Source organism: Cnephaeus nilssonii (assembly GCF_951640355.1).
Source record: "Cnephaeus nilssonii genome assembly, chromosome: 6".
NCBI lineage: Eukaryota > Metazoa > Chordata > Mammalia > Chiroptera > Vespertilionidae > Cnephaeus > Cnephaeus nilssonii.
This window is the reverse complement of record NC_137077.1, coordinates 64,152,735-64,224,823: the sequence shown is the minus strand read 5'-3', so window position 1 is coordinate 64,224,823 and position 72,089 is coordinate 64,152,735. Positions and strand designations below refer to the sequence as shown.

Sequence of the window (72,089 nt, the reverse complement as noted above, 5' to 3'; positions counted from 1 at the left end):
AGAAACATTTGTTAATGACTATGATGACCTTTGGTTATGTCAACTTAACTAGGCTAGAGTCCCCAGTCATTCATTGCAACACTAACCTAGGTGTTGAGGTAAAGGCATTTTGTAGCTGTGATTGAAGTTGACTTTGAGTAAGGGAGATATCCTAGATAATCGAGCTAGGTCTGATTCAATCAGTGGAAGGAAGGCCTTAAGAGCAAAGCTGAGGCTTTCTTGATGAAGAAATTTTGCCTGCATATAGCAAGTTCAACCCATGCCAAGAGTTCTATCATGCCCTTTCTGACAGCCTGTGCTACAGATTTTGAACTTGTCTAGCAGGTCCCACACAATCATATAAGACATTTCCTTTAAATAAATCTCTTAATACAATTATGTATTATCTAGTGGTTGTGCTTCTCTGGTTAAAACCTAGTTGACTGATACCATGACATTGGAATAGGCAATGATTTTTTTTACCCAGGACTCAGAAATCATTATTATAAAAGAAAAACCTTGGTAAGTTGGACTTCAATAATATTATTTCACTAAAAGATATCATTAATAGAATAAAAAGGCAAATTACATGTTGGGAGAACATACTCCCAATACATATTTCTGACAAAGGATATGTTCAGAATACATAAATAACTCCTAAAAATCTATAAGAAAAAAATGAGCCCTGGCTGGTTTGGCTCAGTGGACAGAGCGTTGGCCTGGGACTGAAGGGTCCTGGGTTTAATTCCAGTCAAGGGCCTGTACCTCGATTGCAGGCTCAATCCCTGGCCCTGGTCAGGGCTCATGTGGGAGGCAACCGATTAATGTGTCTCTCTCACATCGATGTTTCTCTCTGTCTCTACCTCTCCCTTCCACTCTGTCTAAAAATCAATGGAAAAATATCCTTTGGTGAGGATTAACGATAGCAACAACAATAAGAACAAAAAGAACAACTCAGCTAAAAGTGGGCATAAGGGTTGAACAGGCATTTCATAAAACAAGATATCCAAACATCCAATAAGCATGTGGAAAGGTGTTCAGCATCATTACTCATTAGGTAAATGCAAATTAAACCACAACAAAATATCACTAGACACCAATGAGAATGGCTAAAATTAAAAGGATAGATAGTACCAATGATAGCTAGGATATGGAGGAACTGAGATTCTTATACATTGCTGATGGGAGTTTAAAATGGTATGTAACTACTTTGTTATCAATTTAGCATTTTCTGCTAAATCTAAATGCAGCAGATGCCATGATAGCAATTCAAGTTCTGGACATTTATGCAAGAAAAGTGAGTATATATGTCCACAAAGAATGTGCATAAATAAGAATGTTCATCATAGCTTTATTCATATTAGCCAAAGTGGAAATGACTCAATGTCCATCAATAGAAGAATAAATAAATTGTGGTGTATGCATAAAATAGAGCCTGGCCAGTGTGGCTCAGTAATTGAGCATCGCCCCATGAACCAGGAGGTCATGGGTCGATCCCTAGTATGGGGCGTGCAGGAGGCAACTGATCAATGATTTTCTCTCATCATTTATGTTTCTATCTCTCTCTCTCCCTCTCCCTTCCTCTCTCTGAAATCAATAAAAACATACTTTAAAAAAAATAGAATGCTACACAACAATAAAAAAGAACAAACTACTAGAACATACAACATCATGATGAATCTTATAGATATTAAGTTGAATGAAAGAAGTCAGATTTAAAAGAAAACATACTGCATGATTTCACTTGTACAAAATTCAAGAACAGGCAAAACTAGTCAATGATGTTAGAAGTGAGAATAGTGGTGTTGAGATGCCGACTGGGAAGAATCAATAGGGAATCTTTAGAGGTACTGGAAATTTTCTGTATCTTGATCTATGTGGCGATGACACAAGTGTATACATGTACAATAATTCATCAAGCCATGCACTTAGGTTCGTAGTATTCTGTAAAATGTTAAAGTTTGTGAAATAATTTATTCTTAGAATAAAAACTGGAGTGGATTCAAGTTTCCCTATGAAAACTTGCCTCATTCAAATGCTAACAGGAGACAGAGAGAGAGAGAGAGAGAGAGAGAGAGAGAGAGAGAGAGAGACACGTGCTTTTGGTGTATGTGGTTTATCCCCCTATAAAAGGTTTTTGTTTGTTTGTTTATTTTTTAAAGAACCACTTGGGGGTTCTGTTCTCAAGAAATGGTTGGGTAAGCAGTAAATAAACAGTATCTGCCACACCCACTCCAGAAGGTCTGAGAGCAGAGTTCTGGTCTTTCTGCCCTAACTGGAGTGCATTTCCCTCTGAGCCTCTGAAAAAGGAGGGTCTAAGGAGCTCCCACTCTCTCAGTGCCTCCACCTGGGAGGCTGGAATCCTGGGAGCTCAAAATTCTAGTCAGTTTTCCTCTGATCATTACTTGGGTTGGTGCAGTGGTGTGTAAAAAGAATGCAGAAGTATTTGATGGGATCTCCTCAAATTTAAACCCACGGCCTAAAATTCAATTTCATGAGCAGTGTAGGAAACGGGTATTTACTGCCAGAGTCAATAAAGAAGATAGATCTGGAGGCATAATTGTTTATGCTAAGCACAGATATGCACAAATCTCAGTTGACAATTGGGAGGCCTCCCTCTTTTCCTGCTGGCATCATCCTAAGATTACACTGAAATTTGTAGTTCCTAAAGTCTTCATTCATGGTTATTCAGGAATTTCCTCTCATGTATTTTAACTGGTAGGAAGGTTTAATTTAAATAAAGCAGCAGGTAAAGACTTTCTGCTATAAAAATTATTCAAAGCCTGTTCTAAATTACTTCCTCCAGCCGAAACCAGTTTGGCTCAGTGGATAGAGCGTCGGCCTGCGGACTCAAGGGTCCCAGGTTTGATTCCGGTCAAGGGCATGTACCTTGGTTGCGGGTACATCCCCTGTAGGGTGTGTGCAAGAGGCAGCTGATCGATGTTTCTCTCTCATTGATGTTTCTAACTCTCTATCCCTCTCTCTTCCTCTCTGTAAAAAATCAATAAAGTATATTTTAAAAAAATTTACTTCCTCCAAAATGTAGATCCATCTGTTTGTTAAATTCCATTTAAATTTTATACCTAGTTCTTCCTTAAAATATGTCAGACTGAGAATTTCTGGATCGATTATTTTGTACAAGCTTCAGTGGAGATTCAAGCACAGATACTCTACTATTATCTAATGAACACAATGATCAAGAATAAGATAATAGACTAGTGCCCCAGTGCACGGATTTGTGCACATTGAAAGGAAATTAATTAGAAGGTGGCTGGCGGGGTGGGACTGGGAGAGACGAGCTGGACACACCCTGGAGCCAACCTCCCAAGGTCCCTCCCCGGCTGACTGCACCTGGGGTGCTGTGGCTCAAAGGGAGTCTGCGGAGTGAGCGGGGTCCCTCTGGCAGGTAGGGTCCCTTGGCCTGGCCTGCAGGGATCAGGCTGAAACCAGTTCTCCGACATCCCCTGAGGGGTCCCGGAGTGCGAGAGGGCTGTTCTCAGGTGACCCGCCCTGGAATCAGGCTCCCTCCTCTCTGGTTCCAGGTGCATCACCTGAGAACCACCGCTGCCAAGTCATCACAGCTCGGCAGCTCCTGCGTTGAGCATCTGCCCCCTGATGGTCACTGCACATCATAGCTACTGGTCAGAGCGTCTGCCCCCTGGTGGTCATTGCACATCATAGCTACTGGTTGGACAGTTGGACAGTGGCTTAACCTTTTATATATATATAGATTGCTAGTGACCTCACATTCTTGGAATTAAATAGACATTACTTAAAAACTTAAATAAATGAATATAGAGCTGTTTTTTTCTTCTTTTTTTCTTCAAACAACATACCTCTTCTCTGCCTTTACCCCTAGACAAGAATGACTTTAGGTTAAGCTTCCTGAGCACAGTATTAACTCCTAGTTATTGGTTCTTAAACCAAAACTACATTTTAGCATCTTAGCAAGAGTTGGTATTAGTCTTCTGACAGATCTGTCTCCTGGCAAACCAGATATTTATATTGAGGGGTCTAAAGCAGCACTATGTTCTTCCTCCTTCCCACATTTTCTTTTTAACTGCTCTCTGACTGCAGGAAACTATTAGATGATCTGGCTGCATTCCCCCCTGATGGAGACATGAACTAGGAATGGCTTCAATGTTGCTCAAAACTGGACTTTTCTTAGGAACTTTATGCAGCTTTTTCTACATCTGCAGTGAGTGATTGATAAAAGCTTCTTTGAAAATTTTCCATCCTAAGTCATCTATACCTATGAGTCTGTTTCTATTTTGTTTCTCATTTATTTTATTCTTTAGATTCTATATATAAGTGAAATCATATGGTATTTGTGATTAGCTCTATGCTCTATGATAAAAATGTGGGTGGGGCGAAGCCAGTTTGGCTCAGTGGATAGAGCGTCGGCCTGCGGACTTTAGGTCCCGGGTTCGATTCCGGTCAAGGGCATGTATCTTGATTGCAGGCACATCCCCAGTAGGGGGTGTGCAGGAGGCAGCTGATTGATGTTTCTCTCTCATCGATGTTTCTAACTATCTCTCTCCCTTTCTCTCTGTAAAAAATCAATAAAATATATTTTAAAAAAATGTGGGGGGACTTTAATTTATTCTCTTACTGAAGGCTCAAAACAAGTCCTTAAGAATTATCCTGTCTTGCCTTAGCCGGTTTGGCTCAGTGGATAGAGTATCAGCCTTCAGACTGAAGGGTCTCAGGTTCGATTCTGGCCAAGGGCACATCCCCCGTATGGGGCATGCAGGAGGCAGCCAATCAATGATTCTTTCTCATCATTGATGTTTCTCTCTCTCCCTCTCCCTTCCTCTCTGAAATCAATAAAAATATATTAAAAAGAAAAAAAAAAAAAGAATGATCCTGTCTAGCTGATTTGGCTCAGTGGATAGAGTGTCAGCCCTCAGAACGAAGTGTCGTGGTTTCGATTCCGGTGAAGGGCATGTACCTCAGTTTCAGGCTCTATCCCTGGCCCCAGTTGTATGTGGGAGGCAAACAATTGACGTGTTTCTCTCATATCAATATTTCTCTCTGTCTCTCCCCCTCCATCCCACTCTCTCTAAAAATCTACGGAAAAATATCTTCATGTAGGATGAACAAAACAAACAAACAAAAACAATGATCTGGTCTTGAGACTGACAAATACCATATGATTTCACTTATATATAGAATCTAAAGAATAAAATAAATGAGAAACAAAATAGAAACAGACTCATAGGTATAGAGAACATTTTAATAGTTGCCAGAGGAGTGGAGGGTTGGGGGACTGGGTGAAAAAGGTGAAGGGATTAAGAGGTAAATATCAGCACTAGCTGGTTTGGCTCAGTGGACAAAGCGTTGGCCTTCGGACTCAAGGGTCCCAGGTTCGATTCCGGTCAAGGGCATGTACCTGGGTTGCGGGCACATCCCCAGTAGGGGGATGTGCAGGAGGCAGCTGATTGATGTTTCTCTCTCATCAATGTTTCTAACTCTCTCTCCCTCTCCCTTCCTCTCTGTAAAAATCAGTAAAATATATATTTTTTAAAAAAGAAGTACATGTCATATCGGTAGTTACAAAATAGTACAGCATAGAGAATATAGTCAATAATATTGTAATAACTATGTATGATGCCAGGTGTGTACCTGAATTACCGGGGCGGGGGGGTCACTTTGTAAGGTATATGATTGTCTAACCACTATGCTATACACCTGAAACTAATGCAAAATAATATTGAATGTAAACTGTAATTGAAAAATAAAATAAAAAAGAAACATGGCTGAAAAGTGCATTGAAACAATAAAGACATACTGTTCTTTTTGTTTGTTTTAAACATGCTGTTCTTAAAAAACAAAACAAAACAAAACAAAAACATGTTCCTATCTTGGTTTTAGGTACTTTCTCCATGAGTGTTAGAATGAGGAGGGTGTGGCAGATTTTATTTTATTTTATTTTATAAAAATGGCTGCAACAGTCTTTCTGGTCTCACATGCTCTTTCAAACCCTGCCACTTTCCCCTCAATACCTCCTGGAGTCTGTATCTCCTTCTCTCGAACCTGGACAAACCTTTGTGCATGCCTCAATCAATAGAGTGTGTTAGAAATGACAATGCATGACTTCCAAGGCTAGGTCATAACAGGTAACATGACTTCCACCTGTTTTGTGTGTTTTTTTTTTCTCTCTCTTTTCCTGAGCCACCACGTAAGAAGTCCAGCTGTCCTGAAACCATGCTGCTGAAGAGACCACTTGCAGAGGCTACATAGAGATAGAGTTACCCAAGGAGCTCGGCTGCTCGGGCCCCCAGCTGACTGGGTCTTCTCAACCTGGTACCAGATTTGTGAGTGAGCAGACCTTCACATAACTCTAGCCCCAGGCACTGTGACTGCATGAGGAGAGTTGAGCAAGAACGGGCCCAGTTGAACACAGTCAACCCTATAACCATGAGAGATAATAACATTGGCCATTGTTGTTTTAAGTTGCTAAGTCTTAAGGTAGTTTGCTAGGCCTTGTGAAAATTAAAAAACAGAAACCTCACTTAAAATAGAGTCGGGAGGCTAGAAGAAAGAACTCTCACAGGGCACTCAACACACACCTCTGACACCAACAGGAAGTGACTGTACCTTGCATCTCCCATGGAAGTGATACTATTTTACTACCTTACCAGGAGGAATAAAGATTCCTCCTTGCCCAGTAACAGCTCAGCCATAATTCAGCCAATGGAAAGTCACTATAATTTGACTTTCAGTTTCCTCCAATGGACTCTTCATTTACAACAGTCCCACCCAAGTCCATAAAAGAGTGGTCTTCACCTTTGTTTTTCTGGACTTGGCATGGTTTGCCATAGACTGAAGGTGCCCCATTGCAATTATTTGTCGTTCCCAAATAAACCCATTTTGCTGGAGAAATATCTGGCTGTCTACTTGTTTCAAGTCAACAGCAACAATAGATAATCAGAATAGAGGGCTGGCTAGTCATACATCCTGAAGAAGGTTTTGGTTAAATACCTCAATTTTTAGAACAGTTTTTTAAAAACCTCATTTGAGCCCTATCTTGTTTGGCTCAGTGGATAGAGGGTCAGCCCTCAGACTGAAGGGTCCCGTGTTCGATTCTGATCAAGGACACATACCTCAGTTGCAGGCTCCTCCCTGGCTGGGGCCCTGGTCAGGGCGTGTACAGGAGGCAACCAATCGATGTGTTTCTCTCACATTGATATTTCTCTCAGTTTTTCCCTCTCTCTTCCACTCTCTCTAAAAATCAATGGGAAAATATCCTTGGGTGAGGATTTTAAAAAAATAATAATAATAATAAATGTGGGGTGGGGGTGGCAGGGAGAGGTCAATGGGGGGGAAAGGAGACATATGTAATACTATATGTAATAGCTTAAACAATAACAAAATTTAAATAAATAAATAAAAATCTCATTTGAGCCCTGGCCAGTGTGGCTCAGTTGGTTGGAGGGTCATCCTGTGCACTAGGAGGTGGGGGTTCGATTCCCCATCAGGGCACATATCTAGGTTTCGGGTTTGATCCCTGGCGGGGTCGTGTGCAGGAGGCAACCAACTGATGTTTCTCTCTCACATTGATGTTTCTCCCTCTCCCTCTCTCTCTCCCTTCTTCTCTCTTTAAAAAAAAAATCAATAAAAAATTTAAAAAATGAAAATAAAAATCTCATTTGATAACTATAATATATATATATATATATATATATATATATAGCCACTCTAAATGAATAAAGAACAATCACCCTTGAGAGAAGATATAAACTCCAATGACCCTTATGAAAGGTTGGGTTCAGAGAGGTGATCTTAATGGAGAATTGTTTGAAGGACTTGAACTCCTCTGAATTTACTAGATGTATTCTATAATTTAGCTAAAATTTTTAGAAAGCTTTAGTTTTAAATCATATATTTTTGGTCTCCCATAAAATTGCTTTCAATGGTTGCACTATGGGACATGCCTCAGGTTTCATGCTATAAGACACAGCTTTAGAAAAGCCCTATTGAATTAGTTGCAACAATATCATTGAGGACATTACCATATCACTCAATGTCCCAGAGATAAAGCTCTGCATCAGCCAGCTGGTGTGTCTCAGTGGTTGAGCATCGACCCATGAACCAAGAGGTCATTGGTTCAATTCCTGGTCATGGCACATGCCCAGGTTTTGGGCTTGATCTCCAGTAGGGGGCATGAATGAGGCAGCCAATTGAGGCTTTTATCTCTCTCTCCCTTCTCCCTTCCTCTCTCTCTAAAAATCAATAAAAACGTATTTTAAATATATGAAGGTGATAATGCTGTATGAATGAGTCCGTAAAAAAAGTGAGTCCATAGCCGAAAACCGGTTTGGCTCAGTGGATAGAGCGTCGGCCTGCGGACTCAAGGGTCCCGGGTTCGATTCCGGGCAGGGGCATGTACCTTGGTTGCGGGCACATCCCCAGTGGGGGGTGTGCAAGAGGCAGCTGATCGATGTTTCTCTCTCATCGATGTTTCTGACTCTCTATCCCTCTCTCTTCCTCTCTGTAAAAAATCAATAAAATATATTAAAAAAAAAAAAAGTGAGTCCATAAACAAAAACGTGGAAAAAAAGTAAAAAATGACACAGTCAGCTTTATCTTAAGGACAGATTCTGACCCAGTGTGTGGTGGGCAGTGTGACCGAGGGCAGAGAAGGCAGCCAGATTGATGGCTGCTCTCCTGATTGACTCCGGAGGTAAACTGCAGAGGCAGGCTCTGTGAACAGCTGCTGTAATCACAGACCTAAGGACAGTACTTCAACGATACCTAATATAGAAAACCATTGGTCACGCACCAGTTGTTTCAGTAACACCTGCACCTCCATGGCCTTTGAGCACACATTTTAATACAGACATCAATGTTATTTACATAAACTGCTCTACTAGCATGAGAAGACCAGAGGGAGATGCAGAAGTTATAGTTTATGATCCCCACGTGTCTTTTGTTACTTTCTTGAAGAAATCAGAAGAGGATGATTTTGTGTGTGTGTGTGTGTGTGTGTGTGTGTGTGTGTGTGTGTGTGTGTGTGTAGGGAGAAAGAGATCCTATCTCTGTAGAAGAATTTCTTTTAAATTATGTTATAAAGATAACTCATTGTATAAACCTTAGTTCTTGAAAACCTGTCTTTTTTTTTTTCTGACTTTTCCTAAAAAAAAAAAAAAAGAGAGAGAGATAGAGTCGATACCCCACACCCTACATCATTGATGCAGTTCAACCCAGAAGTAAACAGTCTGATTGCATCGCTGCTGCCATCCAGCTAGCTTCTCAACTGCGATCTTCCAAGGTGTTAATTGCAGTTGTGAATTAATCATTATTCTAACTGAGCCAGACTCTTAATTTCCTCTTGAAGCTTCTCATTAAGTTTTCTTGAAGTGGTTAATGTGAGGACATCATTAATGCAAATTATCATTTAGCAATACCCTATAAACTTGCAGGGTTGTTTTTATTATGCACTCTATAGTGTGGAATTTTATATGTGGAAAAGTCATAATCAACCACTTATTCTAAAATTCTGTTTTCATTTTTTACTATAGTTCATCTTTGTGAGTTCAGGATTTTTATCAGCATCCCCTTTCCCTTTCACACCCTGAAACCTGAAATGAAAGCCACAGTGGTTTCAGGCTTTTCAGAAAGTTGCCTATTTCCGAAAAGAATATCAATAAATATTTTGTACAAGTGCTTTTCAGAAGTAAAACTCTCCTCTGCCTTCATGGACATTAACAAAGCTATTTTAACAGTCTCGTTATGGTAAAAACAATGCAGCAAACTGGTCATTAATCTGTCAAGAGGAGGATGTATAATTTCTCTATTTTCCAGGATTGGAACCAGTATGCTTAGCAGGTAACCACTTTTTTCAAAGAGGAAAAATCCAAAAAGAGTCAGAAATCCAGGCAGGACGTCAGCATCTAGCTGATTTATGAATGAGCCACCAACCTGGGATACAAGTGTGAGGGCTCAGTCTTGAAAGGCCAGGTTCCAGGCCCAGGAGAGCTTAGAGCACCAGCAGGGAATTCTAGAACCTCTGCTTGGTACACTCACAGGACTCCATGCCTGCCTATTGTACTCGCCCCAGCTGTGAATGCGAGCTTTGTGTCTTCCCTGTAAGCTCCAGGAAGGTAGAGACTCAGCCCATCATGTTCAGCTCTGTCACCCCAACATTCAGCACTGGGTTGTGCACTGTCACCACCCCAGTCCAAGCTATTATCAGCTCTTGCTCGGATCATGGCAATAGCCTCTAGACTAGTCTCCCCACTTCTATTCTTCCCAGACTCTGCCACCTCCCCCCCATCCTCCCCTTCCTCTAGCTAATTCCTTCTCACCCTTCAGTTCTCTCCTTAACTGTCATCTTCTTGGGAAATCCTTCCTTGAAACACTGGTCTTCCTGGTATTCACACCAATAGCATCCTGTGCTTCTTCTTTTTTTTTTTAAATTTCTTTATTGATTAAGGTGTCACATATTTGTCCTCATCCCCCCATTCCCATCCCACACCCCTCCCCATGGATGCCCCAACCCCCTGTTGAACTTAACCATTGGTTAGGCTCTTATGCATGCACACAAGACCTTTGGTTGATCTCTCCCTTCTCCCCCCACCCTCCCCTATCCTCCCTCTGAGGCCCGATAGTCCGATCGGTGCCTCCTTGTTTCTGGTTCTGTTCTTGTTCATCAGTCCATGTTGTTCATCATTTCCCCTAGATGAGCGAAATCATGTGTCACTAGAGATATACTTATAAGAATTGAATGTGTGACGAGCAATAATAGTTATGCTGACAGGCAAATGAATCAGTCTGTAGTGAGTTTCTTTCTGGACCAACAGTTCTTTTGAGACCCAATATCAATGTCCACCAGTTCCTTATGAGTACATGTCGGCACTGACCCCTCAGCTCTGGATGGTGGACAAATGGTGGTAATGCAGGTCTGACTCCCTCTGGTTTGGTCTCGGCCGGACCCAGGGGCACGGCTTCACCCGGATCCAGGGGCCCACGGCCTCACCCGGACCCGGGGCCAGGCTCACCCGGATCCAGGGGCCCACGGCCTCATCCGGACCCGGACCCGGGGCCAGGCTCACCCGGATCCAGGGGCCCGCGGCCTCACCCGGACCCGGGGCCAGGCTCACCCGGATCCAGGGGCCCGCGGCCTCACCCGGACCCGGGGCCAGGCTCACCCGGATCCAGGGGCCCGCGGGCTCACCCGGACCTGGGGCCCAGGCTCACCCGGATCCAGGGGCCCGCGGGCTCACCCGGCTGTGCTTCTTTATCATAGCACTTTTCCTAGCTTGTTATTTGTTCATTATTATCATTATTTGGTTAATGTTGGCTTCTCTAATATGACTTGTAAATTCCATGAGTGCAGGGAATGCACACATTTTGCTCAGTGCCTGGAAAATACTGGGAACTCTCTCTATATATGTTGAATTAGTTCATAAATATTTGATGAATCCTTAATTCGAAGAGAAAGCTATGAGAGGACTTAGAAGTGGAGGACCTTGGGGTAGTGAACAGGCAAAAGAGTAGTTATCAGACTTGGGGGAGGATGGAATTAGAGCAGCTGGACATGAAGCCACTGAGAAGTGGCCTGGAAGGGCGCAAACACCTCCTGCCTCAGCTCCGGAGGGGTCTCACTGAACTCTCCCAGCAACCCTGATAGTACAGATTGTCAACGCAAGGTCCTTGGTATCAATTCAACAAACAGGTATCCCCAATTTGGGGTGCAGTGAAGAAGGAAACTTTATTCAGTGCAAACAGCTCAGATGTGAAAAAAAGCACCACTGTTAGGAAGCCCCGGAGCTAGGCCCCTCTCTGGCTAGACAGCTCTGCTCTGCTCTTTGCTGGTCTGCTCTGCACCAGTCTGCTCTGCCCTGCACTGCGCTGCCCCAGTGAGACATCTTCAGGCCGGGAAATGCACTCTTCAGTCTTTGGTGGAAAGGTCAAGTGAGCTCACAGAGCTGGAGGGAGCTGACATGTAGACAGACGTCCTCACCCCGGGTCCCTGATTGGTTTATTCTCATGCAAATGAGGACTACAAATCCTCAAAGTTTGATTGGTCCAAAAGGCACTGTCCTGATTGGTCAGAATGCTCTGGTTGGTTGGAGCTGCACAGCTCCAGTTAGATGGGGAAAGCCTCAGTCCTACTGGTTGAAATAGGATTCCAGGAACTCCTTTATAAAAGGGCTGGCTCAATGGCAGGAACGCAGTGCAGACAGGCAGTTCAGTGCAGGCTTCTCCCTGAAGTGCAATTTGCATAAGAGGTCCCTGAATAGAAATGGCTGCTAGGCTCTGTTTTTAAAATTTGAGCCAAGTTAGCCACCAGGATCTCTTCTTAGTAGGTGTCTTCTTTTTCAGCGTCCACAAGATGAATAAATTACACCTTGACCAAGATCACGTAGTTGGCCAATGGAAGACCCAAGATTCAAACGAGCTCTAAGTTCAGGTGGCCCCTTTTACAAAAGAGCTACTTTTCTTTTGTGTAAGAACAAGCAGGTAGCAGATATGTAATTACTAAAGTGTTTTCCTGGGAGTTCTCCTCTCTTGCTTCTGCCTGTCTCACGCCTGGTAACAGCAGCAGTTGTGTTACTCATTTATTCTTCAGTCACGTCCACTTTGGGGACCAAATGATGATGGGTATTACCTAGAGGTTTGTGCAGAACATCTGTATCCCAGGCTTTGCTGGTTCCTGTGGGCTCTGTCATGGCCAGAATGCTGATGGAGCTGCTCAGAGCCAGATGGGAGCTTGGTCACACTGTGGAGATGCCAGTGGCAGACAGTGGCAGAACAAGACAGCAAGCAAGCTGGAGGATGGATGCTCCTGTCTTGGGAAAGGCTTGGGATAGGAGCAAAGAAGCAGGCTCAGAAAGAAGCGCCAGAGACAGGCTGTGTAACTGCAGGTCAGATGACATCCTTCATGTCGTTAGGCAGCATTGGTTGCCTATCACACATGCGCCCAGCGGGGGCCAGGGATTGATCCTGCAAACCAGATATGTACCCTTGACAGGAAAATTGAACCCTTGACCCGACAGTATGTGGGCTGATGGTCTAACCACTGAGTACACTGGATAGGGCTTATTTTATTTTTTAAAATTGAATTTATTGGGGTGACATTGATTAATAAAATTATAAACATTTCAGGTGTACAATTCTATAATACATCAACTATATATTGCATTGTGTGTTTAATACCCCAAGTTGGTAACATTTATTACATTTTCAAAATTTACCTAGAATTCTTATTTCTAATTGTTTATGCAAAAATGTTTCTACACTTTTGTTCCTCTCAAACAATTCTAAAAGCTTTATTTCAAATATCTTTGCTAAATTTTTCTTTTATTTATGAGGTTTCTGTACTAAATGACCCACTCAGACAAATGTCTTAAATGAAAAATGTAAATGGCTATAGGAAGATAAAGACAAATTATCCCTTAATTTATAGGCTGTAGTATATTCTTCATGTGTCCTTGGTATTCTTTTTGTTTTTTTGTTAATCCTCACCTAAGGATATATTTTTTTAAAATATATTTTATTGGTTTTTTTTACAGAGAGGAAGGGAAAGGAATAGAAAGCTAGAAACATTGATCAGCTGCCTCCTGCACACCCCCTACCGGGGATGTGCCCGCAACCAAGGTCCATGCCCTTGACCGGAATCAAACCTGGGACCCTTCATTCCGCAGGCCGACGCTCTATCCACTGAGCCAAACCGGTTTCGGCAAGGATATTTTTTTCCATTGATTCTTAGAGAGAGTAGAAGGGAGGAGGAGAGACACACAGAGAGAAACATTGATGTGAAAGAGACATATGGATTGGAGGTGCCCTGACTGGGGCCGGGAATTGAGCCTACTATCACTGAGGTACATGCCCTTGACCATAATGGAACCAGAGACCCTTCAGTCTGTGGGCCGTTGCTCTAACCACTGAGAAAACTGGCCAGGGCTTTGATATTCTTTAGTGACTTTTGTCTTTATGTCTAGGCAGGCAACATCTGAAATGATATGTGAATTTGTTTAGAATCAACCTTTAAAATTTGAACCATTGACTATTTTATTTATTTATTTTTACAATATATTTTTATTGATTTCAGAGAAGGGAGAGAGAGATAGAAACATCAATGATGAGAGAGAATCATTGATCACCTACCTCCTGCACACCCCTTACTGAGGATCAAGCCCTCAACTCAGGCATGTGCCCTAGACCGGAACTGAACCTGGGGCCCTTCAATCCGCAGGCTGACGCTCTATCCACTCAGCCCAACTAGCTAGGGCAAATCACTGACTATTTTAAATACTAAATCAATCACATATTTGAACTATTTTAAAAATGAGGGTTACATAACACACAAATTCCTCCCTACTATGTTTTTGGAAGCTATTACAGACTTAAAATGCTCTTTACGTAAGGCATTATATTTACCATTCATCTCAAGACATTTTCCCCCTTAGCTGTGCACATTCTTGAAGCATGAAATTTACAAACATAACATTGGTTCACTGATTTGGGGTTTTATTCATGAAATGAAAGCTTGTACTTTCTCAGTCTTTCCAATTTTTTGAACTGATAGTTGCTATTTAAATGTGTGTTCTAGAATCTCAGGGTACAAAGGGCCCTTTTGGAAGTTGCCTGGACAGCATACAAGCCCTTAACACCCTCCCTGCTCAGGAACTTGGCCTTGGGCATCAGTGAAAGGCTCTCAGTTCTGGGAATGGAAGCTCTTTAAGCCTCCCTCTGAACTTGCTTTTTGAGCTTGTCTTGCAAATTCGGACTTCTATTGTTCTCACTCTTGTCTCCAGGATTTGAAGCTTTAGAACTTTCCTTGGCTGCCCAGCAGGCCTCTCCGAATGTGTTTCAAAGGTGGGACCCTGGCTGCACCCGACCTTCCCAGGTGGCTGTGGAGAGAGGAGTGTTGGTGACCTTGTGTAAAGGTAAGGTCTTGCATGGACAAGGGGGCTTAGAGCTCAGGAGTTGGGAGGACTATTTGGATACCTGTGATTTGAGGATCAGACTCAAGAAAGGAACTTCAGGAAGTGAAGTCACTTCCTTGGTGACTGACCCCAACAGAACTTGGAAGCCCTGTTACCAGGCAACCCACATCCTAGTAACAGTCCCATAGCCAGCTCGCTTGGCAAGAGACACTAGGTAGTGAAAGATGTTGTCTTGCTGTTTTCAGAATTCCCAGGGTTCTGGCTTTTGGAAACCCCAAGATTAGAGCCTTCCCAGATGCTGAAGACACTGGCTGGACTCTTGTCTTCAAAATCTCTGGCCGTTTCCAGGAGGTCCCTAAAGTATCACTAGGTGACCAAGGAGTGGAACCCGCAAGCTTGGTGTACAGGGACTGAACCCACAGCCCATGACCTGGGCATGTTCCCTGACTGGGTACCAAACTGGTGACATTTTGGTACACAGGGCGATGCTCAACCAACTGAGCCACACAGGCCAGGGCCAATTTTGTGGATTTTAAATCACTATTTAATTTATTGTCTAGGCAGATATATGGGGGAAGGAAGAAGAAAAATACACCAAAATTCTCCCACTGCTTAAAATAGGATAGTGAGTTTATGGATGTGTCTTCCTTTTTCTTCTTCCTTTTATTTCTCCTTCAAATGTTTAATAATATGCTCATATTACTTTCAAAAGGGAAAATGTTTTAAAGATTACAAAGGTATAGCTTGCAAGGGAGGCAATCAGTCAATATTTCTCTCTCTCTCTTCCTCTCCCTCTAAAATCAATAGAAACATATTAAAAAACGTACAAAATGGTTTTTATACAAATTATATATGTGTAATATATATCACATAAATTATATTTTTTGGATTGAGAAAACATTCTTGAATCCAGTGACCACCCCATGCCCCATCTCCCTCTAGCCAGTTCAACACAGATTCCTATTCTAGCACTTGGTCAAGCATTGCTCTCTGGTTTGAAGCCATAAAGCTCGGCTTGGTCAAGGTCATGGTGACCTCCTGCCAAACTCATACTCTTCAGTCCCCATTTAACTGCTCTCTGCAGCATTTGACACAGTTGAACACTATCCCCTACTTGAAGCCATTATCTCTTGAGTTCTGGAACACCATTTCCTACCCTATTTTTCCCTCTTTCTTGGAAAACGGGGATTTGGTGGCTGAAGGAAGATGGCAGCAGGAACTGTAGAAGCAGGTCACTTGTACAAGATTTAGAATGGGTACTATGCAGCTATAAAACATTTATATGAGAACTAAGTAGGAATGGGATAATTGCTTATATGAAGTGAAAAAATGACTGGGGATATAGAGTAATCCCACTTAAAAATAAAACTCTGAATTTAGATGGTATTATGGAGATATGTTGAGTTGTAATCTTCCAATTCAAAGTATTTTCTTGTTGATATGATTGGGAAGATTTCATAAATATGCTTTGGTTGTTATACTAACATACTTTTAAAATCAAGCACACTGTGTGGTACGGTAGACAAGTTATTTCCAACACTTTTTCTATTTGCTGTGGTGGGACTCTGGGTATGACTCAGGTGCCCAATGAACACTAGCAAAAATACTGCACTTGAGAAATGGCCTTTTTTTTTTTTTTTTTTTTTTTTTTTTTAGAGAGAGAAATGTTAAGACAATGGGTTGCACTGGAATTCAGTAAACATTGAATCTTACAGAATGTAATTCGGTCTAAAGGCAAGCCTGAAAAGATGTCTCAGTTCGGGGAAGGCTTCTATTGCTGGCAGAACCACGAGCCCTGCAGCACTCCACTCTCACTGGGCACCAGGGAGCAGTGCGTGTCTGCTCGGGACAATGACACTGCTGTGGCTGGAGGTACTTTTATTAGCTAACCCTTGTCAGAATGTGATTTTGGACAACAGAGAATTTCTCAAAGGAATATTTACGTGCTTTTCTTCACCAATTTCATTTGGAAGCTCATGGAACTCCACTACCAGTAACACATAGGTTGAGGCACTTGAGAGGAAAATGTCCCTTGTGACAAAAACAGATATAAAGTGCTATGCCCAACCCCTGTCTACGTCCACCTCCATCCTTTTCACTATCTCTTTGGTCCAGTGTAAACCTCTGGGCAAAATAAAATTGACCGTCTGTGTAAACTATTAGAGATAACTATCTATTATGTGACCACTTCTTTGTGATAGGAATCTTTGAGTAGCAAGAGGCCCACTCATAAGTTTGTGGAAATGTCGCTGAAATTTGAAGAGAAACAATGAATGTGTTGGGCAGGAGAGCTCAGCAGAAGTCTGTCCAAGAGGGAGGTCTTTTCAGCACAGTCAGGGGGGGTCCATACTATCTACTCTCCCGGTGCTGAGTCTGCTTTGCCCTAGGACAGTGGTCGGCAAACTCATTAGTCAACAGAGCCAAATATCAACAGTACGACAATTGAAATTTCTTTTGAGAGCCGACAACCGACTTCTGAGCATGGGCCACGAAGTTTCAATCGCCCTGTACGTGCGTGCCCGCACGTGGTATTTTGTGGAAGAGCCACACTCAAGGGGCCAAAGAGCTGCATGTGGCTCGAGAGCCGCAGTTTGCCGACCACTGCCCTAGGGAACATGAATTAAGTCCTTGATATCCTCAAACAGCATCAGGGTGAGAAGAGTAAAAAATTGGTTATAATTGTGCAAGAGAGATAAGGTTATTGTTTAATAACCAGGCATCCTGCCTACAGCAGGTCTCCACTCTATACGATATTTTCATCACTGCTCAGCCATTTGCGAGTAGAGTCCTCACCTTGGTTCTGGAATATTTCAGGCTCTAGCTCAGCACCTGAGAGTGAAGACATGGCACATACCTTACAGTGCGTCAATTGGAGACGCAGGGTCACAGGTTGAGAATGTATATGAAACTTAGACACTCCGGAGTTGTTCAGACGTGAGGTTGCTTTGTCCTCTGCCAGGCTCTTTATAAAGACTGTCCTTCCCAGTGCACCTCAGGCCAGAACAGACCTGGTCCCAGAGGTTTCCCAGAATCACCCCTCTGCTTTGCCTTCTCTTGCTTACTCTGGCCTCCCTGATTGTCCTGATCCTCTTTAACTCTAAGGGTGCACCTCTGATTCTCTTGAAGAGCCCTCTGTGTCTGTCACCTCTGGCCTGTCACCGTGTTTGTGGTTCTGGTGCTGTTTTGATTTCTGAGACACCCACAACTCCAGGAAAGACACAGGCCCTGCTTTCTGACAGTAAAGACACACACACACACACACACACACACACACACACACACACACACACTCGAAGTGTTGGCTCAGACATTCACTAAAGTGGGAAGAGACAGGACAGATTCAGGGCCTTGCAAGTGCATTGCTATAGACAAGAGGCCCATCACTAACCCCCATTTCCACTCTGCAAGCCCTGTCCTGGGATGTAATTCGGACAGGACCACCAGGTTATGTACCTGTTTCTGCTCGAGGCAGGCCCTGTCTTCAGGTCCCTCTTTGTGGCACACAGAAGGGATTCCATAGGAGCTGCCCAGAAAGGACTCACAGAGGCAGCATGGAATGAATTGGCCTGTTCACGGTCACCCAGTGCTACCTTAGACCTCCTGGAAAAGGGGCAGATATTATGAGAGGGTCCAGCCAGTCTGCAGCATCAGGGAAGACTCTCACCGTGGGATTTCCAAAAGCCAGGGCCTTGGGAATTCTGAAAATAGCAAAACAACATCTTTCACTACCTAGTGGCTCTTTCCAAGTGAGCTGGCTGTTCCTGGGATGTAGGTGCCTGGTGACAGGGGTTCCAAGTTATGTTGGGGTCCGTTACTGAGTACCAAGGAAGTGACTTCACTTCCTCACGTTCCTTTCTTGAGTCTGATCCTCAAATCATAGGTATCCAAATAGTCCTCTCAGCTCCTGACTTCTAAGCCCCTTGGTCCATGCAAGACCATCTCTCTACTGAGTGTCACCAACACTCCTCTGTCCACAGCTGCCTGGGAAGGTCTGGTGCAGCCAGGTCCAGTTTTGAAGCAGACCTCCCTTTGGGTGCAGACTGGTTTAAGTGATTCTAGAGAAACAAAAAAATTACCCAATGTTATTTCTAAAATGTGGTTATAAAAAGTCAATGCCAAACCAGTTGGTCACAAAGACCTGTTTTCTCTCTAGAACTGTCTCTCAGACCCGTCAACCTGGGAAACGAGCTTCTGTGCTATGAGTTGCTATCAGGTGAGAACCAGGTGGCCTCAATCTGAGTCAGACCAGAAGACAGAGGGAGGTCAGGTCTCCAATCCACACTGAAGCCCACTAGTTCCCTGCGGGAGCTGAGGCCCTGAGTGAAGCACAGCTGAGACCAGTGCTTCAGAAGCAGAGACACTGGCAGCAGCCTGCACTGAGTTTCTCGTCCAAAGAAATGGTGGGAGAATAGGTGCTTGTTGGTGAAGACACTAAGTGTGGGGTAGTGTTTTCACACAGCAATAGATTAGTATGTGGCTGTACCCACTCTGGGCTCTAACCTTGTTCACCTCTGTCTACCCGCTTCTCTTTCCAAGTCCCTGCATCCACAGTGGCCTGCTTTCTGATTTTCTCTCTGTCCAAATATATTTTTTATTCCCAGTCTTTGCTCAGTGTGGCTTCTTCTCAGGTTAAATATCCTCAGCCCTGTGTAGCGTTGGCTCTTTCCTATCATGCAGCTGAAAATATAGATCTTATCTTCGTGGAGATTTTTCAGACTGCCTCACCTGAGGGAACCCAGCACCCCTGGGTGGCTCCCTGATGTATTCCTAAGTGGCACTTGCTCCTCTGTGTTATTTGATTTTGTTCATGGATTTGTCATCTTGCTCATCAGACTGAGGTGGGCAAAGACATTCCTTTAGGGAGGGCCACTGTTCATTTACTTCAGCACGAGCACATTTCATATGCTCTGGGCATGGTTGCTGAAACAATAAGATGATACATCCCACCACTAACCAGGTCATATATTAGGAAGGGATGCTAATATTAAGAGCCACCCAGCTGGTGTGGCTCAGCAGTTGAGCGTCAACCCATGAACCAAGAGGTCATATGGGGCACATGCGGGGTTTCTGGCTCGATCCTCAGTAGGGGGTGTGCAGGAGGCAGTCAGCAGATCACTGTTTCTCTCATCCATGTTTCTATCTCTCTATCCCTCTCCCTTCCTCTCTCTAAAATCAATAAAAACATTTAAAAAAAAGAGCCATATGTTGTGCAGGAACAGGAAGAGGGAAACAAGGGGCCAGGTGACACTCCTGCTCCATTTACTCCAGCTGTACCCACTGGACTCAAGACGCCCCTGGTGGTCAGCGATAGCACTGCACCCTGAGCCGGGAACCTACATCTGCCTTTGAGTCTCCTGGACCTCAGCGGGACAAAACAGCAGGACCTGCAGAATCTGGGCGGTTTTAAGGGGTATCTTAGAAGCTTCCCCTGTTTTCCTTATGTCCACATTGCTCTGGGATGACGAGGTCACTCATGAAGCCTTCTCATCAGGTCTGGGGCAGTGATTCAGGCCCTATTTTCTGCATCCTTGCCCTCCAACTCAGGACCACCAGAGCAGAGAGAGCATATGCCATCTCTTTGGGAGTCTAGGACAGAAAACCGACAGTAACGTTCCTGAGCCTATGGGACTCTCGGGTTTTAACTGCAAGCTCTCAAATTTTTATGGGAGGAAACAATTTTCTACTTCAACCCCCTCCATCCAGGGGGTGGTAATTGGAAATCAGATGGGGATTATCCCTAGTGGTTTCTACTTATATCTGTGAATTTCAGACACCAGGACTACTCACCTTTTGCCTTCCATGGGCCTGGTCCCCATGGGGCTTTGGGAGTCCCCGTGCTCATGATCCTTGCACCTCCCCACTCCCCACGCTGTGGACCTGGTCATGTCCTAGGAGAACAGAGGCTGCTGCCCTGAAGCAAAGCAGTCTCCACCTTCTTTCTTCTTTGTCAACTGCCAGGTCCTCACTGAACCCATGCCTTAGCATTCCTTCTTGTGTGAGTGGTTGTGTGTGACTCTGTACCAGTGTAGACCCAGTGCAAGAGAGTGCATGTGGGGTGGGGTGGGCTGGGGTCCACACGGCTCTCATTTTCAAAGCTAATCAACTGGCAGAGCTCAACCTTGGCCTACATTCTCCCTTCATCTAATGACCCTGCCTTTGAGTGAACAGTGGTGCGTTATACAAGGAACTGCTAAAACTTGAATCCTGAAAAAGGCGGTCCAGCTCCTTGTGATTGCCTCTGTGGAGGCGCCAGGAGCACCCTGACCTTCCTCAAAGCCTAGCGGTGCTCCAATGGCTCTGCAGATTTTGCATCCAGTGGAGGATTATCTGACTCACTTGTAGGTGGAGAAAGTGAAGTTCCCCGAAGAGAAACAGTGGCTCGGCGACTGCTAAAGAAAGGCACAGATGTGAAGTGGGTCATAGCTCAGGGTCTTCAGAATCCTATTGGCGATATCACCCCTGCATCCACCAGGGTGGATAGGAAAATGTGTCCCAGGAATGGGAAGTGACTTGTCCAGATTGACACAGGTTTTCAAGGCGGAGCTACTTCTTCCTTTAATATTGAATTTCTCTATTCAGAGCAGGAATCCAGGATACCAACACAGACAAGAGGATGATTCTTGTCATTATCATGGAAGTGAACTATGGACATGGACAGTCCCTGCTGAGCATCTACTGCCCACCCTAACAGGAGGCCATCATTTGTTTTCTGCCCCAACACTTACTAGCTGGTGTTCGTCCTCAAGGCTGTGTCATGGCACCAGATGGCTGCTGGAGGAGCAGCTGAACCATGTCACCATTCCAGGTTATGCTGCATGACCATGTAACTCCCATAATTTGACACGTCACTACATATGATTGCAAATGCCATTCTAGGTGGGTGCTGAGCTTGGAGAGACATGCTCATTCAGAATTTTTCCACCCTGTGGCTTCTCCATTCCTAGGACACCCATGCCTTCTGCATCTATTAGGCCATGGAGAAATGTATGAGCGCATCTTTTTTTTTAAATTGAACTTATTGGGGGGTGACACTGATTAATAAAATTATAGGTTTCAGGTGCACAATTCTATAATGCACCATCTGTATATTATATTGTGTGCTCACCACCCCAACTTATGAGAGCATTTCATAAGCTAGGTTTTCACTGGCACCAATTTTCTTTTTCATTGACAACAAACGACACTGTCTTGTGGCCACAAGGGGGGCTGAGAGAGGCAGTTCAGCCGTGCTTCCTCAAAAGAGAAAAATGGATTTCGATGGAGAGCTCAAGTTCTCTGCCACAGTGAGTAACTCATTCAGATTCATATTTTCCAAATCAGTAATGAGTATTACCATATGCCAAGAACAGTACCAAGGGCTGAAATGCAATTTGACAGCAATTTTCCTTAGAGAAGCTCCACATCAAATGAAAAAAATAAAACATGGTGTGAAGTGCCTGGCATACTGGGAGAAAATGATCGGATGACTCCTGGTTAAGTCCATGTTCAAAGAAAAAAGGAGATTTGGGCCTGGCTGGTGTGACAGTGGTTGAGCATCAACCTGTGAACCAGGAGGTCAGGGTTAGATTCCGGTCAAGGCACATGCCCGGGTTGTGGGCTTGATCCCCAGTGAAGGGCATGGAGGCAGCCAATCAATAATTCTCTCTCATCACTGATGTTTCTTTCTCCCCCTCTCCCTTCCTCTCTGAAATTAATAAAAAAAATATTTAAAACAATTTAAAAAAAAAGAAAAAGGGGATTAGGTGGCTGAATGAAGATGGGAACAGGAAATATAGAAGCAGGTCACTCAGATACAAGATTTTAGAATAAGTACTATGCAGCAATGAAACATATTTTGGAAAAAATAATAGGGATGGGATAGTTGCTAATGTAAAGTGAAAGACAGACTAGGGATATAGGGTAACTCCATTTTTAAAAAACTATGAATTTAGGTGGCATTACAGATATGCTGAGTTGTAATCTTCCAATTAAAAACACTGTGTCCTGTTGGTATGACCAGGAGGATTTTGTAATTACATTTTGGTTGTTATACTAATACTAGAGGTCCAGTGCAGGGATTCATGCACAGATGGGGTCCCTTGACCTGCCCTGCACCCTCTCGCAATCCGGGACCCCTTGGGAGATGTTGGATAGCCAGTTTTGGCCTGATCCCCGCAGGCCCGATCCTGACAGGAGGGAGTCTGATCCTGTGCGTTGAGCGTCTGTCCCCTGGTGGTCAGTGTGTGTCATAGCGACCAGTCGACTGGTCCTTCGGTCACTTAGGCTTTTATATATATAGATATTTTTCAAAGCAAACACACAGAGTGGTGAGATACACGTTATTTCCAACACTTTCTTTTTTAAAAAAAATATATTTTATTGATTTTTTACAGAGAGGAAGGGGGAGGGATAGAGAGTTAGAAACACTGATCAGCTACCTCCTGCACACCTCCTATTGGGGATGAGCCTGCAACCAAGGTACATGCCATTGACTGGAATCAAACCTGGGACCCTTCAGTCCACAGGCCGATGCTCTAGCCACTGAGCCAAACCAGTTAGGGCTCCAACACTTTCTATTTGTTGTGATGGGACCCTGGGCATGACTCAAGTGCCCATAAAAGAATCCCTGAAATACTGCACTCAACAAATGTCTTATGCTTTCTATGGTGAGAAATGCCAAGAAAATGACTTGCATTGGAATGTACCCCCATAAACATTAAATTTTACAGAATGCAATTCGATCTAGTAAAAGCAAGCCTGAAAAGATGTGTCAGTTTGGTGTTAGCTTCTATTGTTAACCCTTTGCACTCGCTTGCTTTTTTCTCGAGCTGCTACCGATGCTAACCGTGTCGAGTCAAACTCGACATCCGAGTGCAAAAGGTTATTAACAGAACCTTGAGTGAGCCCTGCATCACTCATGCCATTTCTCACTAAGCCACCAGGGGTCAGTGCGTGTCTGCTTGGAACAATAACACTGCATGGCCTCAAAGGTTTCTTTATTAGGTGGCTTTCTTTATAACATTTTCTAACATCAGATTTATTTTTTATATTTTTAATTTTTATTTATTGATTTGAGAGAGAGGGGGTGAGAGAGAGAGAAACATCAATTTGTTGTTCCACTTATTGATGCTTGATTCTTATATATACCCTGATCCGGGATCAGACGGACCACCAACCTTGGAGAATTAGGACGACTCTAACCAACTGAGCTATCTGGCAAGGGCAACATAAGATTTCTTGAGGAAATATTTACTTGCTTTTCTTCATCTATTTCATTTGGAAGCTAATGAGAATCTCCCACCAGTACCAAATATAGGTTGAACCAGAGCCAAAAATGTCCCTTGTCACTAAAACAGACATGAAAAATGATGTGTCCAACCCTTGTCCATCTGTCTTTTTCACTCTCTCTTCAGACATGAATAATCCTCTGGGCAAAATAATATTGACCCTCTGTGTAATGGATTAGAGATAACTGTCCAGCATGTGTCCACATCTTTGTGATAGGAATCTTTAAGTAGCAAGTGACCCACTCATAAGATTGTGAACATGTTGCTTGAAACTTGAAGAGACATGATGAATGTGTTGACTAGATCTTTGTGGAAGTCTGTCCAAGTGGGAGATCTTTTCTTTTTTTCTTTTCTTTTATTTAGACTTTATTTTTAAATATATTTTTATTGATTTCAAAGAGGAAGGGAGAGGAGGAGATAGATAGAAACATCAATGATGAGAATTATTGATTGGCTGCCTCCTGCATGTCCCCCCTACTGGGGATCGAGCCTGCAACCTAGGCATGTGCCGCTGACTGGAATAGAACCCGGGACCCTTCAGTCTGCAGGCTGATGCTCTACCCACTGAGCCAAACCAGCCAGGGCAAGTGGGAGATCTTTTCAGCACAGCCAAGGTTGGGTCCATACTATTTACTCTCCAAGCACTGAGTTTGCTTTGCCCTGGGGAATGTGAATTAATCCTTGATATCAAACAGCATGAGGGTCAGAAAAGGGAAAAGTGGTTATAATTGTTGTGGAGGAGAGATAAGCTTATGATTTTAATTACTTGGTATCCTGCCTAAGCAGGTCTCCTCTCTGTATGATAATTTCATCACCGCTCGGCCATCTGAGAGCAGAGTCTACTCTACACCTTAGTTCTGGAATATTTTAGGCCCCTAGACCACCACCTGAGAGTGAAGACGTGACACATACCCCACAGGACACCTACTACATTAGGACACACTGCCGTGAGTGAGAGATATAGCAGCTCAACCCAATACATAGACACAAACACAGGGAAGCTGCCAAAATAAGGAGACAGAAATATGTCCCAAATGACCATTTCCTCAATAATAAAATATAGATAATAGGCCTCTTCATAGGTTTAGTGAAGCAATTCAAAGAAAACAAAAACAAAATATATGTATATATTTAGAATATGGACCTGGCATACAGTAGCACTCAATAAATATTTTCTACCATCCTCAAATTTGTCCTCTCAAATCTTGAGTTTATTCTTGGTGCTTTGGTAGGTTTTTTAATTGTTGCCATTGGTTAGTTGTCTGTCTTTCCCACTAGACTCTAAATTCCAAGCAAGTAGGAATTATGCCTACTTAATTCACCTTTTAGCCAAGGTGCCTATTCTGGCTGGCAAATAAACACTAATAGAGTGCATGTTTCCTAAAAACCAAAACCAAAATAATAATAAAAAAAGCCCTTCCTTTTAGTAACAACAATACAATGATAACAAGAAACTTGCTGGCGCCGAAACCGGTTTGGCTCAGTGGATAGAGCGTCGGTCTGCGGACTGAGGGGTCCCAGGTTCGATTCCGGTCAAGGGCATGTGCATTCGTTGCGGGCGCATCCCCGGTGGGGGTATGCAGGAGGCAGCTGGTCGATGTTTCTCTCTCATCGATGTTTCTAGCTCTCTGTCCCTCTCTCTCTCCCTTCCTCTCTGTAAAAAATCAATAAAATATATTAAAAAAAAAAAAAAAGAAACTTGCTGGAGTTTTAGCTTTTGATATGGATCCAACTTCAAATGGCTTCTAATCTTCTGGAATAAAATTCAGAAAACAGGCTTGCAGTCCAACAACAGAAGACCCTGGCACGACCTTTATCTTAAGAGAGATAAAGGGAAAATACATGCTAACTCACTTGGGGCGTAAAGGTTAGAAGGAAAGATTTTATTCAACAGATTCTACCTATGAACAAATTATGGCAAATACTGGAGGGAAAAATTCCTTTGTGATCTTCTAGATACTGTTGGTAGGCTCAAAAAATACTGATGGGGGCCATTTCAGGATAGTTTTGCAAAATGTGCTGGGCATACTGGATGGTACACAAGATGATTTTATCTAGTGCATGGATACATTTGTTTCAATATTCTAGTTGAATACTTATTTAAAAAATATATATGCAGGAAAAAATATAAGTATTTTTAAATAAAATATTGATCTTTTTATAAAAGATTGATTCTGGAGAGAGAGAAAGGGAAAGGGAAAGAGAAACATTGATGTAAGAAAGAAACATTGATTGGTTGCTTCCCGCATGCACCCCAACTGGGGACCGAACCCACAACCTAGGTATGTGCCCTGACCTGGAATCCAACCTGCAGCCTTTCAGTGCATGGGACGATGCTCAACCAACCAAGCCACACTGGCCAGGGTACAAAACACATTCTTAATTTAATTGTCAAGAAAAGTTAAAAAGCCCGGCCGGCCTGGCTCAGTGGTTGAGTGTTGACCTATGAACCAGGTCACAGTTCGATTCCTGATCAGGGCAGATGCCTGGGAACCTTCGGTCCACAGGCTGACACTCTATCCACTGAGCCAAACTGGCTATGGCTACTTCCCACTTTTCTATGAATAAGCACTGTGTCCAGGCTGCCACACTATGGCTCTCAATAAGTAACCTAAAACGAGCCAGCTAGATTTAGGTGATTCTAAATAATTCCACTGGCCTTCATTAGTATAAACATTTTTACATAACTTGTTGCATGCTGATTCAGCTCTAAGTAATCTGGCTTTACCATGTACAATTTGATATCTATCTGGTTTATCACTTCCCCATACTCAGAACAGGGTAGTAATTAAGGGATTTGACTTATGGAGGCCTTGCCTTTTTTGCTTATGTGTTGTTTAATCTTGGGAACAAAAATGTAAGATTACAAAAAGGAATGAGCTAAATGTTTGTTATTAGTAGAGAAAGCACTGAAATACCTGCATTTCCCTCCCCTCAAAACCAAATGCTGGGCCATAATTATATGGGGTGGGACAAAAGTTAGGTTTATAGCTGTTTGTATAGAAAATAATACAAGAATAAATGATAATACAAGAATAAACTGTGCCCTACTGGTGTGGCTCATTGGTTGAGCATCAACCTACGAACCAGAAGGTCACAGTTCGACTCCCAGTCAGGGCACACATGCCTGGGTTGCAGGTTCTATCCCCAGTAGGGGGCATGCAGGAGGCATGATTCTCTCTAATCACTGATGTTTTTCTCTCTCTCCCCCTCTCCCTTCTCTGAAATCAATAAAAATAACAATATATATATATATAAACCCTGTGTTTTGTGTATTCAACTGTAACTTATTTTTGCCCAACCCTGTATATAAAAATTAACCAATGGTGTCAGATATTCTATTTGATGGATAATTACAATAGCCACATTCCCAAAACCTACATAAACAACCTAAAGAATTACTTTTAAAATCATGCTAGACCAAACTGCCTGGAACAGATTAGGTGCAATGTATACCAAGACATATATACCACTCTCTAGTATAAAAGTTTTCAAAAAATCATGGATAATATAATCTATATATAGAAAAGCCTATTATGCTAAGTGTCCGTCTGACTGGTAGCTATGATGTGCACTGACCGCCAGGGGGAAGACACTCAGTGCAGGAGCTCAGCTGACTGATGGGCGCCAGATGCCGGGCTCACAGCTGGTGAGCACAGCTGTGGCGGTGTGAGCCTCTCCCAAGGACACTCCCCCTGCACGCCCCTCCCCCATCCAGACCAGGACCAGGACCAGGACCAGGACTGGCATCGGGGCTGACTGGGTGCGAGCCCGCGACTGCTTCTCAGTCATGGGTGCGCCGGTATCACCCTAGGACGGGTGCGTGGAGACCGCAGTGGAGCAGCAGTGAGCCTGAGAGGTGGCGGCAGGCGCAGCAAGGCTGGGATGAGCGGGAGCGGCGCAGCTCCCAGCCAGGGCTCCGGCTCCTCCCCAGCCACCTGCCACTTCACGCACTACTACATCCCTTGGGGTATGTTGGACTGCCGGTTTCGGCCTGATCCCTGCAGGCCAGGCCGAGGGACCCCATCGGTGCACAAATCCATGCACCAGGCCTCTAGTAATTTATGTTTATAAATAACAGCCATATATATATATAAACATTGTTATAAAGAACAAAACAAACTCAGAAAAAAGCAATCAGAGTATTACTTCCTACACATAAGGCAGCTAATGCCCCAGTACCTCAAAGTCCTTTATAAAAGGAGATAGCTTAATAAGTTCTAGGTTCAGGGTTTTTTGTATTACTTTTTTTTCTTCTTTTTCTTTTCATCTACTTCCATTTTAAGCTTAACTTCTTCAGCTGTGAGAGCTCCCAGTTTCTTATTCTTTGCTTTCTTAACCTTTTCCTTGATGGCAGCCACATCAATTTTAGTTTCAGTAGAAGCTAGACAAATAAAAACACAATATGTGTAATTCTTTAGATTTTACCAAATAAAATATAAAGAATATGTATTTAGTACAATAATTCAGAATATTTTTATAATTGGAAGGTCATGTTATAAAATATAAAACACCTGCCTAAAGAAAAGTTAGAAATTTCTTTAAGAGAAAAAAAAATTAAAATACTTTAAAAACATATTAGTGAAAGTACATGTGAAATGGTATTACAGTTTAGCTATGTGAACCAATTACTGGTTTCAACTGGATTCAACTATATTAAAACTACATTCCCCCCACTTCAATCATACTTCAAGTTAGATTATTTTTACTTATATGCTTTTCCACATTTTGGAACTTTACAGCACTCATTAATATGCCAATTTTCCATCTTACCTGTTAAAATAATTTAGAATTATATTTCATGAAGAATATTATATGCCATCCTTCCAACTTCCATAATTTTAATTAATTAATCATAAAGTTATAAGTCAAAATCTTCTCTAATACCACATAAAAACTTAGTTTTTCAAATGTTAGTTCAATGAATGACTAATATTATTTTGTTGGTGTCCTTTGGCTCAAGATAATGAAAAATCCATGGTAACAATATAGGAATAAAACGTAAGCTATAGATCACATGAGAGAAGAAAATCACAACCTCAGATGAGCCGTTTTTGAAATTCATGATAGCAGAGCTCAGGGATCTCACGGCTTTACTCTTATTTTTACAGAAGAGTCACTCTTTGGTTTATATCTTTCAAAACAAAAGGTCCTTCACAAGCACATCCGGGGATTAGCTGCTACTAAAGTACAAATTATCCCCGTTGTTTCCTGTCCCTGGGATTAGTGATTAATGAAATGCTAAGTGAATTAACAGCAGATATGGTTATTTCCTTACTTAACACTCAAATTTAGGTAAATTCACTAAGGGTTTACTTTTCAGATAACAGACTTTTACATTACACCAAGAATTGGAAAACAAGCTTTACCTTCCTTAGGTTTCAAAACTGGCTTTTCTTTAGGTGGAATAAAAGCTTTGTTTCTTTCCTCTTGTCTCTTACTGAGAGCTTCTGCTTGTTTAGCCTATGTTAGTAATAAAACATACATTAGTGAAACACAATTTATAGCTAATTAAGAATTCAAGTTTCTATGAACTTCATTATTAATATTGTGAGCTAGACGAAGTCTTACCTTTATTGCTTCCATTTTCTGTCGCTTTTTTTGACTTGCCTTCAGAAAGTATTCACCACTAGCCAATTCTTTATCAATCTGTTGAAATCAGTATTTACAATTACTTCAGAAATAATGTAGATGAAAGTCATTTTCTAAGAAAGGTCACGAGGTAAAGACAGAGGCTCAAAAACCTATGATTAATTCATAAAGGGAATGACAAAAGAAAAGGAAACATACTCTAAATTGAAGGAAATATGTCCACAAAAGCATGGAGGTAGGAAAGCAGGTTATGTGTTCAAGGAATACAGAAGAGACTGCTTTAAGTAGGGTGGAAGGTCAATAATTCAAAAAAGTGTAATAGGAAACTGGAAAAATAGTTTGAGGAAGGTTGAAGAAATTTGAATGTCAGGTGAAGGAGGTGGGACATGATTTAGAAATGACTCAAGTTTCTGAGGAGAGTGAAGAGACCAAAGCAGGATTTTTTTTTTTAATGTAAGCTATTTTTCCCTCTCAATCCTCACCAGATGAAATGCATATAGAGAGGAAGGTAATGGGAGGAGAAAGAGAGAGACAGACAGACAGACATCAATGTGAGAGAAACATGCTTCCCAACTGGAGATCAACCCACAACTCAGGTATGTGCCCTGAGTGGGAATTGAACCGGCAACCTTTTGGTGCAGAGGACAACACTCAACCAACTCAACCACTCAGGCTGGGCCTGAGCAACATTTTTTAAAGTACAGAAGAATAGAGAAGAGATAAAAACCTAGAATAAAGGGTAGTGGCATGCAAAATAAAAAGCAAGATTGTCAGAATTTGGTGACTAAAACACTAATTAGAGAAAGTCACAGCTCATTCATTCACTATATAGTCAACATTGATCATTTATCTATCTTGCACGTACACAGCATTATTATATCTAAGGCAATGTTCTAAATTCTTTACAGACTAGAGGCCCGGTGTGAATGGCCCAGTGGTTGAGTGTGGACCTATGAATCAGGAGGTCATGGTTCGATTCCTGGTCAGGGCACAAGCCCGGGTTATGAGCTCAATTCCTAGTAGGGGACGTGCAGGAGGCAGCCAAACAAAGATTCTCTCATCATTAATGTTTCTATCTTCTCTCCCTCTCCCTTTGTCTCTGAAATAAATAAAAATATATTTTAAAAACTTAAAAAGAAAAAAAAAGTACAGCAGGTGTTATGGGACAGGGTTTAGTAACTGGATCACTCCACTTTCCCCCCAACTATCAGTTTCTTTCTGGCTTCCCTTTCTTCCTTTCCCTGAGGAAACCTCATGATTGAGCACTTCCACCGTTTTTTCACCATGATGACCATCATTCCTTTTTTCCTTCTAACCTTTCATCAGACCTTCCCTGAAAAACTTCAAACACAAGGCTGTGGAGGAGGAAGACAGTACCCAGAAAGGGATGGGTTTACATGCTGAGCCTAAAGAACTAGCAGGAAGGGAAGAGTTTCCAAGGGAGGGAATAATGAAGCAAGAACCCTCAAGAGATAGGTGAGAGCAGGTAAAGAAAGAATTGATACACATGGGAAGATGTAGGTGAGAAAAAAGTTGAAAGAATTATTGCCTGATGGTCTAAAATATTTCGGTAAAATAAAATTAAATGACATCTGCTAGGAGTGGGAGAGTGCCTAGAAAATTAGGAGGATTCACAGAACTACCAGACAACACTGAGGACCCACCTGAGGTTGGAAACATAACTTTAGAGTGGATATAATCCAAAGTTATGACTCCTTCCACCTATGTGTAGTAGCCACATTATGGAAAAGAAGTCGTTTTAGGACTGGTCCAAGTTTAAGAGTTTTGCTGGGCAGGTGTGATAGACGGAAAAAGGAGCATGAAAGAAAACAATGGGCAAGATGGAAAAGGACATTTCAGAAAGGAAACCAGAAGACAGTTAACAAAATGAGAGGTATTCTAACTTAGAAAAAGGAGAGCTATTAGATTAGAATTTAAGATTTCAAAACAGGAGCAGCCATATATCTTATGGTCATAGGAATGATGCTAAAGTAGAGTAGAGAGCATTTTGAGCTAAATTGTTGAATTAAAAAACACACACATTTTATTGCCTTTTTACAGAGAGGAAAGGAGAGAGAGAGAGAGTTAGAAACATTGATGAGAGAGAAACATCGATTCAGCTGCCTCTTGCACACTCCCTACTGGGTATGTGCCCGCAACCAAGGTACATGCCCTTGACCGGAATCGAACCTGGGATCCTTTAGTCCGCAGGCTGATACTCTATCCACTGAGCCAAACCGGTTAGGGGAAATTGTTGAATTTTTTATCCATGGAACATTTACAGTGGCTACAGGGACATGGGTGACACCAACCACCTTGATATAGTTTACACTCACAATATGAAGCCCCCTACCCCATGCACTTTGCTCAAAATAAACCTATTTACACTTACCTTCAGTTTCCTATATCTCTACATACCCAAACACATACACACATATTAACACAGCAATTCCACCTAAAATACCCTCAATAAAGTCTCTTACAAAATTGATGATAACAGTTTCTCCATCATGTAATGAAATTCAACATTTAATACTTACCTGACTTTCTGGTTGTGGTGGTGGGAATGGTGTATACTCTTTCTTAACAGTTTTTTTCTTTGGTTCCTTGCGTTTATTCACATTTTTGTGCTTGAACTGTGGCAAAAATCTTTCCCAACTTTGTGATCTTAATTCAGAATCTTTTGCCAACTCTCGTTTAATCATTAAGGTCTTTAGTCATGCAATATACAAACAAGGTAAAAATGTTAATTTCAGAAGTCATACATTTGTCAAATTAAGACATCATAAATATCATTCTTATACATAGATCTTAGTCTCTTAGGTAGGATTAAACCAATTCCACGAAGAAAAGAATATGTAATCTCGATTTTTAACCAAGCATAAGAAAATTAGATTAAGAAATTTCAAAGTTATTAAAATAAATTGAGATGAAAGAGAGACTAATTCAGCTCTTCAACTATTATTTCTTTAAACCTTAAAACTCAACTTAATAGCAGGGAGAATACTTAATAATGTTCCCTGAAAGGAGGAAGCTTTCAGTAGCACCTGAAATATCACAGGGGGGAAAAGCAAACCTTCTCATGATCGGACAAAACCAATATTCTCACATTTCCTCCACTCCATTTGAATTTTATAGACATTGGAACACAAAAGGATACAAACCAGGCAATAGATGCATGACTAGCTCTTTTTATCTTTAATGTCCCAATGTAACTTTGTGCACACAGGGAAAACTGTTCTTTCATGTCAATCTAATATGAGACTTTTAAACTTAACTTCACCAAATTTAACTGGACTGCTCAACAAATACTCATCCTATATCCTATATAATAAAAGCCTAATATGCTAAGTGTCTGGTTGTTCGGTGACCAGTCGACTGTTCAACCAATCAAAGCGTAATATGCTAATGATATGCTAAGGATGCTCAATTGCTCGCTATGACGTGCACTGACCACCAGGGGGCAGACACTCCAACTGGTAGGTTAGCTTGCTGCTGGGGTCCGGCCAATTGGGACTGAGTGAGATGGGCCGGACGTGCCCTGGAGCCCTCCCGCAGTCCCTTTCCGGCCCCAATCGTGCCTCAGAGGGGTCCCTCAGCCTGGCCTGCACCCTCTCACAATCCAGGACCCCTCGGGGATGTCAGAGAGCCGGTTTCTGCCCAATCCCACAGGCCACTCCCCTTGGGAGGGCGCCAGATGCAGGGCTCATGGCTGGCGAGTGCTGATTGGGTTATGAGCCTGCAGCAGGTGCAGTGGGGCCAGGATGAGCGGGAGTGGCCGGTAGGAGCTGCAGGCGGAGTTGGACTGTGGGTTTCAGCCTGATCTCCGTAGGCTACCCCGAGGGACCCCACCTGTGCACGAATTCATGCACTGGGCATCTAGTCATAAATAAAACAGCTCATTACAGCACGGTTACATTTCCAAGAACAGTCATAAACTTTGTGCACACAGGGATATAACATCTCTCTCAAAAGGCTTACAAAACAGATAAAGCAGAGCTATTTTGGGTAAGCTAAATAATTTGAGTATTAAGTCCTCTCCTCCCCCAAAGGTTTTAATGCAATCTAAAATATTTGAGGCTTTATTTAATAGAAAAAGGCAGAATTCTGAAAGAGCACATCTTTAAACATAAAGATGGGCTCACAGCCTAAGAAAACAGGATTGATATAATCTACAACAAATTCTGTGAAACCTTTCTTGTATCAGAACTATATAATACACTAGGGACCCAGTGCACGAATTTATGCACCTTGAAAGGAACTGTGGGCCGCGAGGCTGCCATGGGCACAGGGATGGGTCTTGGCCCATCCCCCACTCGGCCCCTCCCACTGCAGCCCTCAGTCTCCTGTCTGCCTGCAACTCCACTTGCACCCGCTGACAGCGTGGAGCAATTGGGGCCAGCGCCAGCAGTGGGTGTGAGCGGGGCTGGCGCCGTCAGCGGGTGCGAGCAGTGGTTGCTGTCCCAATCGCCCCTCAGGAGCAGGGGGAGGTGGAGCCCTCAGGGGCGATTGGGGCTGGCAGCCGCCACTCGCACCCGTTGATGGTGCCGAGTGATTGGGACTGGTGCTGGGTGCGAGCGGCGGCTCCAGTGCCAGCTGTGGGTGTGAGCAGGGCCGTCGCTGGCAGTGGGTGTGAGTGGGGCTGGTGCTGGTAATGGGTGCAAGCGGCGGCTGCTGGCTCTGATCACCCCTCAGGAGCAGGGGGAAGTGGAGAAGCAGCCGTCACTCACACCTGCTGATGGCGCCAAGCAATCGGAGCCAGTGGTGGCTCGGGCGCTGGCAGTGGGTGCAAGTGGGGCCAGCGCCGGCAGCAGGTGCGAGTGCCCTGCAGGACCGCGGTGCACAGGAGCAAAGAATTTTCAGTAACCATCAGAGGCTCACCCCGATGACAGCAACCAGCACCCCACCTTGGTCTGGTGACCTCGTTCACCTGCTCCACCATCCCATCGCAGTCGATGTCTGCCATGTCCTGCGCTCTGCCGCCTGCTGCCGACACCCATCATGTTCAGTGTGTACCCCCTGGTGGTCAGCGCACATCATAGCAACTAGTTGTTCAGTTGTTCTGCTGTTTGGTCTATTTGCATATTAGGGTTTTATATATATAGATTACAGTGTACCTGTCAATACTGGACTCCACAGAGACCCAAGCTTTTAAGGAAGTAACTTGAGGACTGGGTTGAGTTGAGTGGGTTGAATTCTACCTTTAATTTACCCAAAATATCTCTACTTTATCTGTTTTGTCTATTCAACTTTTATAAAAATTTAATTTCAAGAAAGTTTTCTGTAGCTAAAAGAAGTCTGACAACCACTGTTACACAAATATATAATTAACACTCACTTTAATATTATAAATTGGATGAATATTCTTCATAGTATCTAGGACTACTTTTCGAACCTGAAATTTGCAAAGAAAAACGAATTAGTCATTTATAAATATCTTAATGAACCAGGTAGAAAGAAATTACTATATTTCAAAATATCCTACAAACCAGACAATGGCTGCCAAACTGAATAGTTCCTTCAATTGCTCTTAGTGGCTACTAGATCTTTCATAATAGTTAACCCTGGGTACAGTGTTAACTATTTGTACTCAATTATACAGTGTTACTCAATTGTACTGTGAAAATGTGACATATTGAACAAGTGTAACACTCTGCAACTGTGATTTGGGGGGAGATGGATTCAGAGTCAGAAAATGTAGGCTCAAATAATGGGACTGCCAGTTTATTTGGGAAAGACACTTAATTTTCCTGTTCCAGCTTTCTCATTTGCAATGTGGAAATGAAGATACCTCAAGGGTCTGTTGTAAGAACTAAATAACATATTTACACTTTGAGATTTACAAAGTATTCAATGTATTGAAGTTATTATTACCCCATGAGAAAAGGGTAGATCATGTCTAAGAATGAGGTCCAAGAAAGTTCTATTAAAGGCCCTGGAAAGGAAGAAGCAAGACCTCACAGCCAGATCCAGATAATAGTATCAAAGGGAGTCAATTGGAACAGTATCTGCTCAACAGAGTTCCTCATAACAAGTTAAAATAAATGTTCATGAAAACATTAAATTCAAACAAAAGAAAATGTATCATAAAGGAAAATTTGAGTTTGACCTCAACTAACTGTATACATTTCTGCAAATAACAACATCTGTTCAATTCCCTAATATTTGAGCACATGTAACTACATCATGTTTCTCATATGTGCTACAGACTGAGCTTAAATACCCATTTAAAATTTGTAGTGGAAGGAGCGAAGGTGTGAAGACCTAATTGAGATGTGTGTGACTGTCAAAGGTTGGTCATAATATGTTAATGTCTAGGAGCGATGACTCCCTCAAATTCCATGAAGTACAAAGTATTTACTAATGGAAAATCAAACAAAGCACATCCTAAAATAATACAATAATCATAAAACCATACATTATAACCAAATTATTTAATTTGTTCTCTGCTGAAAATTAAAGATATTAAGTCTCACCTCTTTTAAGCCACTAAAAGGTCCAATGGCTGAAACCGTGTTTCCCTGAACCATAATGTAACAGTTTGTTAAGAGTTCCAATGCCTATATCAAAGAACAGTAAGTTGAAATTCAGTTGAAATACACTGAAAAACTAATGACAAAAAAGATACTAATTTTCTACCAGTAAAAAGTACCTTTAATGTAGATCCTTTGGGACCAATAAGCCGTTGTCTTCTTTTTACAAATCTTTCTTTATTTCTTACTAAAGAACCTATTTTAATGATGTCACATGCAATATCATCCTGAAGAATTCGTACTGCCTTTGGGAAAAAAAAGAAAATATTCCACCAATATTCTTTACAAATACATTTCAAAGTCCACACTGATATCTAAGCAGAATAATGGAAACTCTACGGAGGGAAGGAGGGAGAGAGGGAGGGAGAGAAGAAGGGAGGGACACAGGGAGGGAGGGAGGGAGGGAGGGATGCAGGGACGGGTGGGTGGATACAGTGCTGTGTTATCTCTAATGGCACAAATAAAGCAAAATCTCTATAACTGTGAATTTACCTGTTCAAATGAAACACTCCTTGCTAATAGTTTTATTAGGTCTCTGGCCCTAATGATGATGTATGGATCAAAAGTCTTCTTTGTTGTACAAACAGTCATGCTGCCCTCGATCAGGTCCAGGGTTGCATTAACATGCTACAAAAAAGAAAGAGCAAACAAGCAGCTGTCTAAAAATGAATTCAGTTTTAGATACTTATATAACCTATCCTAATCTAACTATTGATTACTAGGAATTAATCTCCCTCTAAAATTCGATCAACTCCCTCCTTGAAGAAGCTGGATAGTTAATATAAAGAATGCTTAATTACTTTCGTACTTCAAAGAATATAGAAACTCAGGCAATTGAAACCATTTATACTTATTGGAGTTTAGAATACTTTGTACTTACTGGAATAAAGATAATCTCTAGTTTAAAAAATACATATCAATCCAAATGAGACAATACTTATACTAACATGCTATTTTCTAACATATGAGCATATTCTGAAGAATATTTAAACATAGTGAGTGATCAACTATTCAACATAAGGTTGGGTCTGTATGAGTTTATGAGAGAGAGAGAGGGGGGTGGGAGGGGAAGAGAGAGAGAGAAGAAGAGAGAGAGAGAGACCAGATGTAGACAGCTATGAAAATATGCTTGCAGTTTGCGGAGTCACCCTCATACTCAATGGGCACAAATGAGTCCAGGGCAGTCCCTCAGTGTGAGAAATATATTTCATGTTACAACCTAGTACACATACATATCCTATATAATAAAAGCCTAATATGCTAAGTGTCTGGTCGACTGGTCAGCTGTTCAACCAACAAAGTGTAATATGCTAATGATATGCTAAGGCCACTCAACCACTCGCTATGACGTGCACTGACCACCAGGGGGGCAGTCAACCGGTCGACCAGTTGCTATGACATGCACTGACCACCAGGGGGCAGACGCTCCAACCAGTAGGTTAGCTTGCTGCTGGGGTCTGGCCAATTGGGACAGAGCAAGACAGGTCGGACATGCCCTGGAGTCCTCCCATAGTCCCTCCCTGGCTGGCCAACTTCCCGCATCCCTTCCCGGCCCTGATTGTGCACCAGTGGAGTCCCTTGGCCTGGCCTGCGGGACCCCTTGCGGGATGTTGGAGAGCCGGTTTCAGCCCGATCCCGCAGGCCAGGCCGAGGGACTGCATTGGTGCACAAATTCGTAAAATGAATCAAAAGCTTCATAAAATCATCCTTACCACATGTGACATATTCATTTTTTAAAGACTCCTTATATCCATTAAATTGACTTCTGGATCCACTAATGGATTTCAACCCATGTTTGAAAAACAAAAACAAATACACCACTCTAGGGGCATGGCAGCAGCAACAAATAGGAAAAAGATGGCACATCCACATCTTACATTTAAAATGAAAATTAATAGAATGGAAACTCTACAGAGGGAAGGAGGGAGGGAGGAAAGAAGGGAAGGAGGGAGGAAGGGAGGGAAAATTAAGCAATTAGGCAGAAACATGCCTGACTCAAACTGTGCAGGTTTGTGACAATCACCATAGTACAGAATAGGTATTCTGAAATGTGCGAGTACACAGATGAGTTTCAGAGAGTCCATCAAATCCCTACAATTCTAAAGGTATGTGTATTTTTCAGTAATCTATTATTCACAAAATTAAAAACACAAGTATTACAAGAATAAAGCTTATGTAGGCTGTTTGAAATACCAAAGGAACCAAATTAGTCAATTATGCAGGCACCTTAAAAAAATCCACAAGCACACGTACATTTACTTAAAAGCAAAAGTATAAGCAGGAGCAAAATCTCAAAGAAATATATAAAATATGCATACATGTTCATTCAAGGCTTTTTGAACCAATGGCCAGCACTCTTTCAAGTAAGCCTCTCTATATTTTGGGAACAAAGTTGCAAAACTGCTTTCCTCCAAGAGTCCTCTGGGATTGTCCTCTTTGGAAAAAGCTGGTTCCTTCCAACCATCAGGAACAGTGAGGAGTTCTGATTCATCTACAGGAAAAACAAAACGAAACACACATCAGATTTTAGCCCACTTTTGGACATTTATATGCATAGTAGGGTCCCTAGACCTGGCTGGCAATCAGGGCCAATAGGGGTCTTCCGGCTGCCAGCTGGGGCCTTCCTTCATTCCACGCCACCCCCTGGTGGTCAATGCACATCATAGCGAGCAATCGAACCCCTGAGGGGACACTTTGCATATTAGCCTTTTATATATAGACTAGAGGCCCGATGCATGAAATTCATGCAAGAGTAGGCCTTCCTTCCCCTGGCTGCCGGCACCGGCTTCCCTCTGGCCACTGGCAGGCACCCGGGACCCGGGCTTCCCTCGCAGCCCCGGCTTGGCTTCATCAGGAAGGACATCCAGTATAATTAGCATATTATGCTTTTATTATTATAGATAAGCAACCTTTCAAATTTTACTGAAGTGAAGCCTAAGTGTGTATATACTGTATGTATATACTATATTTGCATATGTGTGTATGTACATAAAATTTTTAAAAGCTGATACTCTGGTGTACACTTTCAGTTAATAATCACTGGTTTTAGGGTTTCCAAAGAGTTTTCATAAGCCTTATTTCTTTTCTTTCTTTCTTTCTTTCTTTTTTTTTTTTTAACAGTAATTTAAAGTTTATTCCAGCTTATTCTGACTTTAAGGTAGCATCACATGGCATACTTCTGAGTCCATTCCCGAGATATTCTGTTGTACTTATCTCTGTCTGTTTTATAGATCCGTGCAATCTCTGGCACTAGGGGGTCATCTGGGTTTGGATCACATAGCAGTGAACAAATGGACAAAAGAACTTTAGAAATAGTTAATGAAGGAGACCACTGTGATCTTAGAATATTGAGACAAATGCTGCCATTACTGTTAATATTTGGATGATAAATTCTTGTTGTAAATGCAACCTTAGGTGGTTTGAAGGGGTAGTCTGCAGGAAAATGAATTGTCAAAAAGAATACACCACCGTGATATGGGCTGTCATTAGGTCCCATAATTGTGGCTTGCCAATGAAACATATCATCCCCAACTGGACCTGCAGAACACTGTGCTGGAGGGTCACGGGCCAAATCACTAAGTTCCTTATTAATCCGTTTCAGCGCCATAGTCTGTGCTTTGCATCTGGCTCCTCACTATCTCGGTGTGTGCTCAAAGGTCCGGCCAAAACTCTTGATTACCCCGGCAGCAGGGAAGGCTTGTCTCTTCGTCTCACACCGGCTCTGCCAGACACAGGCGCTTTTCCTTCTTTTCAGAACAGCACCTTCTTACAAAACTGATCGGAGGTTGGACTCCATGAGCCTTATTTCTGTATATCCTTCATGATAACCATGAAAGGTAGGAAGAACCAGTATCATTTTTCCCATTTCATAAAAGATTAGTGACTTAATTAAGAGGACATAAAGGTCTCTTTTCATCAAAACAAAATGCCTCTGAAGGGCCATAAATTATCTCCCATAACATTTATTAAAACTCCTGGTTGTGCCGCGCCAGCACGGCCAAGGGTGAACCTGAGAAGGGGCGGTGAAGGATTGAAGAAAAGACAGACAAGAGAATACAGCTGGGGCTTGGTGGATCTCCCATGCCTAGATGAGGACACAAAAGACCCAGCCTGCAAGCCGATGCTTTATTTTATAGTCTGATTAAAACATGGGTAGATCAACATGTATACACATGTTCTTGTTTTGGCAACACTTGCTGCACCTCCCACAGCCCATTAGCTACTTAGGAAGAAATTAGGGAGGGCTAGAAGGTTAAGCTTAATTATGCTAAGAGGGGTCTGCCCTCCAAGCTGGGACTTGTTTGTGGCCCTGCCACAGGTCAGCCCGAGGCTTAACCCTAGATCTGCTTCCTACACCTGGTCCTGAATTTTAGGAACCTCTTAAATCCAACAGCTATAACTTACATTAGTACTATTTAAAGGTATGATACATAGGCCTGCAGTAGAAGCATAAGCTGTGAGTGGGTTAGAAATGTAATTCTTGGTCTCCACCTTAGATCTACTGAATCTGAACCTCTGGGCCGAGGCACAAGCATCTCTGTTTTAACAATCTCATCAGGAGATCCTTTTGCACACTAAAGTCTGAGAAGCAGGTCTTGATAATCCATGTTATCCACCCAGTCAGGTAAACCTGCTTTCTGGTTCTTATACTTTGCTATTTCTGGATGAAATCACAGAGAATTAGCTAATCTTCATATATCATTCACTTCCCAATATCCTTAATAAAAGCTTGAAATCAACAATTGTCATTATTTAAAATGCACATCTGACCAAGTCCTTACCCAACTTAAACACTTCAATGGCTATGAATTTAAAAAATGGCAAAAAATACATAGAAGTTTCACAACAGAGGAAGTAAATACAAATAGCCCTAAAACATGTGAAAAGATGTGCAACCTTACTAGTAATAAGAAAAGTTCAAAATAAAAACCAACTAGATACCATTTCATACTTACAAGATGACAGAAATTCATAATTCAGATAATACCAAGTGTTAGTTGCTGTGGATATAGAGCTAAGAGAATTCTCATCCCCTGCTGGGAATATAAACTAGCACAAACCCTTTGGGAAAGAATTAGCATTGTTACAGGATTCCAGAGCAGGAGGAATGGGGAAACTGAGACAGAAAGTCTCAGTTTTACAAGGCCAAACAGTATGGGCAATTTGCAGCCAGCTTTTAAATAACAAGCCATTATCTTCCCCAGCCAAGGACACTTGAGAGCAAATGGTTAAAAACCTCCCTAATGAGAGAATGCAGAAAGGGAGGGGGAAAGGGGAGCATGTTACTCCCTAGGCAGAAAAGCCAGCAGTCTCTAGGTTTTAAATTGCCAGATTCTTCTCATGAATTCTGGGAAGGCCACAACAAAGCAAAAAGGGACCTTGAGAATTAATCTGTACCAAAATGTTCAGCAAAGGAATTTTGAGTCCTAGCCGGTTTGGCTCAGTGGATAGAGCATCGGCCTGCAGAATGCAGGCTTCCGGGTCCCATTCAGGTCAAGGGCATGTATCTCAGTTGCAGGCTCAATTCCCAGCCCTGGTCAGGGTGTATGCGGGAGGCAACCAATCTCTCTTTCTGCCTCTCCACCTCCCTTCCACTCTCTCTAAAAATTAATGGAAAAATATCCTTGGGTGAGGATTTTTTTAAAAAAAGAACAAAAGCATCTTTAGCAACTACAAGTTGAAACTAGTACCACATGACTGACTAGAATAACTATACAGTGAGAAAAAAAAAAAAAAGAAAATTTGAAACCTACAGACGGGAGGGTATATAATGCCCGGGACCCCCACCCAATTTGCTTTTCAGATTAGCTGCCCATCTGCATTTCTTAAGCCAGATATATAGGTTTGCTTGCTTTGCTTCTTTATCAAAGATGCATGCTTTAATAAATTGGCTTTTCACAATGCAGTCAAGGTCCCCCATATACATCCTATATAATAAAGAGGTAATATGCAAATTGACCATCACTCCAACACACAAGATGGCCACCACAAGATGGCCCACAGGGGAGGGCAGTTGTGGGCGATCAGGCCTGCAGGGGAGGGCAGTTGGGGGTGACCAGGCCTGCAGGGGAGGGCAGTTGGGGGCGACCAGGCCGGCAGGGGAGGGCAGTTGGGGGCGACCAGACCTGCAGGGGAGGACAGTTAGGGGTGACCAGACCTGCAGGGGAGGGCAGTTAGGGGTGACCAGGCTGGCAGGGGAGGGCAGTTAGGGGTGACCAGGCCGGCAGGGGAGCGCAGTTAGAGGCAATTGGGCCAGCAGGGGAGCAGTTAGGCATCGATCAGGCTGGCAGGGGAGTGGTTAGGGGGTGATCAGGCTGGCAGGCAGAAGTGGTTAGGGGCAATCAGACAGGCAGGCAGGCAGGCGAACAGTTGGGAGCCAGCAGTCCTGGATTGTGAGAGGGATGTCCAACTACCCGTTTAGGCCTGATCCCGCTAGGATCGGGCCTAAACAGGCAGTCAGACATCCCTTGAGGGGTCCCAGATTGGAGAGGATGCAGGCTGGACTGAGGGACACCCCCTGCCCCTATGCACGAATTTCGTGCACCGGGCCTCTAGTTCATTTATAAGAGAAGACAAGGATCCAGGCTGGGAACAGCCCTCTCCCACTGACTCGGAAGCTGTCCGGGAACACCTCTCTGGTGTTGGTGAGAGGTGTCTCTAACAGCACCATCTGCACATACCCTACACTTCAAGGATTCCAATCCCATGTACATAACCTAGAGAAATTCTTGAACATGTAAAGCTATAGATATGTACAAACATGTCTAGAGCAGCACTGTTTATAACAGCAAACAATGGGAACAATGCAAATGTCCATCAATGGTAGAATGAAAATATAAATTAGCATATATTCATACAAGTGAACATCATAGTAGAGAAAAATACAGCTTCAATTATTGCCCTGATTAAATAACAAAAACAAAGTTAAGCCTAAGATGCAGGACACAGAACCATGCCTACAGTCCTTTCCCATTCTCATAAAATTAAAATATAGGCAAAAGTAAACCGCTTTGTGCATAGTTGGTAAAGATTATGAAGAAAAAGAACAGAATGATCAACATGATTTAGAACAGTTACTTCATGTTTCAAAGAAAAGGAGTATGTTCTGAGAGGAGCTTGTAGGAGGTTTTTTGGGTTTCACAATGTTTTATTCCGCTCAATGGTCTGAGCGCACCTTTCTCACGTGTTGGCTTTATTCTTTAAGATGTACATGTACCATATTCTACTATGTACACTCATAATTTAAAAAACAACAAAGCACCGTTTATACCTTTCTAAGGCCTTTAGAATGAGAGTTCAAGGTTTTTAACACTTCCAATAAGAATGGTTTCTGAGGTCCTGGGCTCTAGCCTCTCTTCCTGTTATTCATACTGACGAAAATGGATCAAACCAGAATAAAACAAGACAGCAATTTAAAGGCAGGGCAGTCTAAAGAGAAGGAGCCGTGCCGTCTAATATTTTAACAATTTAATAAACAATAATAATAAATGATGCAAAAAATTTTCAGGAACTCACACACTAGCTTTCAGGACACGCCAGATACCTCCTCCGTATCCCTCTCGGTCTCACTCCTTCATTACCAGCGTTCACTCAAGTAAATAACAACCTCCTACTCCTACCGCATCCCTCCTTTTGTCAGCTACTTCCGCCCATCGCCGCAAGCCAAAGGCTCTGCAACGCCCTCCAAAATGTCTTAATTATCACTTTACGGAAAACGAATTCCGCAACACCTTCATTCTGGGAGCCTTTAGCAAAAGCGATTAGTGAGGAACACGTGACCGGCACCCTATCCGCCAGACGGTTTCGCAGGCCCGGCCAATACCCCTAAAAAGCAGCTCTGATAGGCACTCAATTTCAGAGAACAGACTCGAGGCGGCGTGACACGATCGCAACTAAACCTCCAAACCCAGGCTTCGGTGCTCACACCACCTTACCTCGGTTCTCCTGCTTCTGCTTCTGGTTACGAAATTCACTTTTCCCACCTGCTGGGGCTGGCCCGTTCGCTTTGGAGGCCGCCATGTTCGAAACGCTCCCGTTACTACCGGAAATGGAACGGTTCTTTAATCCTTCCGGCTAAAGTCCCTGTACTCAAAAATGAGTTCCGCAGAACCCAGACGAGGAGATCTGCGCAGTCTCTGTGCGTGCCTACGCTAGAACCCACGGATTTGTGTCAACTACAGCGCTTCTTTCACGTAGCTCCGGGCTTCTTTTCCAGGATGCAGTGCAACCACGGAGTTTGACTGCATGCTGGGAATTGTAGTTTAGCTCTGTAGGCAAGTTGGAGACGGGTTTTTGTCTGTAATTTGCCCACGGCCTCAGAGTCTAACCCGGGCTGACCACTCTAGGGTTTGGTCGCAGAGTGCAATGAAGTCACTCCTTTGGTAAATATTTATATGATAGTCAAATATGTGGTAGACGTTGGGAAAAGGTACTAATATGAGAAATATGGTTCTCCATGGCAAGAGGTGACAGTAATAGCCACCATTTACTGTGAGATTACTTTGTGCAAGGTACTTTGTGTGTATTGTTTCTAATCCTTAAAACAAGACCAAAGTTATACATTGAGAAAACCAAAGCTTAAATAAAAACCCACAAGACTTATAATTTTTTGGAAGATTAGTTTTCAAAGTCCTTGTTTCTGATGGTGATTTTGTAGGGTATTGGTATTTCTCTTTCTAAGCCAGAAGGATAGCAATTAAGCATTACTTCTGAAGTATTTCACTTAGCCTAAGAACTTCCCAAAATGACTAACTCCAGGCTATCCCAACACTGCATATTAGCTGACATCAAGGTGTGAGGTTCACCGCTACTACAAATCTTTACACTTCTAGGAATCTAAAAGTTCTTAGACTCGCTAAAGATAACACTAATTTTGATTATTGTTTTTATTGCTTGCTATTTAAAATTTATTTTGCAGAATAGAAAAAGTTTGATAGGTTGAATTCCTCACATCATTGAAATGGGAAACAATTATCTGAAACCTATCCTTGTGCATCTTCTAGAAAGGATTCTTATGAAGTACATGTAGAAGAGACTGTTACCTAAGATAGAAGATCCCAAGATTATGTTAAGATTTTTTGCTGTTATCCTATGTGTCTTATAAATGACAGGCAATGATTTCATCTCTATATTCTTATAATCTGCTAAAATTTTTTTGACAAATTCCTATAACAGAACAAATAAAAGGTGAAAATTGTAAAGTGAGAAGCAATCCTTCAATGTTCCCAGAAAACCTAGGAAGCAGGTTTTTATTACCCTTATTTAAGGAACTCAGTCACTAATAAATAGTGAGTTAGACTTCAAGTCTAGGCAGTCTGACCATCAGTAGCTCTGTTGCAAGGAGGGCTGGATTTTCAGCCTCATTGCTTTTGGACTTGAGCTGCATCAGCCACCCTTCTCTGTCTTCAGCCTGCTGGCCCACCCTGAAGATTTTGGACCTTTCAGGCTTCCATAATCACATGACTATTATATAAATACTTTGGAGAACCCTGTCTAATACAGCAATTTATAGTAGAGTAAATACAATGGCTAATAAACATATTACACTTAATCTCATTACTGTCAGAAAAGCATATAGATATCATTTTTCAGCCACCAGATTGGCAAAAAAGAAATAAAAATATTTTAAATGATATTGTGTTGGAGGAGAGGGCAGTCTTATACAGGCTGATAGAAATGTCAACTGTTACTGCCTTCTTGCAAAGCAATCTATCAATATAAAATATATACATATTCTTCCACAGTAATTTCCCTCTGGGGAAATTGTCAACTAGAAATAAAGCACCATTCCATTAGGAAGTATGTACAATTGTGTTGATTATTGTCTTGTATAGAAGTACTTCAGTGAAAGGTACTTTGGAGCCACACTGACTAGTTTAGTGCCTACTGGCTGTATAGGCTCGGGCAAATTTCTTACTCACTCCTGTTCAGTTTCCTACAATGGAGAGACTAACCTTAACTCAGTGACTTTATACATGTCAATTGCTAGTCATAGAAGTGCTTTGCATATGAAACACACTCAATAAGTATTAGCTATTATTTATTTAGAGTGGCAAAAAATAAAAACAACTATCAATTAAAGATAAGTAAATTCATGTTACCTTCATAACCATGAGGTATTATGCAACCGTTCATAAGAATTAATTGAATATATGTGGAGAACCCAGCCGGTGTGACTCAGTGACTGAGCATCGACCTATGAACCAGGAGGTTATAGTTTGATTCCAGGTCAGAGCATATGCTGGGTTGTGGACTCAATTCCCAGTGTGGGGCATACAGGAGGCAGCTGATCAATGATTCTCTCTCATGATTGATGTTTTTCTCTCTCTCTTCCTCTCTGAAATCAATAAAAATATTTTTAAAAATGTATATGTGTGTGGAGAGTTTACCCAGGGGCATTGAATGATAAAAATTAGATACAGAAAGATGGGATAATTATATGTAATTATAATTATCCTATAGAATAAAAGCTTAATATGCTAAGTGCCTGGTTGTCCACTCAACCAATCAAAGCGTAATATGCTAAGGCCACTCAACCGCTCACTGTGAGGTGCACTGACCACCAGGTGGCAGACACTCTGACCAGTAGGTTAGCTTGCTCCTGGGGTCCGGCCAATTGTGACTGAGCGAGACCCGGCCAGACATGTCCTGGAGCCCTCCTGCGGTCCCTCCCTGGCTGGCCAACCTCCCGCATCCCTCCCCGGCCCTGATCATGCACCAGTGGGGTCCCTCGGCCTGGCCTGTGCCCTCTTGCAATCCAAGACCCCTTGGGGGATGTAGGAGAGCTGGTTTTGGCCCTATCCCGCAGGCCAGGCAGAGGTACCCCACTGATGCACGGATTCGTGCACCGGGCCTCTAGTATTAAAATAATTAGATTAAAATTATGTATACATGTACAATCCTATTTTTATAAAGCAAATCAATAATTCATTCAACAACTATTTATTGAGCATCTGTAATGTTTCAGGTACTGTTCTAAATATTTGATTCTGTTCTATGTGCTGGACATAATAATTATAATTTTACTTTACACATTACTAATATTATATATATATATATATATATATATATATATATATATATATATATATATATGTATACACACACACACACACATATATTAAACTGGACTACCTTTCCCAGCTTCTCTACAATAGAAAATGATTTGGAAGGATATATATTAAGCTTTCAAGGCTGCCTATCTTAGAGATGAAGGCAATTAGAAAATAAAAGGAAGTAGGGTAAAAGACTAAGCACATTAGGTATTCATGATAAAACATCAGGCTTATGACCCTGTTTATGTAAAACTGTGTGTGTATGTGTGTGGGTGCACACAAGTTTCATGGCCAATAATCTGGATACCAAGAAATAAATAGCCCAACCTAAGAAGGAATAGACAAGAGCTTCTCAAAACACTCAGATTTCTGAATTTTAATGTCAAACCAATGGGAGTGGATAGAATCTTAACCTCACACTTCAGAACACACCCTTACCTCTGGAGTCTACTTGTCATGTACCCTGTCCATCCTTCGTTTGTCAAGTATAAAATAAAGAATATAATATAGAACTGCATAAGTGTGAGCTCAGCATAATGATGTACCAACTGGGTGAGGTGTTGGCAGGAGTCATGCCATCTCCATGTTTGTACAGTTTTTTCCAGAGCCACTGAGAAGGCCTGGGTGCCAACGGGTCTCCACTTTGAGAACACAGGTCAGGGTTCATACCTGGGCTGCACTCTGACCAGTATGTGATTCTGGGCATGGCATGAATCTCTAGAGGCCTTCCCCTTTACTACTCATGGGCTCTCTGTGTCCCCAACTTCTGGCTGGCACATCCTCTTGTAACCTCTCCCCCCCCCCCCCCTTTGAGTGTAGACTGGTTTAAGTGATTCTAGAGAAACAGAAAAATTACCCAATGTTATTTCTAAAATGTGGTTATAAAATGTCAATGCCAAACCACTTGGTCACGAAGACCTGTTTTCTCTCTAGAACTGTCTCTCAGACCCGTCAACCTGGGAAACGAGCTTCTATGCTTTGAGTTGCTATCAGGTGAGAACCAGGTGGCCTCAATCTGAGTCAGACCAGAAGACAGAGGGAGGTCAGGTCTCCAATCCACACTGAAGCCCACTAGTTCCCTGAGGGAGCTGAGGCCCTGAGTGAAGCACAGCTGAGACCAGTGCTTCAGAAGCAGAGACACTGGCAGCAGCCTGCACTGAGTTTCTCGTCCAAAGAAACGGTGAGAGAATAGGTGCTTGTTGGTGAAGACACTAAGTGTGGGGTAATGTTTTCACACAGCAATAGATTAGTATGTGGCTGTACCCACTCTGGGCTCTAACCCTACTCACCTCTGTCTACCCGCTTTTTCTTTCCAAGCTCCCTGCATCCATAGTAGCCTGCTTTCTGATTTTCTCTCTGTCCAATCACATTGGAGATGTCACCTCTTCATCCACCATGCTCTATACAAAGATGTCTCCCAGAAGTGGGAAGTGACATATCTAGGTTTATTTTAAACATTGAATCCTTCCACACAGAGCAGAAAATCCGGAAGAATACAGGCACAGACAAGAGGGTGATTCTTGCCATTGTCATGGAAGAGAACTCCGGATGTGGACAGCTTTTGCTGAGCATTGACTGCCAATCCCAGCAGGGGGCCATCATCTGTTTTCTGCCTCGGCACATACCAGCGCGTGCCCATCAGCAAGGCTGTGTCTTGGCGCCGGGTGGCTGCTGGAGGAGCAGCTGAACCATGTCTACATTTTAGATTGTGCTGCATGACCACGTAACTCCCTAAAGTTTTTAGGACACCACTAGGTATGATTGCCAGTACCATTGCTGGGTGGGTGGTGAGCTAGGAGAGACTGTCCTTTTTTACGTTTTCATATAGAAAACAGGAGTTCTTCCACCACGTGGCGTCTCCATCTTTAGGACACCCATGAGTTCTGCATTTTCCCTCTGATGTGGGGAGATCATGGACAATGCATGGGAAAGGATTTCATGGGCCAGATCTGCAATGGCACACACGAGTGTCTTTTCTGTTGCTTTGGAAACAAACGACACTGTCATGTGGCCACAAGTGAAACTGGGAAAGGTAGTCCAGTTGTGGAGAGGAAGAAAGTGAGTTTTGATGAAGAGCTAAAATTTACTGCCACAGGGAGCGACTTATTCAGATTCTTAGTATTTTTTTTCTTTTTTAATATGTTTTCTTTATTTTAAAAAATGTTTTTATTGATTTTAGAGAGAAAGGAATGGAGAAGAATAAAGAGATAGAAACATTGATGAGAGAGAAACATCATTGTCTGCCTGCTGCACGCCTGACACTGGGGATCAAGCCTGAAAGCCGGGCATGTGCCCTGCCCGGGAATAGAAACAGTGACCTCTTGGTTCATGGGTAGACGCTCAACCATTGAGCAACACTAGCTGGGAAGATTCTTAGTATTTTTTAGAATTAGGAATGAGTATTTTTCTGTATGCCAAGCACCATACCAAGGGCTGGAGTGCGATTTGACTGAGAAGCAGTTGGCCTGGGAGAAGCTCCATATGGAATGAAGATGGTTAGACATGGTGTGAAAGGCCTGGCAACCTGGGAGGAAATGATTGAGTGGAAGGGCTCTGAGAGTTCAGTGAAAAATTCTAGATTTAGAAAATAAGTCCACATTCAAAGAAAAGCCATATATGGTGGCTAAAGGAAGATGACATCAATAACAACAAAAGCAAATCACTCCTGTACAAGATTTTAGAATGAATACTATGCAGCAATGAAACATATTTTGAAGAAATTAATAAGGGACGAGATAACTTCTTATATAAATTAAAAGAGCTCACCAGGCATATATGCTGATCATATTAAAAAACTTTTTAATGAATTTAGATGGCATTATACAGCTATACCGAGTTGTAATCTTCCAATTTAAAAATATTTTCCTGTTGATATGGTTGAGAGGATTTCATACATACGTTTTGGATGTTATTTTAATACATTTTTAAATGCAAGCATATACTAGTAGTGCATTGAGGCAGACAGGTTATTCCCAACACTTTCTCTACTGCTTTGGTGGGACCCTGGGTGTGACTAGGGTGCCTAACACTCCCTGAAAGACTGCACTGGGAACCGGCCTCTGTTTTTACAGTGAGAAATGTCAAGACAATGACTTGCACTGGCCCTCATCCATAAACATTGAATCTTACAGAACTTAACGTGGTCTAAAGGCAAGCCTCAGTGTGGTGCTGACTTTCACTGCTGAGAAAACCATGAGCCATGCAGCACTCATGTCATTTTTCACTGGGCCACCAGGGGACAGTGTGTGTCTGCTTGGGTCAGTGACACTGTTCTGGCTCCAAGTTTCCTATGTTAACTGGCCTTCAGAATGTGTTTTCTGACCTCAGAATATTTCTTGAAGGAATATCTGTTTGGTTTTCTTACTCAATTTCATTTGGAAGCTAATGAAAATCCACTACCAGTAGCAAATATATGTTGAGCCACTGAAAGATAAATGTTCCTTGAGACAAAAATAGACATGAAAAATGACATGTGCAACTCCTGTCTGTGTCCACCTCTGTCTTTTGTCTTCATCCCTCTTGTCATGTGTAAAACTTTGGGGGGAAAAAAATCGACCCTCTGTGTAATGTATTAGAGGTAATTGTCCATCCTGCGGTCCTTTTCTGTGATATGAATCTTTCAGTAGCAAGTGGTTTACTCATAAGATTGTGGAAATGTCATTAAAACGCTGAGAGACATGATAAATTTGTTGGGTAGTGGATCTCAGGGGAAGTTCGAGCAAGTTTCATCGTGGTTATGGTAGTTTCAATACTGTCTACTACGCTCCAAGCATGGAGTTGGTTTTGCCCTGGAGAATATGAATTGAGTCCTTGGTTTTCTAAAAATAGCATTAGGGCCAGAAGAGTGGAAAAAATGGTTATAATTGTGAAAGGAAGATAACTTTACTAAATCAACATCCTGCCTACAGCAGGTCTCCACTCTGTGCAATATTTTCACCACTCAGCCATCTGAGAGAAGACTGAATACCTTGGTTCTGGAATATTTCAGGCCCTAGCCCAGCACCTGAGAGTGAAGACGTGGCACATACCTTACAGTGAGTCAATTGGGAATGCAGGGTCACAGGTTGAGAATGTATATGAAATTTAGACACTCCGGAGTTGTTCAGACGTGAGGTCATAAAGACGAGGCTCTTTGTCCTCTGCCAGGCTCTTTACAAACACTGTCCTTCCCAGTGCACCTCAGGCCCGGATAGGCCTGGGCTCAGGTGTTTCCCAGAATCACCTCTGCTTTGCCTTTTCTTGCTTACTCGGCCTCCCTGATCATCCTGATATGTAGTTATTTTCTTTAGCTCTAAAGGTGCACCCTTGGTCCCTTTGAAAAGCCCTCTGTGTCTGTCACCTCTGGTTGGCCTACAGTCACCATGCTCATGGTTCTGATGCTGTTGTGATTGCTGAGTCACCCACAACTCTAGGAAAGAGACAGGCCCTGCTCTCTGACAGTGAACACACACACACACACACACACACACACACACACACACACACACTCCCAAAGTGTCGGCTCAGGAGTCCACTAAAGTGGGAAGAGACAGGACAGATTCAGGGCCTTGCAGGCGCATTGGTACAGACAAAGAGCCCATCAGCAATCCCCATTTCCACTCTGCAAGCCCTGTCCTGGGATGTAAGTCAGACGGGACCACCAGGTTTGTACCGTGCAGCAACCTGATCTTGCTCAGGACGGGCCCTCTCTTCATGTCCCTCCTCCTGGCACATGAAAAGGATTCTAGGAGCTGCCCAAAAAGTGCTCACAGAAGTAGGGTGACCTGCATTGGCCTGATCTTGGTTGCCTACCATTTCTGTAGCGAACCTCCTAAAAATTGTCCAGGTATTTTGAGGATGAGGATCTAGCCAAAGTCTATAGCATCTGAGAAGGCTTTCATGTTGGGCTTGTCAAAAGTCAGAGCCCTAGTAATTCGTGAAACAGCAAATAAAGAAAATCCTTTGTTCTCTAGTCTCTTGCCAAGTGAGCTGGCTATGGGGAAGTTTCTAGAATGTGGGTACCTGGAAACAAGAGTTCCAGTTCTATTGGGGCCAGTTACCAAGACAGTGACTTCACTTCCTGAAGTTTCTTTCTTCAAGCATCTCCTCAGATCACAGGTTTCCAAATAGTTCTTTTGGCTCCTGGCTTCTAAACCCCCTTGTTTATGCAAAACCACATTTTTAAAGTGTCACCAACATTCCTCTCTCCACAGCTGACTGGGAAGTTGCTGTGCAGTGAGGAACCCCACTTTGAAACAAACTTGTTCAGACTCACCCTCACATTCTAACCTCTTCTGGATTCTGGATAAGCCACTGTGCTTCTCATGGCCTGTCTGTCTCCTGTCTGCACCACGGAGGTTATGCTAGCAAGCCCTCTCTAGGGATGTCCACAATCATATGTGGGATATTACTTACAAAATTTGAAAAGTGCTGTCAAATGTATGTAGTACCTCCAACTGCTATATTCTTTTCATTACTTCCTGTGTATGCCCCTCTTCAGATCCTGCCCCCAGTGCTTACAAGTGTGTGTGTGTGTGTTTTTCCAGGCCAATGATCTGCATTCCCAGAAAATAATGGCCCCACATAATAAGGAATAGGCAAGAGATTCCCAAAATATTTGGATTTCTGATTGTTAATGCCAAAACCTTAGGAACGAATAGAGCCTTAACCTGGCAGGTCTGAACACCCTGACTTCTGGAATCTGCTTGCCATTTACCCTGTATAGTCCCAGTTTCTTGTGGGTCTGTTTCCCAAGCATTAAATAAAGATTGAAATTCAGAACTGCATAAGTGTGAGCTCAGCATAAAAACGTTCCAACTGCATCCACACTGGGTGAGGTGTTGGCAGGGGTCATGCCATCTCTATGTGTGTACATGGTCCCAGCAGCACAGCCTTTCCCAGAGCCCCTGAGAAAACCCGGGGGCCACCAAAACACCACTTGGCAAACACAGAGAGGGTTCATACCTGGCTCTGCATCTGACCGGTCTGTGATTCTGGGCAAGGCATGAACCGCTTGGGGCCTTCCCCTTGTCTCCTCAGTGGCTCTGATTGTCTCCAAGTTCTTGTTGGCACACCCTCTTTTAATCTTTCCTCTCATCCTCAAAGTCTATAGCCATTTTCCAGGAGGTCCACTGAGGTAACACGAGGTGACCAGTGCCAGGCCAATGCAGGCCATGCTGCCTCTGTGAGCCCTTCCTGGGCAGCTCCTACAGGACCTCTTCTCTGTGCCAGGAAGAGGGACATGCAGAGAGGGTCTGCTCCATGTACGAACAGGTTGCTGTGCGGTACATAACCTGGTGGTCCTGTCAGATCACATGCCCGGACAGGGCTTGCAGGGTTTAAGTGGGGGTTACTGAAGGGCATCTTATCTGCACAAAAGCACCTATGAGACCCCGAAGCTGTCATGTCTCTTTCCTGTTTGGTAGAGGCCTGGGCTGGTGTGTGTGTGTGTGTGTGTGTGTGTGTGTGTGTGTGTGTGTATCTTCATCATCAGAGAGCAGAGCCTGTCTCTTACCTGGAGTGTAGGTGCCTCAGTAATAACTTCAGTGCTGTGCACATGAGTGTGGTGACAGTAGGCCGATGAGAGATGCAGACACAGTGGGGTCATCAAGAGGATGAGAGGTGTACCCTTGGATCTAAAAAAATAACCACTTATCAGGGAAGCCAGAGTAAGCAAAAGTAGGCAAAGCAGGTGGTGATTCTGGGAAAATCCCGGGAACAGGTTTGTTTTGCTTAGTGGTGCATTGGGAAGGACAACTCTTCTATATTATTGTGTCAAACCCATGCTCATGTATTATTTTGATGAAAGTATTTTAAGAAAAAAATGCTGTTACATACATACTACTAGTGCTCTATAAATACACAACTGAAGCCTCAAACTGGTAGTCAATAGATGGCTCTTGTTTGGCCTCCACTGTATTGTTTAAATAGCCAATATTGTAAAAATGAAATATTTTGCATGAAAGTCCCGTTTTTACTTTTTTCCCCCTGAAAAATCAGAAAATTTGGCAGCAACAAGCCCTCATTTGCATATGGTAACAGTCAGCTATGCTTGGATGCTGCCCACTTTAGACAAAGTATGTGCTTTTCATTTTGCCACAGTCTTCACCACTCCCTGCTACTCCCGAGTGCCCAAGGCCTGCTTTCTTATTGGCTACTGGCTTGCTTTTGTAGACATTGGAGTTTGTAACACCAGAGGTATAGTGATAAATAATCTTTAGTGTTCTCTGCCATGGTATTATCAGCATACTAAGCACAAGTGGAATCTTCATTAAGAGGCACTGGTTTAGGATTGGTATGAGCCTGGTTCCACTGATTCTCACTGAAGGAAGAGAACGGCTCCTTGTGCATCAATTTCTAATAATTTATATGCCAGGCACTGTTCTAAGTAATTTACATGTTTTAACTCAGTTAATTCTCACAACAATCTAATGAAATAGGTAATCTACACTAATAAAAGAGAAATATGCAAATAGACCGTTCTTCCACAACACCCACAAGCCAATCAGGAGCGAGTATGCAAATTAACCCAACAAAGATGGTGGGTTAATTTGCATATGCATGTGCAGAGTGGCTGGGCAGGGTGGGACACCTGCTATGAGGGGGAGGGCAGGGGTCAGAGGGAGCTACAGGAGCAGTGCTCCAGCCACAGTGGAGAAGACAGAAGGCTCCGGCCAGAGCGAAGATGGAAGGTGGCGGCCAGAGCGAAGGCCTGGGTCCCAGGTATGGGAGGAAAACCGGTGCCGGCAGCCAGGGGAAGGAAGGTCTATTGCACGAATCTTCATGCAATAGGCCTCTAGTATTATCCTACATAATAAAAAGGTAATATGCAAATTGCATCACTCCGCTACGCCCACGATTGGGCCGGCTGGAGGCGCGGGGGGCAGTACTCAGGGTGGCCGATTGGCTGGCAGTAGGAGTGGGGGGCGGGGACTCGCGAGTCCCCGCCCCCCGCTCCTCCAGCCGGCCTAAACTGCCGGCACTGCAGGAGGACCCATGGGCCGGCGGAAGTCGCTGGTGGCGGAACTCGGGGTGGCCGAGCACCAGTTTTCCGCCAGCATCAGTTTTCCTCTGGCCACCCGCCGATCGGAGCGCCTCCTGATCGGAGTTCCTCTCGGGGTGGCCGAATCGTGCTGGCTGGAGGCGCTCTGATCGGCGGGTGGCCAGAGGAAAACTGCTGCTGGCGGAGAACAGGTGCCAGCAGCCAGGTGAAGGAAAAGTCTATTGCACGAAACTTCGTGCAACGGGCTTCTAGTGTATAATAATCTGTATTCTTTTACAGATGCAGAATCCAAGGCACAGAGAGGTTAAGCAATGTACACAATATCACACAAGTACTATTCACAAGTCATTTATTTTTAACCAATATTAAAATAAAAAATCATATAGTTTGTTCAGTTGGTCTCTGTATTAGCCTACACTGTTTCTGCTCTGCATATCAGAAAGCTATCTCAAACCAGCTTTAAAACAAAACATCTAAAATGCAGATGAAACCTGGCCGGTATGGCTCAGTCGATAGAGTGTCCGCCTATGGACTGAAGGGTCCCAGGTTCAATTCCAGTCAAGGGCACACAGCTATATACTTTGGGAGAATAAAATCAGCCGTCCCCTCCATGCCCACAAAAAGAAAAGATCAGAGTCACCTGTCAGTTTCTGGCCTCAACCCTGCCTCATGACAGACTCTTAATTTGTTCCCAGTTCCTGCAGAGTGTTCCTCCTACTCCCATTCAACTAATGAGAATATTCTGCATCAGGGACTTAACACTAGTCTGCCTTGATCCTAGAGCTTTAACCTAAATGCACACTCCAGACACCTGCCAACTCACCAACGTAAGGTGCACACGTCCTCCTGTGTTGACAGACAATCATCCCAGATCCTCTTCATTAGCTCCTGAACTGCTTCCTCTCCACATTCTTCCCTGCTCCATTCCGAATGTTTCTTGACCTTGGTGCTTGCTTTGGATCGTTCTGATCTTAATGTTTGCCTCCCTCTCAAGGGCTCTCCCTTGGGTTCATTGCCCACACCTGTCCTGCCCAGCCCTATGGTCCCCACCAGCTTGACAGTTGCTCTCCTTTCTGCTTGATCCTATCTGCTTGATGAGCGGGGCACACAGGGCCGCAGAAAGCTGCATTCTGTACATCCACGGCATTTTTAATTCTCTGAAAGAAATCTAAATGGAAAAGCACACAGTAATTAAAAATGAGAGTCATGCAAATAAAAAGAGCCAGAAATCTGCCAAGAGACTCACAGAGTGATAGCTACCTGATGGGTTTCCATGGTGCAGGGTCTGACCTTGCAGGTGACTGTATGCATCTTGTCAGTTGGATGTAGTTAGAGATGTTGGCTTCACTACTGAAACTTCACAAGAGATTGAAAACTATAAATAACAATGACAATTTATTATTTTACAGAGGAAGTGTAACTATGAAAGGAGCTAGATACTTGAGCCTCCTTGCTAGCATATTCTCTCCTTTTTTGAAAACTTGCAATTTTGGCTCATTCTATAAGGCAATAAGGAAAAAGGCGACCAAACATGAAAATGATTTCTGTAGTCCTCAGAGCAACAAGGTTGCCACTGATGAACTAAACCAGTGGTCGGCAAACTCATTAGTCAACAGAGCCAAATATCAACAGTACAACCATTGATATTTCTTTTGAGAGCCAAATTTTTTAAACTTAAACTTCTTCTAACGCCAATTCTTCAAAATAGACTCGCACAGGCTGTGGTATTTTGTGGAAGAGCCACACTCAAGGAGTCAAAGAGCCGCATGTGGCTCGTGAGCCGCAGTTTAAGGACCACGGAACTAAACCATTGGATGACAGGCAGTGCCACCTTGTGGTAGCTCCAAGTGTCCACTGAGTTAAGAAAGGGCACGTTCAGTATATGAAATGGTGATTCGAGTGTCTTAGTAATTCACAAAAGTGTAATTTGTGTAACATACACAGGAAAGTCAAGGACTGCCTCTACTTTTTGCATCGTATTAACATGTTTAGATTTCTTACTGCCCTCAGAGCTGTCCCGGTCTCGCCTACCTCAGAACCATGTTGTCTCTGAGCTGACCGCGTATCTCTGAGCAGTTAATGTGGTGTATGTAGTTATGGAAATTTCTTTCCAAGTGCTCAGGGGACAATTCACCATCTCCCCTGTGGACAGACCGGGTGGCTTCCTGCTGTTACAAGGGCCCAGGAGGTGGGACCAGGCCAGCGCTTTGTGATGCTATTGGAGGCTGTACCATGACCAGTCCCTTTCTTCCTGAGTCTCTTGAATAATCCATGTGGTTCTGCTGTGCCATCTCCCACCCCCCAAGTATCGCTCTGGACTGCCAGAGACCTATTTCTCTCTGAAGGACATTAGGACATTACTAGTCCTCCCACCCCTTTGCTTCACATTTGGATCGTTGAATTACCTGGCTCATCCCCGTCATGATTTTTCAGCTGGTGCCTAGCTATGTGCTGCATGTCCAAACGCTCTGTGCTTTCGGATCCAGTTTCTATTCAGACCTGGGATGGAAGGTCTACAACGAACTGAATCTCTTAACCCATATTTGGCCTTTGATCTTCTCTGCCAGGAAGGGTGCTGGCTCCGATCTCCTCCCAGTGTCCCTGCTTGCTTCTCTCCGGCTCCCTGCCCCCCGCTCCAGGCATGCTGTGGGGCGGGCATTCCACATGGAAGATGCCAAACCCTTGATGGGCCAAACTCTGCCCAGGCCCAGAAAACAGATTTCTCTTCAAGCCAACCTGAGATAGTAGCCCTGTCTAGATGCAACCTCATCTCGTAGCATGGCTCTCCATGGCTGTGTTTAATGCCACAGTGGAGGACACTGCATTTTCCTGTCACAATAAAACAGGACGTGAGAGTGCTATCTTGTATGAATCACTAGCAGGTGTAATATAGTGCACTCAATTTATTCTTTAGTTTAATCATTTTTCTCCATTACTGGGTAAATGATGAAAAGGATAAATGAAGAATATGGTGCATTATTGGCATTGTAGAGGAATATTTGGGGGAAATTATGCTGAGAGTTTTAATGCATTAAAATTCTACATTAATTCATTACTTGTGCCCATTGAGCACTTTTGCGTGCTCTATTTGCATGAACCTGTGGAAGTTTCTGCAGTGTAGGAAATGCTGGTACAGTTCTCCTGCATTACCAGGCTCTTCTAGTTTATATCTTCTCACTTCCCAGCTCAAATTCTATGACCCAGCAATAACAAATGCCATTTATTGTCTCAAATATGCCATGCTAGCCAGTTTGGCTCAGTGGATAGAGCATTGGCCTGCGGACCGAAGGGTCCCGGGTTTGATTTCAGTCAAGGGCAGATGCCTGGGTTGCAGACTTGATCCCCAGTAGGGGGCATGCAGGAGGCAGCTGATCAATGATTCTCTCTCATCCTTGATGTTTCTATCTCTTTCTCCCTCTCCCTTCCTCTCTGAAATCAATAAAAATACTGTATATTTAAAGAAATAAAAAATGGTTAAAAATTATTTTTTTCATATTCCTTACTGCATAAATTTAAAAGTGTCAGTTGCCCTGGCCGGTGTGGTTCAGTTCATTAAGCACCAAAATGTTTTGGGTTTGACTCCTGGTCGGGGCATGTACAGAAGGCAACCAATCAATGTTTCTTTCTCTTTCTCCCTTTTCCTTCTTCTCTCTAAAATCAATAATATATAAACATTTATATATATATATATATATATATATATATATATATATATATATATATATATTTAAATGTCAAGTTAATAGTCTCCCCAGGAAACACACATCTCATTCTTGCCATGCCCATGGCATTCTGTACTTCCCTTCTCTTGGCACTGATCACACTGGACTGTATTTAATTTAATTTATTTATTTTTTGTTGTTAATCCTCATTCAAGGATATTTTTTTCATTGATTTATAGAAAGAGTGGAAGAAAAAGAGAGAGAGAGAGAGAGAGAGAGAGAGAGAGAAAGAGAGAGAGAGAGAGAGAGAGAGAGAGAGAGAGAGAAACATCAATGTGAGAGAGACACATTGATCAGTTGCTAGGGCCAGGGATCGAACCTGCAATCCAGGTATGTGCCCTTGACCTGGAATCTAACCCCTGACCCTTCGGTGGGTGGGCTGGTGCGGTGCTCTAACCATTGAGAACACTGGCCAGGGCACACTGGACTGCATTTTATTTATTTATTTACTTACTTTTTCCTCCTTAATCCTCAACCAAGGATATGTCCCCATTACTTTTTAGAGAAAGTGGAAGAGGGGGAGGTGGTGTGTGTGGGGAGGGAGAGAGAGAGAGAGAGAGAGATCAATGTGAGAGAGACACATTGACTGGTTGCCTCCTGAATACCCCCTGACCTGGGCCGGGAATTGAGCCTGCAACAGAGGTACCTGTCCTTGACCGGAAACCATACCTGAGACCCTTCAGTCTTTAGGCCAACGCTCTAACCACTGAGCGAGCAACCGGCTAGGAGTGGACTGCATTTTAATTGCCTGTGTACTTCTCTTTCTCTGTCTCTGCCAGTAGACTGTGAAACTCTTAAGGGCAGAGGTTGCTAATTCTTCACTGTTGTTTCCTTAGCCTCAAATGCAATGCTTACACAGAATTGGAGGTCAGTAAGTATTTGTTGAATGGTAGGCGGCTGGAAGGATAGAGGGTAGGGTAATGTCCTCAAAGCAGTCAGCTAAGCAGTGCCGAAGTTCCAGCGCATAGGTTTCTGCCATTGACTTCTTCTCTCACCCCCACTTTCTCCTAAAAAAATTCTCAAAGGGCTGTTGAAGTAATAGATCACATAGAGAATATGTTCAAATGACAAAGCCTTATCCACAGCTATTAGTCCCTTTCTTAGGGTTCATAGAGACTCAGGTTACTCTCGTAAGTGACCCTGGAGAGGAAGTGTAGAGGTAGAGCGACTCCTATTTGTTCATTATCTACCATGTGCTTAGAACCATACTAGACACTTTCTCATACAAAACTCTCATTTAGTTCTCACAAGCGTTCTGTAGGGTAGGTGTTACTATCCCTGTGTATGCAGATGAGACAATGGAGCCTCAGAGAGAGGATGGACCTTGACCAAGTTTCATGCAATAAGAACTGGAGCCCAGGCTTATCCTCAGGTCTGCCTGGCACCAAAGCCCAAGCATGCTCCTTCTACCACGCACACCGTGCTGTTAGAGTCATGGAATGCTTTGACCTGAAAAGAACCTGCCCACGAAATCCACCTTTTGGTATTAAAATAATTTTTTTCAAAGAGTAATTTGGAAGAAAAAAAGTAATTTAGGAACATTTCTCTTGCCAAATAGGATTTTGCAAACGATGGTTTTGCCAAGAGAAACAAAGAGTGCTCAATTATCTTTTAATACTGTTATTGATTGAGTAACTCTTAAAATTAGCCAGGAACCTTTTTGGCCATATTGGATGAGTGGGGCATGCCCTGGTATTTTACATATCTGGGGCATGAGTTCTGGCTTAGTTCCTGTAATACAGGGATTTCTTTTGTTTCTCTCCAAGGGCAGATCTCTGGCCTGCTTCACCATTACTTCTCCGGCCCGGTCACTCACTTCCTTATTAACTAATATGTATTGCACACTTGCTATTTGCCAGGGTCAGGGCTAGGTATCTTGCCTGGATTAGCTCAGTTGATCCTAATTGTGACTCTATGAAGAGTGTAATAAAATTTTAAACCCCATGTTTTGTTGTTGTTGTTTTTTTACTGATTTTTTCTTTTCTTTTCTTTTCTTTTTTTTTTTTTTTTTAGAGAGAGAGAAAAGAGAGGAGAGGGGAGAGAGAGAGAGAGAAATCTCCCATACACACTCTGACAAGGGATTGAACCCTCAACCTGGGTATATATCCTGATTGGGAATCAAACCAGCTACCCTTCAGTGCACAGAACAACACTCAACCAACTGAGCCACACTGGGGGAAAAATAACTTGCCCAGAGACTAGAACTGGTGGAACTGCATTGAGATCCAAATCAGTGTGAATCCAGAACCAGTGTTTTCACAGCTTCGTGAGCCTGCCCACAGGCAGCACTGCAGTCCTGGTGTGTGGCACAGATGCATTGCCCTCTGCACAGCTTGCAATATTGCCTCCCTCTGGTCAGCATTTCTTTGTTGTCTGACATGCGTGCTACAGGTTGACCCCCCCCACCCCCCTCAATAATACAGCTATGGTTTGTGGAACTAGGCACATCTCCAGAGTCACAAATCCCTTTCTTAAGTAGAAGAGATTTCCTTTGTCTGAATTTTTTAAAGAGACTTTCCTTAGACAGATCCCCTCTGTTGGGCAAATGCAGAGAATTCTTTCTGTTTTCAACGTGGGCTCTTGAAAAAAAGGGAACACTTGTCCTTTCATGTTAGTGGCTGTTACCAGGCGGTTCTATAATATAAGCAGAATGGTCCAGATTGAAGCCATTTTTGGAAGATCTTCGTGAACACGACTAATTTGGTGAGATTTATATGGTGCCTAGCACTTTGCCACCACACATTGTTTATTTGCTTTTAAATTAAGAGGATCTATTTCTTAGGTAACACAAGTATAAACAGACAGTAGAAAACACCCTCAGGACTGAAACTAGAGAAGTAGTGTCTAATGGAAACAGCTGTCAGAGCAATTTCTTGAAGCTCTGTTTATGATCACCTCCTTGTGAGAGATGAGGAAGGGAAAGCAGATGTCAGCTGTGAAATATTGTACAGATAATCATTTATGGTTATGTCGCCTCGAGTAAAAGAAGAGGCAAAAGAGAAACTTCATGTTTAGTTGGAATATAGGATGAATTGCGGATTGCTTGGCATTGGTGAGCAAGACCTGGCCACGTGGACTATTAAACTAAAACCAATTAGGGAAGGGGGATTAGAGGGAAACTGGCCCTGCTCATATGGACAGGAGCCTGTGTGTGTGTGTATGTGTGTGTGTGTGTGTGTGTGTGTGTGTGTGTGTGTTGCCAAATACGTTGTATACCTTTCTCTTAGCCTGTCAATTTTTTCTTTTTAAACAGTCTGTTGTTCTTGATTAGATCTTACTGTATGATCGGACTGAGGATTGCTTTTTTTAAATCCTCACCCGAGGATTTGTTCTTCATTGATTCCAGAGAGAGAGGAAGGGAGAAGGAGATAGGAAGAAACATCAATTGGTTGCCTTCTGTGCATGCCCTGACCGGGGATCGAACCCACAATCTTTTGGCATATGGGGCGATACTCCAACCAACTGAGCCATACCAGCCAGGGCAAGGATTTTTTGATATCTACTTCCTCCTGCAAAAACATCTCCAGCTAACTCAGAGAAGCCATGTGAAATATAGCCGGAGAGAAATCAGGAGACCCCAGGCTTTCTCCCTCTGCCATTAATTAGCTGTGTGGCCTCGAGCAAGTCACTTAAACTCTCTGGGCATCAGATATGTTATCAGGAAAAGTAGTGAATTGTTAAAAGCATAATTTCTAAGGTCCTTTTCAATGCTAAATTTACAGGGTCAGCTTTCCCATAAAATTTATTTGCGATTTTCTGTGTCTGTTCTTATGTTGTATTTCAATGGCCATGAATGAAACTTGGTAAAGGATGGTAGCAGTTCTCTGTGGTGGAAAACAATGGATGGTTTCTGTCTGGAAGATTTCCTGCCCTTATTTTAAACTACCTAGCATGAAGAAGTTTCTTCATTCTGTAAGTTGAGCCTTGACAAATGTACTCCTATCTCCTTAAGACAAATATTTGTGGAGGATTCCTGGGGTTGTTCATTCATTATAACTTTATTCCTTTTAAATGCCACATTTATTAAATAGTCTCATAGCTGGATAATCATTTAGATCTTACTGCATTTTAAGATCTTACTGCATACGGTAATGAATGGAACCTAACTCTTTATATAATCATTATCTCACTTCATTATAACTTATCTGTTTTCAAATCTGCTTTGCCAACTAAATGGTGAGCCCTTGAAGGTAGAACTCATGTATTATTTTCTTTCTAGTCCCTACTGCTGAGCATAGTATTCTGACTCAATAGTTATCTTTTGAATAAAAGATAATTAATTCATTACTGTTAATTTGTAAATTACAGTTTAGACTTAGCTCCCTCCTTAATGTTAAGAAGGGCTCAATAGTGTGGGAGCCATGAGGTTCACCTGAAGGCCTTCTCTGGCTCCTTCTCCCTCCCCATTCACACACTTCATGGTAATGGAAAGGGTGTATTTAAAAAAGACGCCACAGATGATTATAATATACACTAGGGGCCCGGTGCACAAAATTCGCACGTGGGTACGGTCCCTAGGCCTGGCCTGCGGTCAGGGCCATCTTCCCCGGCTGCCCGCCCCTCGCCACCACCCACCTCTGGTTCCCTGTTTGCCATCGTGTGATTGGTGCCTAACGGCCCAGTGGGAAGGGACTGAGAGGTTGGCTGTTCCCACCCGCTCACTGGCCCCGCCCCCGCCGCTGGTCGCCGTCTGTGTATGGGTGACTGGTGGGGTGGGGGCCTTGGTCTGGCGCTGCTCGCATCCCCTGCCACCCAACTCCAGTTCCCTGTTTGCCATCCGGCGATGGGAGCCTGCCGGCCAGGGAAAGGGAACAAGAGGTGGTCAGTGCGCCTCATAGTGACTGGTCCAGTGGTTGTTCTGGTCGTTCTGCCCTTAGGGTCAAATTGTATATTACCCTTTTATTATATAGGGTATTTCTCATCTTCAGGAGGGAAAAAGATACACTCAAAAGTCACACATTTCTGGGGCATGCCTATTGTGGGTTCTGGGCTCTGTAGTTCCTAGGTTGCTCCATACACTAAATAGATGTACTAGTATAGCAACACACTTTGGGATAGAGTGGAGACAGATTCTTTCCCACTGTGCAAGCCTGCCTGGGGACAGAGGGAGGGAAAATAATACACCCTTCTCTGAGTGCCTGCTTTCCTTCTCACCAGGCAGGAAGCCACACACACCCAAACTGAAGTCTCATGCACCGAGAGTGAGCATGTTTTCAAGGCCAGTTTGTTGATGCAGCTGACATAGACACGCTGAGAAGAAAAAGGGGAATAGAGAACTATTTCATATAAAAATAAATCTTACCAATCTGCCTTTCAAGCATCAAATTAATATAGAAGTGTTCACAAAGAAACCTTGCCCAAGGAGAAAACTTCAAATATTTGGAAATAGTAAACCAAAGCGATGAGACGGAATGAAGTAGAAACATTTGGATTGAATGTTAATTAAAAACAAACTTGGGATCCATTAACTTTATGGAAGTTTGAGGTCTTCAGCTCAAATACCAGCTCCTGGGAGCCCTTCCCTGACCACCCACTCCAATGCCGCCTCCTGGTCCTCAGTCACTCACTCTGTTTCATGTCACTCTGTCTCATTCTATTGCCCTGTTCCATCCGTCCCACCCCCCACCCCCACCCCCAGCATGTACAATGTCCTTGAGGCATCCTGTCTTACTTTCTACTGGGCCCCAACTCTTTGGCATGAGTAGGTGCTTGGTAAATATTTTTATTTTGTTTATTTATTTTTCTTTATTTTCACCCCCCATCACCATTTATCCCTGCTATACATTCTTCCACCACCACCCACCAATATTTATTAACTAAGGTACAGAATGAATATTACTCATGGTCCATTGAAGATAGTTCTTTAAACTATTTTTCAGGATAGAAAACTGTCAGAAAAAAAAATCACTGTTTAGGATTTGCCTCAAAAGTATTCTTGGAGAGTTGCCATAGCATGGTGGCTAATGGCACAGAATGGAGAGTTAGAATACCTGAGTGTGTCTCCTTAGAACCCTGAAAAGCACCCACAAAACACCTGTCGAATGAAGTTTCAAGATTTAGTCTAAGTTTGTGCTTACAACATTAGAATGTATTATTTAGCTCGAAACACTCATGCAGTGGGGTCCAGAATGTAGCAGAAGAATGAATAGGAGGTTCTTTTAAAAAAATTCCATGCTTAAGAAATGCCTACACTTACTAACCTCAAAAAAATATTTCTGTCTGTCTCCCATGAAAGCACAAAGCTATTGAAGTCTAAAAATCAAGATGGTACTAAAGTTGTCCTCTTTGTAGTTTTATGCAACAGCACAGAAGGTGGAGTCAAAGATGTTAGTTCTGGTTCAAACCTTGCCACTTACTAGCTTGAGTGAGTCACTTAATCTCTGTGAGCCTTACTTTCTTTATTAAAAATTAAAAAGGCCTGGCCAGATAGCACAGTTGGTTAGAGCATCGTCCCGATATGCCAAGGTTGCAGGTTTGATCCTTGAATCAACCAATGAATGCATAAATAAGTGGAACAACAAATGGATGTTTCTCTCTCCTTTCCTATCTCTAAAATCAATAAAAATTAAAAAGGCAATAATACTCAACGTTTCCCCCCTCCTAAAGTGGCAGTTAGACTCCAGGATATAACCTATGTGAAAGTGCTTAATAATAGTTCAAATTACTAAGGGTTGTGAAGATATTAGCTATTTTTTACATTGACGGTGGAAAGATGTGTCAACCTAAATAAAGAAGTAAACTGAGGCAAACTCAAATGATCAAAAATTGAATTCATTTGGGAATAGCAGAGGAAATGCAACTCAGGAAATGCATGCCTTACACGCTACAAGGGAGTCCTTTGAGGGGATGGGGCAGGCAATATTTATGGGCAAGGAGTGCAAAGAGAGGGAAGTCCAGCCCAGGGTCCAAGTAGTAAGTTGATTGGCTTGCGGATGGGGAGGAGTTCTTGGCAGATGTTCATTGGTCAGGAGACAAGTCTCAATCTTCTGTAAATTGGGCATTTATGGGAAATCAGCCTTTTAAAAAAAAATAGCTCAAACCCTCCTGCAATCTATAACGCTAACTTTATTTTTTTAAATTTATTTTTATTGTTGAGTGTCTCCATTTTATATCCTCCAGTTCCATTTTCGATTGAAATCTTTTCACAGCCCTGGCTGGGTAGAAAAGTTGGTTTGAGCATCTTCTCCATATGCCAAAGATGCAGGTTCCATCCCCAATCAGGGCAATACAAGAACCAACCAATGAATGCATAAGTAAGTGGAATAACAAATCAATGTCTCTCTCTCTCTCTCTCTCTCTCTCTCTCTCTCTCTCTCTCAAATCAATAAATAAAAATAAGAAATCATTAAAAGAAAAAAGAAATCCTTTTACAGATGTAAGCATTAAATGACTTTGTGACTGATGGAGAATTCTATTTTTGGTGATTACAATGAAATACTCAGCTGCCTGGACTAGCAATACGGTTTGCCTTCAAGATGAAATGAAGTGGTAAATGCCAGAAATAATGATAGAGTAGACACTGAAGTTATGGAGCAATTTCTGTGCTAATTGAGCAGTATGTTTATGAGAAACTTAGCAAGTGGACTAAATATCTAGAAATCTAATTATATGGTCTCTTAGTACAGTAAAAGACACTAAATTGGAAAATTATCTTCTGATCCCTCTTACTTATTTCTATTAACATTCAAACAATTAAATCTTTTTTTACTCCACCCTTTCTCTTCCAGCTCATCAAGACTCCACTCCCTTCTTATGTTTAAAAGTCCCATTTTCCTCATAAAAACATTTTCATTTCCTGAGCCACCAGCCTTCATAATTTAGAATAAGCTAAAATGTTAACAGAGGTACTATACTTCTGGTCACAAGATTATGAATAACAGGTTCTTATTATATTTTTCTGTACCTAACAATTTTCCATAATGAGCATGTTCTTTTCATGGTAAAAGGAAAAACAAGGAAATAGATTTATTTAGGCAGCATTACTCAGAGTATTTTATTTTTATATTTTTATTTATTTCAGAGAAGAAGGAAGAGAGAGAGTGAGATAGAAATATCAATGATGAGAGAGAATCATTGATTGGCTGCCCCCTGCACTCCCACACTGGGGATAGAGTTCACAACCCAGCCATGTGCCTTGACCGGGAAATGACCATGACCTCCTGGTTCATTGGTCAACGCTCAACCACTGAGCCACGCTGGCCAGGCACTCAGAGTATTTTAGATAATACTAATATTAGGAGATATCTTGCAAGGAGTAAGATCGCTGACCAAATAAATTTGGGAAGTCCTCCTTTGGAGAGAGTCCCAAAACACAAGAGTATATTAAACACTTGCAAAATCCAACAAAACAGAAACCCGCTTAACTTTGTTTATTCCAGCATTTTCTTTTTCTATAAAACATGTCTTTCATGCAAATTCTGTAAGTATTTTGTGAAACTAACGACTCACAGAATGGAAAGTGTTTTAGTATGTAAATGCAGCATCTAAGACATCCTTATGCTAAAAAATTATTGGTTATTTATTTGAGATTCAAATTAAACTGAGCATGATGTATTTTATCTCACAATCTTACTTAACTCAAATTTATTAATACCAGGGCTATGAAGCACACCATGAAAAATGCCTTTTTATTCCAAGTGTGGTCCATGGAGCATCAACATTACCTGGAAACTTACTAGAAATGCACAATGTCAGGCTCCACCACAGGCCTGCTGAGTCAGAACCTGCATTGTATCAATGTCTCCAGGTGAAGTGTTCACATGTTAAAGTTTGAGAAGCCCTGATAGAAAGAATTCCTGACATGAGGTTTTCAACCTTGGCTGCACAAGTTTTAAAAATACACATGGCCGAAACCGGTTTGGCTCAGTGGATAGAGCGTCGGCCTGCGGACTCAAGGGTCCCAGGTTCGATTCCGGTCAAGGGCATGTACCTTGGTTGCGGGCACATCCCCAGTAGGGGGTGTGCAGGAGGCAGCTGATCGATGTTTCTCTCTCATCGATGTTTCTAACTCTCTATCCCTCTCTCTTCCTCTCTGTAAAAAATCAATAAGATATATTAAAAAAACAAAAACCACGCATGTCTGGACGCTTCTGGTGTGGCTCAGTCGTGAGAGGATCTACCCATACACCGAAGGGTTGCAGGTTCGATTCACGGTCAAGGGCAGGTACCTGGGTTACAGGTTTGACAATCTCCAGTGGTTGGGGCACATGCAGGAGGCAACCAATCAATGTGTCTCTCCCATGTCGATGTTTCTCTCTCCTCCCTTCCCTCCCTCCTACTCTCTCTAAAAAAATCAATGGAAAATATCCTTGGGTGAGGATTAACAGCAACAACAAAAAAGCAAGCCTGGGCTAACTCTCAGAGCATCAGATTTAGTTGATCTGAGGTACAACCTTAGCCATTAATCTTTTTAACACCCCCTCACTAATACCTTAAATCAGGCGTCCTCAAACTACGGCCCGCGGGCCACATGCGGGTGTTTTTGCCGTTTTGTTTTTTTACTTCAAAATAAGCTATGTGCAGTGTGCATAGGAATTTGTTCATAGTTTTTTTTAAACTATAGTCCGGCCCTCCAACGGTCTGAGGGACAGTGAACTGGCCCCCTGTTTAAAAAGTTTGAGGACCCCTGCCCTAAATGATTCCAATGAGTAGCTACGATATTGTGATTTATAGGAAATATATGAAAATTAATATATATATATATATATATATATATATATATATATATATATATGTTTGATCATTCAGATGACTAAAATATATTTCTCATATATGTATATAATTAGTCTTCATCCATAGTTCCTGGCTCAAAGTTCCCCAAACCCTTGGAATTTCCTGAGCGATAAGAGCGATGAGACCATGTTTTATTATAATATTTGGTCTCTTGTCCTCGGTTCCTGAAATCACTTCAGAGCTATCAGGTGGCTTGGGTGTTATTTATAACAGCCTCTCTCCAGCACAACTGGGTTTAGGTTAATAATGTGACTCTCGGAAACACCTAAGGATGGAGACTGGTTGCCAGAGGAACCAACCAAGTGATTCTAGGAGTGGAACTTTCAGTCCCACCCGACAACTTCCGGGAGGGAAGAGGGCCTGGAGGTTGAATCTATCTCCATTGGCTAATGACTTAATGAAACCTCATAAAAGCTCAAAAGGAAGAGTTCAGAGAGTTTCCAGGTGGGTGAACATGTGGAAGTGCTGGGAGAGGCTCCCAGAAAGGATAGGTGCTCTGTGCCCCTCTCCCCATACCTTGCCCTAGCACCTCTTTCACCTGGCCGGTCCTCAGTTACATCCTTTTATAATTAACCAATAATATGGTAAGTTAAATGTTTCTCTGAGTTGTGAGCCACTCTAGCAAATTAACTAAACCTGAGAAGAGGGTCATGGGAATCTGGTTGACAGCCAGTCAGTTAAAAGTACAGGTAACTATGTGGACTTTCAACTGGCATCTGAGGTGAGGGTAAGGGGGCACTCTTGCAAGACTGAGCCGCTAACCTGTGGGGTCTGATGCTGTCTCCAGGTAGATAATGTCAGAATTGAGTTGAGTTGTAGCACACCCAGCTGGTGTGAGGAACTTTCACCCAATGGAATTGGGTGTAGAAACTTTAGTAGCCAAGGTAGAACCTTTATTTAAAGTTGGGGACCCAACCAAGATGGACTCTATCAGAACCACCTAGAGAGAGCTTCCCACCATTTCTGCGCCCGGCCCAGGTCTATTGAACCAACATCTTTAGGTGTGGCTGCAACTTAAGAAAGCATCTGGTACAATTCTGCTAGGTACTCTTTCTCCAGTTGAGAACCATTAATGTTGAGGACACCCTAAAATGGAGCTGTTCAGCTGCTATCTGGCCTCCACATTATGGAGGGAAGAAGGTCCACCCATGGGAACTTGGCGTTCAACTTAGGGTAGGCGTGATTTTCCTCCTGTTCTCCTGGCAGCCACAGAACCACACGTGGGAGGACACGAAGAGCAAGGCAGGATGGCCTTCGCCCACCAGAGGGAATTTCATGGATGTTCACATTTCTATGAAGAATTGCTGTGATGCCCTAGGATGAAGGTGTTTATTGACTCTGACCAGATTAAGTCATTTGTTTTCACTCTTGGGATGTAATATGGCATCCCACAAGTCTATTTAGGATACTAAATGGATTATGAAAATGGTTCTAGCAGAAGTGGGGAGTGATTTGAATAATTCTGAGTTATATTATGCAGCACAGGTGGTGACTTGTTCGCCCGCTGATGAGGTAAAACACAGCTGCAGAGAGTGGCAGCGTGCTCGGCAGGTGTGTTGGACCCCTGGGCTGACAAATGTGCTAAGCAGTGACAGTTAAGGAAATCTCGCCCCTTTTCCAGCAGCACATGGTAATTGAGCACAAAGCTTCATAAGAGGCAGGAAGAATTTTAGTCAAAGAATAGAACTTGCTAAATTGTATGAAATCTTACGGATTTCATCTGAGGTTGAGCCTTCAAGATGTCTTAGTCTGTCTTTTAGTTAGTTACATCTCAACTTTTTTTGGAAGAAACCGGATGTCAATTAATTAACACTTTTCTCAGCCTTTGATTTATTTCCCTTCTAGTTAAAAGAAAGAAATGCTTGAGTTCCTTGAGGAAGGATAAGAAATGGGATATATATGCACTAAGAGCTGAGAAAGTGTCTTTGATAGAAGCAAATAAGCTTCTTTCTGGGTTTATGACCAAGTTGGTGGGCTGGAGACTTCATGGCAAGTTCATCCGGTTGATGACATTGATACAAGGCAGCCAGTGGGGCTACTTAGTTCAAAGCTGGTATTTTTATTCTTTTTCAGAAATTCCATTGAGTTGACCTCAGGACTGAAATGTTTGAGGATTTTTATTCAGGTTAAATGCATGTGGTTTACTATCTTCATGTTGCATTAAAGTAGTAACCCTCCTTTAACTTGAAGGTGCTTACGGATCATCTGGGGATCTTCTTAAAATGCAATTTCTGGTTGAGTAAGTCTGGTGTGTGGCTGAGATTGTGCATTTCTAACAAGCTCCCAGCTCCTGTTGATGCTGCTGGCCTGCAGACTGCACTTTGAGTAGCAAGGCTATAGAACTTGTGTTTAAGCCACGTGTATCAGTCAGGGTGTTCCAGACAGACCAACAATACAGGTGTGTGTGTGTGTGTGTGTGTGTGTGTGTGTGTGTGTACTGACAGGTATTTATTTTAAGGAACTGGCTCATGTTATTGTGGGATTGGCAAGTCCAAAGTTCGTAGGACAGAGGCTGGACACTCAGGCAGGAGTTAATACTGCAGTCTCCAGGCAGAATTTCTTCTTCTCCAAGAAACCTCGGTTTTTGCTCTTCCAGCCTATCAACTGATTGCATGAGGCCTACTCACATCATTGAAGGTAATCTCCTTTATTTAAGGTCAACTAATTATAGATGTTAACCATATCTACAAAATGCCTTCACAGCCACACCTAGATTAGTATTTGATTAAATAACTGTAGGGCAGCCAAGTTGACCCATAAAACTAACTATCACACATTGCAACTCTTTCTTTAAAGGACAGTTTCCAAATATGTCTAATAAGGAAAACAAATAAAAGAGTCAGTGCCTTGTTTAAATTAAGAATCTAATCCTGGAGCCTGGCCTCTCATTCTTCAGCTCCTGCCCACTCCCCTAAGGAACATAATTTCAAAATCCTTGTCTTATATTTCTTCACCTGTAAAATGCAGATAGCAGTAGTACTTGATTTAGGATTAAATGAAATCATCTGAGAAAAAAAAAATCATTTAGCAGACCAAGATGGCGGCATAGGTAAACACCTGAACTTGCTGCCGCGCACATCAACTTCAAAACTACAACTACAAGACAAAACGGACATCATCCAGAACCACAGGAAGGCTGACTGAGTGGAAATTCTACAACTAGAAGGGAAGAGAAAAGCACACTGAGACTCAGAGGAGCTGCGGAAGTAAAGTGCAGAGGTACAGAGGCGCGCGTGCAGACAGGGCTGGCAGCTGAGCAGGCAGCTGGCTTTTTCAATCTGCAGGAAGACACAAGCTCCCGACTGCTCTGAACTCCAGTTCTGGGTGAGACTC

At 42.8% G+C, this 72,089-nt stretch overlaps 2 protein-coding genes across 2 annotated transcripts; both read right to left on the bottom strand.

Annotated features, from left to right (window-relative positions):
* Nucleotides 1-28,195: 28,195 nt before the first annotated feature.
* Nucleotides 28,196-44,303, bottom strand: LOC307101889 (KRR1 small subunit processome component homolog). Its single transcript, XM_079775388.1, has 10 exons — nucleotides 44,202-44,303; nucleotides 38,586-38,758; nucleotides 36,760-36,894; nucleotides 36,387-36,512; nucleotides 36,211-36,294; nucleotides 35,073-35,129; nucleotides 32,275-32,445; nucleotides 29,714-29,791; nucleotides 29,512-29,605; nucleotides 28,196-28,526 (listed from the first exon to the last, which is right to left on the bottom strand). Exons 1-10 carry the CDS (start codon nucleotides 44,284-44,286, stop codon nucleotides 28,384-28,386), a joined length of 1,146 nt encoding a protein of 381 aa, XP_079631514.1. The 5' UTR covers nucleotides 44,287-44,303; the 3' UTR covers nucleotides 28,196-28,383.
* Nucleotides 38,797-41,879, bottom strand: LOC307100896 (ubiquitin-conjugating enzyme E2 D3-like). Its single transcript, XM_079773535.1, has one exon. It carries the CDS (start codon nucleotides 39,872-39,874, stop codon nucleotides 39,431-39,433), a length of 444 nt encoding a protein of 147 aa, XP_079629661.1. The 5' UTR covers nucleotides 39,875-41,879; the 3' UTR covers nucleotides 38,797-39,430.
* Nucleotides 44,304-72,089: the final 27,786 nt, after the last annotated feature.

Excerpts from the sequence above, each read along its gene's own strand:
- LOC307100896 (XM_079773535.1), bottom strand. The coding sequence starts at position 39,874 with ATGGCGCTGAAACGGATTAATAAGGAACTTAGTGATTTGGCCCGTGAC.
- LOC307101889 (XM_079775388.1), bottom strand. The coding sequence starts at position 44,286 with ATGGCGGCCTCCAAAGCGAACGGGCCAGCCCCAGCAGGTGGGAAAAGT. Across the intron at positions 38,759-44,201 it reads GCAGAAGCAGGAGAACCGAG|ATGAATCAGAACTCCTCACT; the intron begins GTAAGGTGGTGT and ends TTTTTCCTGTAG. Across the intron at positions 32,446-35,072 it reads ATCCAATTTATAATATTAAA|ACCTTAATGATTAAACGAGA; the intron begins GTGAGTGTTAAT and ends GCATGACTAAAG.